At 32.4% G+C, this 72,089-nt stretch overlaps 3 protein-coding genes across 8 annotated transcripts; 2 read left to right on the plus strand and 1 right to left on the minus strand.

The window, feature by feature from the left end:
• Nucleotides 1-2,116: 2,116 nt before the first annotated feature.
• On the minus strand, nucleotides 2,117-9,900 carry LOC139481334 (transmembrane protein 53-like). Its single transcript, XM_071264579.1, has 2 exons — nucleotides 9,670-9,900; nucleotides 2,117-3,779 (listed from the first exon to the last, which is right to left on the minus strand). The coding sequence occupies exons 1-2, from the start codon at nucleotides 9,885-9,887 to the stop codon at nucleotides 3,119-3,121; spliced, it is 879 nt and encodes a 292-aa protein (XP_071120680.1). The 5' UTR covers nucleotides 9,888-9,900; the 3' UTR covers nucleotides 2,117-3,118.
• Nucleotides 9,901-9,964: 64 nt separating this feature from the next.
• LOC139481326 (armadillo-like helical domain containing protein 1) lies at nucleotides 9,965-21,833 on the plus strand. Its single transcript, XM_071264570.1, has 12 exons — nucleotides 9,965-10,315; nucleotides 12,355-12,423; nucleotides 12,990-13,156; nucleotides 14,008-14,204; nucleotides 14,711-14,795; nucleotides 16,127-16,246; nucleotides 16,908-16,980; nucleotides 17,490-17,535; nucleotides 18,049-18,132; nucleotides 19,324-19,401; nucleotides 20,499-20,580; nucleotides 21,727-21,833. The coding sequence occupies exons 1-12, from the start codon at nucleotides 10,110-10,112 to the stop codon at nucleotides 21,744-21,746; spliced, it is 1,227 nt and encodes a 408-aa protein (XP_071120671.1). The 5' UTR covers nucleotides 9,965-10,109; the 3' UTR covers nucleotides 21,747-21,833.
• A 25,382-nt stretch (nucleotides 21,834-47,215) lies between these two features.
• Nucleotides 47,216-60,306, plus strand: LOC139480919 (protein SLC31A2-like). 6 transcript variants are annotated; one of them, XM_071263876.1, is made up of 6 exons: nucleotides 47,221-47,353; nucleotides 51,815-51,865; nucleotides 52,389-52,441; nucleotides 55,673-55,742; nucleotides 56,546-56,636; nucleotides 58,450-60,306. In XM_071263876.1, exons 3-6 carry the CDS (start codon nucleotides 52,436-52,438, stop codon nucleotides 58,730-58,732), a joined length of 450 nt encoding a protein of 149 aa, XP_071119977.1. In that variant the 5' UTR covers nucleotides 47,221-47,353; nucleotides 51,815-51,865; nucleotides 52,389-52,435; the 3' UTR covers nucleotides 58,733-60,306. The 6 variants fall into 6 exon arrangements, with proteins under 6 accessions (XP_071120003.1, XP_071119977.1, XP_071119987.1 ...); XM_071263886.1 differs by lacking the exon at nucleotides 47,221-47,353 and adding an exon at nucleotides 49,102-49,195; XM_071263895.1 differs by lacking the exon at nucleotides 47,221-47,353 and adding an exon at nucleotides 49,187-49,260.
• The last annotated feature ends 11,783 nt before the right edge of the window (nucleotides 60,307-72,089 follow it).

Genomic DNA, 72,089 nt, shown 5'->3' on the forward strand with positions numbered 1-72,089 from the left:
ATATGAAGAAAATAGGAGTTTCCTATTTCAAAAACAGGAAAAACTCAATTATTTGAAGGACAATCATTAAATGACATAAATTATTCACTTTTCATATCTGTAAGTGTAAAGTCCAGAAAGGTGTCCTTATATCCTTATATTACTTGTTGCATCTTCTAGCATAAATTAATACATGTATATGGAGATAAAAATACATACATAAGGGTTACTGTACCATACACCATCAGAGGTGGATTCAGAGTGTGTAGGGGGGGGGGAGGCCTCCCACCCTTTTCTGGGGGAAAATTTGGTTGATTATATAGGGAATCACTGAAGCATGACCGGAGAGCGCCCCCTCTTAGGCAGTCAGTGGGCCCCCACTTATGCAAATTTCTGGATCCACCACTGACCATTTCAATTCTTTCAATTTTCACAAAAAAAATTATTAGGTTTTATATACTTAGAATGGTGAATATAACTATCAAACACATGTTAATAATTATTATTTAAATCTTCAGAAATGTACTGCTATTGAAACATTGACTTCCCTCAGATGGTAATTTGTCAGCTTTTCTGTGTGCTTCAGAAATTTAATATTGCACAGTGCAAGTGTGAAAGGAAAAATTGTGATGGAATTAAAATCTAACAAACCTGGAAGGAATAAAATATTACCTATTCTGCTGGAAAACATTAATATTTAATACACCAAATCATGATAGAACTTGTATACGAGAAAGTTTAATTTACAAATCAGAATGCACGGAAACAAAAAAAAAAATAAAAAAAATAATAAACATCACTCAATCATCTCACTAATTTTTCACATGCCTAACAAATAGCCAATGGAAATGCAGCAGAAATATTTTCCCATGATGCTGGATAAGCTTATCAAATTAACAAGGGTTCTGAAACTATTGTGGAGAGTTACTTTATGTTTGTGGAGAAAGAAAATAAATTGTACATTGCGATAGAAGTGTTGGCAATTTACAAATGTGCCAATGAATCTATCAGCTACAACAATAATAAGGTGCTTCTAACTGGAGTAGAAAGTGGAATATTCAAACTAATGTGACTTTATATAATTATATTGTATGAATATCAAATTAAAATTTCATATAATTATAAATGCAGATTTAATCTACCAAATTAAAGCTAAAGTGATTCTGAAACAAATTGAAATATAAAGCATAAAATACTTAAGAAATAATTGATGCAAGCTATACTTTATTGGTTGTTTTAACATGGGTAGGCATTATATTCGTGATTATTTTTGCCTGAGCAATAGTGAGGGCTAAAATAACATGAATGTAATGCCTACCCATGTTAAAACAACCAATAAAGTATAGCTTGCATCAATTATTTCGATTCTGATCAGGACAATTAAGGTCATTTTTATGTCCGATGTGTATAAGGGTAAAGCGATTGTATAGGCTCTTCCATGAACTTCCCTTTTTTGTTTGTAAAGAAGCAAACAGCTAACACTGTGATTTTTCAGAGGGAGGAGTTTTGGAACAGCAGGCATGAACGGTTGTCGTATCTAGGTCAAATATGTCAATTTCGGAATGCAACACATTACAGTCATAATAAATGAATTAGTAACAACATGTGCATCATTTAAGAGCTTGGAAGAGTTTTAAGTTTATGAAATATATTAAATCCATGCTAATTTGATAAAATTCATTATTTTGCTGTAGTCAATATGTACGCATGTGCATAAAAAAATTATTGGATTTAGAGCATAGGTTTATTCATAAAGCGAAAGAAGCACGTCATGTTAGAATAAACAGTAAATGACAAAATGTGTAATTAATATGCACATATATATATAAATAAAGTAAAAATGGCTATCAGCCCTGTAATTAAAACAATAAAAAACTAACAGTAAACATAAATACTTTGAAAAAAAATCACGAGTCTCAAAACAATTTATATGAAAATGCAAAAATAAATCAAAGCACTACAAGTAACATAAAAAACTGAAATGCTGTCAACACACTAGAAAATATAATACTATGATTGAAAAATAAAATACTGGATAGACACATAAGAGACAAGGTTAAAACAATTCAAATGATCCCAATTTTGAAAAAAACTCATCCTTTTTGTCCATAGTGAGTTCAAAGTTTGTCCATGGTGAGTCCAAAGTTCTGAAAAACTGTAATATGAACAAAGTTAACATTTGTTTAAAGATTTACATTTTTTGTAGTTCACTTAAAATTACCATTTAGATCTTCTGGTCAAAACAAAATGGAGAGTTTAAGATAACAAAGTAGCTTGAATTGGGAATTATCCATTTTGAAAATTTTGACTCGTCTCAATTCATGGAACCATCTTACTTAGTGAGTAACCTACATGTACACTGGAGCTTACATCTCCTAAATATGTGTACTGTCACTTTTTTATCATCATCAAATCTGAGGGAAGATATATTATCAGTGCTTACTTGTACAATCTGTAGTTTGTTACAATGTATTGGTAAATGGTTCCATAATCAATGCTGTTTCAATATCTTCTTTATAAAATATGATTAGCATAATATACAATGTTGTTTAAATGGTAAGTGTATAAAATATGCTCAATATGAGAAGTATTTCTAATGTAAATATTTTAGCACCTACATTTGTACATAATATATTTTTCTATTATGTTTATTAGATAATACATTGTATAATCAAATGATATGAAACTGCTACATGTATAATAAACAAGATCTGCATAACATTTTTTTAAACTTTTAAAAAAAAATGTTTTGGATTAAGCTAGAAACCAACTTTTCTTGTATTGGGTATCAGAAACGATTGTTGCAGATTATAAAATAAGCAGAGCAATATGGTTTGCATCTACTCTAGCTTTGAATTATAAACAAGTCTAATATCATGAATATGTATAATGTATAATGTAAAACAACAAATCAATAATACAGAGAAAAAAATTAAATATCATTTTTAAGAGAAAATCCTCAAATAGTAAGCTTCAAATTAAACTATGGGTGGTACATTTATGTAGCAGTTTATTTATTTTTTAAATGATGAACAATTGCAAATGTGTGTCAGATATAAACTAAATAATAAAATAAAAAATAAATGCATGAATAACTCTTTTGTAGGCAAATCTAGCATGTTAAGAACAGACTAATCTATCATCTATATTTGTCTATAAAACTGTAACAATTGGCAATATAGCTCTCTCTGTATTTCACTAAGTGTTGACAATGATTTGAATCGTCCCAACACTGTGACTCTACTGAAACTTTCAACACTTCTGATCTGTACTTCATAACTTCTTCAGAATCAGTATAAGGTATGACTTTATCAACTTTAGAATAGAGGAAAAGTTGTGGCCATCTAGATTTGTCATCTTTCATCCTTCCGTAGAGAGTATGTGGAGTCCCGGCATAATTCTTTCCATAGTATGTGGAACATATCATTGTTTTAATAGCAGTAAGGAAGAGATATACTAATATATATATGTAAGTAGTATGTAGAAAGAGTCCTGTTTTTCCACTTGCCAGAGCAAAAGCATAGGCAGCTCTTGTAATTCTTCTTTTTCCTGGTGCACTATCTAATACACATCCCCTTATTTGCAAATTGTTGAATCTTTCATATTCACCGGAACAGAGGATATCAGATATCTGGGAGTAAACAAAGCAGCCATTATTGCTGAACACATGGAAAAACACTGGGCTTTCTTCTAAGTTGTAATCTGGCACAAGATCCAATAATTTGACAGCTATATTACGTAGTTCTACAGGGTTGAAATAAGTTATATCTGTTGGTGCTGTGTATCTGATAGTGATGCATCTGCAAATAAAAAACGGGTTTTATTTTTCAATTTAAATAAAACTAGAGGTTCTAAAGAACCTGTGTTGCTCACCCACATCATTGTACATGACGATGTACAATCGAAAATATACATGTAGGTAATTGAATCATGTACATATTCAACAAAAGACACTCTCATTGTAAACAAGAATAGAATCCATAATAAAAATCTCCATAATGTAAAACTTGAATTGCTGAAGTAATTTTTATGTCTTTTTATAATATTCTTGGTAGAGGGGGGTCTTTGTAGTTTTTGCTCAGAACAGAAAAGAGGGTAAACAAATCCTCATTTTAGGGCAATCACTCCAATGAAGTGTGGCAGTCTACTAAACTAAATCAGCAAACATGATGAAGTATAAACTTTGATGTCAAGTAATTATAGCGTCAGTAGCCATATGTAGCTAGGACAACATATATACATTTGTACATCAAATATAAACCAAAGATGTTGGAATTTCAATCAAATAATACAAAAATTATGTTAGATGTAGATAAAGTTTAGATTTGTCTTGTTAGTACATGTACCTATTACCTTTACCTGTAAAACGAACCAGAAGTTATTAGATAATGTCAGGTTCATAAAAATTTTAAAGGGATATTCGAGCATCTTTTTGCAAAAACCCATCTAAGCTATGATGAGTACTCATGTGGGACATCTTATTGCTTCTGACTTTGAATTCCTGTGTTGCTTTTTGAAAAATGTGAATTGTACCTCAATTGACCTATATTGGATATTCAGGTCGACCACAGTTACAACTTTAAGATTTGTTAGTCGAAATGAACAGAAAGAGTCTACAAATGAACCTAACAAAAAGAAGATTTAACAGATGAAGAGATGGAAATTATAAGCAGGAAGAGCATGATCATATCAGTTTTAAGGTTTTTCTAACAAATTGCAGCATGAAGTGTCAGAATCATACAGGTCTGATAGCATCACTTGACTAAGTGGTCACCAAACCATCCTGAATTGAGGTATAATCCACCAATTAATGGTTATTCCTGACCTATCAAATTAGTTATAAAAAAACAAGAAAGTGTCAATAGAACATGGATGCAACACTCACACTATATTTTCTATGTTCAGTAGACCGTGATATTGGTGTCAAAACTTAACTTTACATCTGGATATGACTGCAGAGGTCCAAACCTGAACAGTTTGGGCGAAAAGGACACAATATTCGCACTTGATACAGGTCTGAATTTGGATTGTAATTAAATATTTGACACACAATAGGTTTCTGACACAGAATAACTGTAGTCAAAGAACTTAGAATTAGTTATATGATTTGAATTTATATGCTATTTATAAAAAAAAATATATTAAATATTTTGCTTTTGCGCAATACACTATGCTGTTGCAAATTGCCCCCCCCCCCTCCTTTTTTTGCTTTTGTACAATACACTTTGCTGATGTGTTTAAATTTCATAGATTTCTGTCTGCTTATACTTAAGTTATTGTCTGTAAACCAACTGTCTTCGGACAATGCAGACGACGACAACGTGATACCAATATACGACCGCAACACAAATTTATTAACAGGATACTGAATTCAAATACATCTTTATTTTTATTCCTTATAATGATTTTTATATTGGGGGCGGATCGACTTAGGACGAATCAACCTGGGAAGGATTTACTTGGGGTTGGATTGAAATGAAAGCAAAACATTTTGCAGCAGGCGGGTAGCTCCATATACGTCAACATGCAGTTGTGTGCACATCAATTTGGCATGCAAAATAAAGAATTTATGAATTCAATGTTTAAAGGAAACACACTGAATATTCATTTGTAGGCATTTGGTTTCAAATTGAAAGTTTTATTGGAGATGACAAAGCCGGACAGTACCTTGCATCCATATAAGATTTGAATGTGTTATTGCTTTTGTAGTTTCTTAGCACATTTAGAGAGAAGTGTATCTGTCAAAATACCTGCAAGACATTGAATATTTTATGTTAGAGGCTACAAAAGAATGTTGAAGTGTTATTGAGTTGTTACAAGCTGAACGAAGCGATGAGTTTTGTTTGGAAACAGACGTACCAATCAGCTTTAGATTTAACTGACCACTTTGATATTGTTGAAAATATGACAAGGCTATGTGGTTGACAGACTACCAGAGCCAACCAGACCGCAAACACGCCCAAAAAAAGTATTGGAAAGGTTCCTTATATATTACATTCATAGACCACATGATAATGAACTGGAGTCATCAGAAAATCGCTTCTTTGTGTAGTAGCTGCTTCCTCATGTAGGAAATACAACAAAACGCCTGACATGTAATTAGGCCAGACTTTTTATTTTATCTGTTTAACGAGAAAATTTGTAAATAAACAGCTGCACCATGAGTGCATGATACGTCCGCTGTCTTGTGTGGAAGTTTTATGCAATAATCATAAATAGTTTCTGAGAAAGTTTTAAGCAATAACCATATATTGTTTTTGAGATACAGCAGGACATGTGAATCCCGCACCCCTCTTTTTCTTTTACAAAAAAATAAATATCACCTAAATAAAACTTTGAATCAAAACCAAAAAGTATACAGACTGACAGATCTTTAGATTAATATAACAAAGAAGTGTGTAAATTTTTAAGCAATAATCATAAACTGTTTTTGAGATATGGCAAGACATGTTAAAAAACCCTCCCCCTTTTTACAATAATCATAAATTGTTTTTGAGATACGATGCGACATGTATTGTAAATGAAAAAACCTCCCCCTTTTTTTACAAAATACTCACTAACTCAAAAAAATTTTTTGAATCATCACCAAAAAGTATACAGATCATTAGATTAATACATGTATAACAAAGAAGTGTGTACAGTTTTAAGCAATAATCATAAATTGTTTTTGAGATACAGTGCGACATGTGAAACCCCCCCCCCCCCCCCCCTGTTTTAGTTACAAATTGCCGTAACTTAAAAAGTCTTAATCTTATTCTCACCAAAAAGTATACAGATCATTTGACCATCATAAGAAACAACTATATTAAGTTTCATGAAATTTGGATAAGTCGTTCTCAAGTTACGGTGTGACATGTTTACGCCGGACAGACAGACGCTGGACATTTGTATACCATAATACGTCCCGTCAAAATTTTGACAGGCGTATAAAAATTAGGGTCGAGGGGACAAAAAAAAAAGGGAAAAATTGGACATTAAAATTGAAACCATTATTATAAGTGACCTTTGTTTTTTTTTCTTTTAGAATTTATTAAAATACAAGAACAATAAAATGAGAACAGACCAGTATATTAACCCTTCTATTAATATAAACATAAACACTATGTTTGGATTCTGTATTTCCTCTAATAAAAGTCAATGGCAATAGGCAAATATATCAACCTCACTGCATATTCACTATTTATGTATACCATATACCTTGTCACCCAGTCAGGAACCTCTTAGTGTATGCAGAGACATATATACATGTGTATATATATATGTCTCTGGTGTAATAGTCACAGAGTTGAGCAACTTTAACTTATAAATTGAAATAATGCATATATACATATACATGGAAATATATACATTAATCAAGAAGATCTAACCAAAAGTATGTGAATGCGACTCAAGGTTGGCAAAAAAGTGGTCAATACTAGTATTGACCATGCCAGTGGTAAATACCGGGAAGTACCGGCAAATACTGGTCGATTGAAATTTTGAGTGGTCATTACTTTAAAAAACACTCTCTACCTGGTCAATTACTAACAAATAATAATTAAATATAGAAAGTGTTCAAATTATTTTTAAAGCCTTCATTTCTATTTCTACTATTACATGAAAATTCTTAAATAAACATGCATGTACAGTGTTCTACATTGATTAATGAGTACATAAAGCTATAGTGTAAGATAAAAACTGTTTTGTCCCTGCAAAAAACTTTCCATTCCCAGCATGAAGAAGGTTTTTTTCCCCTCACAGTTGAATAGACAGGAAATATTTAATTGTTTAAAGGAGTCTTCAAATATCACTTTCATTATTTTCAACCATGTTTTGTCAACATTTATTGGGGGCTGTTGTTTAAGTAATTAAACTTTCACACCTACATTTTGTAGTACATGTAATGCCAGGTGACAGGAAAAAAGACACATGTAACTTCATTTACCTGTAGTTTTATTTACCTTTGATTTAAATTACCTGTAAAAATCATACATTTTGAATAAAATATATTAATTTTGAAATAATATGTGATTTTTCATCATGTTTATATATTTAAAGTATGCAATATCATAATTCATAATGACAAAAATCAGTAGGAATATGTGTTATAAATGAATATAAAATAACATATTCATTAATTCATATAAGCTGACACATGCATAAAGATTAAAGTTTAAATATATATGACATTTTATCAAGTTTTTACTTCAATTAAAAGTAAAAACAACTATGAAAAATTCAATTGACCAGTATTTGCCAGTATTGACCACTTGGGGAGTATTGTCCGGGGCAGTAAATACCGGTATATACCAATGGTTATTACCGGGGGTGGTATTTACCGCCCAACCTTGGAATGCGTGTGGAATACATAATTTTTCCTTTTGTGATAAATTTTTGTCTGTCAGCAGTGCTATTCATGCGTCTGTAGTCATTATCGCAAAATTCTGGATTTCGATCATAGCTGGTCTGATTCCGATGAAATCTGGACTTTGAATTGTAGTTCTACAATTATATGCCGAATAATTTAAATGTCGGACGAAGAAACATTTACAAAAATAAACGATGTGCGATATATATTTAGAACGTTTTTAATGCAATAACTGTATTACATGGATAACAAGTAATTTCATCAAGTTCTGATGAAGTTATAACCGATTTTGTCAAAAGTTAGAAATGAAGTATGAAAAACATGCCACCAGCTTTAAAAAAAATTTTGAAGAAAATATTTCATTCATGCCTTGAATTTCTTTACTTAATTTTAAATGAAAATTGCTGTTTCATCGACTTGGTGAAAATTAAATATTACCGATCATGAGAGTGACTGAAAGCGAGTATCATAGACAACAGATTTTATTTTGTTCTGAGGATTTTGAAACAGTCAGCGGGAAAAATAAAATTAAAAGAAAGAAGCACTAGTTACTTTTATTTTTATTATGAAATCTGGAAAGGTGGAGTTGGCTGATCTTGTTAAACATGACGTCATATTACAAAATATCTGATGCCACAATGGCAAAGTTATTGTTGTATGACATTAATTGTTCAATCAGGACAGGTTCTCAGGTCAGCCGGGACAGAAATCCAAATAGTGATGAGGTGTATAATTTCTAGCTACGCCCTAGTCCAAATAATTATGACGTCTGGTGAGGCTATTTTATTTTTTTTCTGGAACGCCTTCCTACAATATCATAATGTAAATCAAACGTTCCGGAAATTCGAGTCACTTAAATTTTTCTGATTTTAATATTTTATATTCACCGGAAGTCATGTTTTTTTGGTGGTTGTGGGAAATCTCGTTGAAACAAAATAAATATTTTCCCACTTCAAATGGAATCGTTTCTTATTTTATCATTTCTTTTGGATATTTCTGGAAATATTTTACATCAATAAGCACAAAAAAGGTAGGACTTTGTAATAACGTAAAAATTTCTAACATGCAATGAAAATTTCAAGTCAAAATAAGGTTTCAAAGTTCACCCCAAAAATTAGCTCTCAAACTCCAGATGTAAAAAATGGTTTGGCGTTATGACGTTGTAGGAAGGCGTCCCAGAAAAAATTAAAATAGCCTTGCCAGACGTCATAATTATTTGGGACTAGCTACGCCCCCGAAAAGGACACCTAACAAATTATATTGCCTTCAAAAATTAATCACATTGTTGTCTAATTGAAATCATGTAATCTGTCCCTGACACTGTTTTTTTCCAGAAATCTCACCCTTTTTTTTCATAAAATGTACTGTATTTTGCCAGGTATTTGTCTTTGCAACCTGCCCAACCCAGTAAATACACGACTGTTTCAGGTTCTTTCGATTCTTCGTCAAATCTGAGATCATCGAAATCATCGAAATCATCCACAGGTCCTGCAGCGTCATCAAGATTTCCATTTCTTGATGTTGGAAAAGTAATATCGTACTCAAAATCGTCCTCCTCCATTTTGATCTTGACGAAAAAGTATTTTTACATTCTTAATTTTCATTGGCTTATGACTTTAAATTGACCCAATGAAAATTGATTTTATATAATCTAGTCCTTATGAAAAATGGCGATGTAGCAACATGTAAACAACTTATTTTTGAATGAGTCTATAGTTTGAATTTGGTCGTGTTTGACATCATTTAGTGTTCTTAATGCAAATAATATAGACACATTTTAATAATGGGGTCATCAAAGCAACAGTCGGCCATTTCAAAGGTCACAAATCTTCTACAGGAATGGGATAAAGGAAGTAAAGTTGTCAGAGCAAAGATTTTGATTGACTTTGTTAGACAGAACCAAAATAAAACAGGACCTGAATTGGAACAAGAGTTTGCACAGGCTGCTAGTTTATTTTTAACAAGACTTACTGCTTGGCTTAGATTGACGTATCCTTTTTCATTGGTGTAGAATGTTCACATCTTGGTACCACCCACAATCCCATGTTTTTTATACTTTTAGATCTTATAATAATTATATACCTTGTAATACACCTTATTGCTATTTGTCCGCCATTACTGGATATCACACAGGTTCCTGTAAAAATTTGACGTCATAAAACAAAATATCTGACGCCACAATGGAAAAGTGATTGTTGTATGCGTCAAAAGTTCAAGCGGCCGGGTCAGCCGGGATTAGCGATAAGGTGTATATCATATGTTCTAGCCCTGCTTAAAGTTAAAGTGTAAATAATTATATCCTACTAAAGAGACATTAATCTAGTGGATACAGTGTGTTGTATATAAATTTTCCTTTTTATTGGTGGAGGACTTTAGAACAGTTATATATACATGTATATATATGTTTTCAAATTGTGTTTTTTTTATATACAGTATATTAGATATCCGTGTGTATATATATTCTTGGTGGAGGATAAATACTACTCCCAATAAGTGGAGTTGTGCCTTAATTGGCAGAAGTTAGATGCATACAGATACAGATTGGTGCCCATTCACGAATACTGTCTGAATATATATATGATGCTGGGCGATGTGATGTGGTGGTCAATTTATGGGGGTTATCTTTACGACGAATAACAGTATTAATTCTTGGCTAATGTTGTTAGCTGTAATTTTTGGTGCATGACGATAAAATGAACACTTTATTTTAGATGATAAAAAAATTAACTGATTTTGATGAATCTCATTAAAAATTTTCCAAAAATAACGATAACAATAATTATTTGAGACCTCTGATTGATCTCAACAAGGATTTGTATAGTAGTCTTACTATACAAATCCTGGATCACAATAAGGTAATAACTATAAAGTGGCCTATTCCTAGGTCTATTTATTTACCTTGATGTAAGTGACTAACCACAATAACGAAATAGACATGTCCTTCACTGGAATGCTGGAAAAGTTTGTCTATTACGTGCACCTGCTTTATTATGTCATTTACCAGATAGAGGGGATTGCCTGTATATATGCACCTGCATTATTTAAGTCTTCATGATCGTCCTTATGCAGGATAAACTAGATTGTTTTTTTGTTTTACAGGTACCATATCACAATTCCCTTATGATAGTCATGATAGTACATGTAGTGCTGATTATCAATTATAATAATTCAATTTATCGACAATTATGATAATGTGCAATATTATACATGTATATCATAATATTTTTTCAACTGCTCTGCGGAGTCGCTCAACATGGGATTAGAAGTGACGATGCCCCTAATTGCATGAAAGATGTTCACTTATCCAATTTAGTTTTTGACAGAAATGCAACAACCTCAAAAACGGTTTATTACCAGACTTGATGTTACATATTTCTGCAGTTTGACTTCAAATAAGACAATATAAAATGTACCTTCTCGCTATTTGTCCGCCATTACTGGCCATCACAGACATCATACATTTGAACCTTCAGTCTCAAGGACAAATTGTTTTTTGCTTATTTTGACAAAATTGAACCTTATTGGCTACTAAAAAGGAATTATTATTTCACTATTTGTACTTCATTACTTATTGAGCCAAAAAAAATATATTAGTTTTATCATATATCTCGTAGCTAGTGCCCCTTTAAGTTTGTGACAAATACAAATTAAAATAGGTAGACAATATAACTAGAATTCACATATATATACACATTGATCATTCAAAAAAAAGTTGTTATTAAGAAAAGGCTGGCAATAGAAAGAATTCAGACTCAACATTCTATACTTTCAGCATATGTTTAAGGAGGTCCACACTAACAACAGGGACAAGTCCCGGACAACCTTGACTCTAAGACTGTTAATTACAGCTTCTTCTGTGTAAAGTGCCAATATTATCAATTAATCCTTCTACCTCTGAACATGAAGGAGGTTCATGAAAGACTGAAAACTTTTCAAGTTATGAATCATACTAGGCACTGTTATATTTGTAATTGTGTGTTTTTGGCATTACTTACTTTTTAGTTGTTATTAATCCTTAATTCAGACAGATACATGATTGGAACCAGTCTGAATGAGCAGCTCAGAGCTATTTCAATATTCTTATCAGCATCAAGTGGGTCAGTATAAGTTTATTCATTTGTTAAAAGATATTTACAGTAAATTAATCATACTGTAGATTTATTATTTTTTGTTGGATAGTATCATACCAATTTACATGTATATGGATTATTTATAGCTGATTATTTGTTTTGATGAAATCAATTACTATAGATAGTTTATATTGATTAAATAAATTACATATTTTGTACTTTAAAAGTATTCAAATGCTTATTGATTTAACAAACGAAAAATATTTTGATGAAGATCATTTACAGTTTAATAAAAAAAAATATGATTATGCATAACATCAAAAGAATATTTAATGTTACATTACCATTGAAAATATGAGTTGTAAAATGACTGCAATACTACATTGTATTGGAAGAGATTCTAGAGAACTGTACATGTATGTGCATCTACATATTTGAAAGTAAATATAATAAAATTAAACGAAGGAACAGATGTATAGGTACATTTTATAAGACTTTATTTTCATAAATCCATTTAAATTATATTTATTAGGTATTATTATTAAGCAAAATGATAATCCATTTCCAAGATTCTTAATTTTTTTTATTTATAGACATAAATTTATGGCAGAATTCATAGAAGTTGGTGGTGTACTAACCTTACTAGAAATTATAGGACTGAAGCAAGCAAAAGAAGATGACAAGTTGGAATCATTGAAATGTTTACAGTGTGTAGCTAATGCTGGAAGAAAGTATAAGGAACTTATCTGTGAAAGCTACGGTAAATGAATTTGTTGGAAGAATTAAATATAAAGATAATATAAATTGCAAAAAAGCTGTTACAGGTTTTTTGTAAACAAAAACAAAAAATGATTTTAAGGTTAATACAATAAAATTTCTAATATGTAACTACACAAATAAAGACATAGACATGTTACTATCCCTAGTTTTTAGACTTTATTTATGTAACACTTTAAGTTTAACCACACTGGAATTTAATGGAAATTGTTGGACCCTCTTATAGCATGCTATATATGCAGTATGGGTTTTGTTCACTATTGAAGGTCATTAAGTGACCAACATGTATAGTCACTAACCTTTAGTTTATTTAGTCTCTTTGGCAATCATACCCCATCTTCTTAGTTTTATATCTAGTTTTCAGCATAAATTACTATAGATTGCACTTATTAGAAATAATAGAAATAATTAACTGCATTGAGATGAAATAGAAAACAAAACAATGTGTAATAAGGGGTATTATTGGAATAAATGCATTATACATGTATACCATGATAGAACCTAAACACATTTTTCTGAATCTACAATCAATAGTGAAAGAGGACAGAGAAATAACATGTACCAGTATTCATGTAGGTCAACCAGCATAAGTATTGCAAATGTCTACATTATTTCCAAAGGTAAAAAAATGACAGATTTTCTCTGGACAGGTTTTATTAAATTCTATACATAGAAGATCTGAAACCAAATCTAAATGTATAAATGAACAAAACATAAAAACAATGGAAATTACAAGGAATCATAACTTGGGACAGCATGACATGATGAAGTGGGATTAAACTACATAAACTGCATGTACATGTAGTTTTGTGACTACATTATATTTGATTGTAGGAATAAGAGCAGTAGCTGAATGTTTAGCTAAAGCCAAGTCTGAGGAAACACAGGATGCTTGTAGGAACCTGCTTCTTATGTTAGCACAAGGCAACTTTAAATTTGAAGTACAGGTTTACAAAGGACTGATAGCACTTCTTCCATGTACTTCTCCCAAAGCACAACAGATGGCAGCACAATCTCTAAGAGTTGTACAGGTAATACAATTAGAATATTTCATGATAATAATTTAATATACAGTATACTACATCTAAGCATCTCTATGATTACTCAAAAGACCATTTGTGAAAAAAATCATTTTAAAGAATTTTCCTCATTTTTGAAGGTTGTACATAGACAGGGCTGCAGATTTTCTGTGTGCTTTGGTCTAGTTGTATCTCCTTGGTAATCATACAACATCTTTTTATTTTTATACACTTTTATATAGAAATGTTGTGAGTCAGGTATTTAGAATTCTTAGTCTACGTCGACGTCATGCAATTTAAACTCAGTAAAACGTATTGAGACAGATAATTTGATATATGTAGGTTCATTTTCTATTCAGCAAAAATGAACTGATTAATTAATTTATTCATAGTCATGATATTTGTTGCTTTTTACTAAAATAACTCACATTTCAAAGATAAGTATATCTTGTTTGAATTTTCTCCGATAATAGCTGGAGGTATTCAATTACATAATTTGAAACTTATTTCTGTTTTAGCCAATTGTGAAGTCAGCAAATCCCAGTATAGTTGAGCCGTTACTTAATTTATTAAAAACTTTACACCTGGAGGTACAGTATGAAGGTAATATTTGCAACCTTGATACTTATAAAGTTAAACTCTATCTCACATCATCTTTTGTTAAAAATATCTATATGGGTGGTAGACACAAGGAAGAGCAATGAATACATGTAAAAACTAAAGTTTACTATTTTTTATTGTCGAGCCTGCAACTTTTGTTGCAAAAAGCTCGACATAGGGATAGTGATCTGGCGGCGGCAGCTTTAGTTAACTTTTTAAAAGCTTTATATTTTAGAATGTGGAAGACCTGGATGCTTCATACTTTGTATATAGATGCCTCATGTTACGAACTTTCCGTCAGTCACATGGTCAATGTCCTTGACCTCATTTTCATGGTTCAGTGTATACTTGAAAAAAAAGTATAAATTTTTTGTAATGTTTAATTCTCTCTTATTACAAGTAATAGGATAACTATATGTGGTATGTGCGTACCTTGCAAGGTCCTCATGCCCGTCAGACTGTTTTCACTTGACCTCGACCTTATTTCATGGATCAGTGAACAAGGTTAAGTTTTGGTGGTCAAGTCCATATCTCAGATACTATAAGCAATACGTCTAATATATTCGGTGTAAGGAAGGACTGTAAGATGTACATGTCCAACTGTCAGGTGTCATCTAACCTTGACCTCATTTTCATGGTTCAGTGGTTATAGTTAAGTTTTTGTGTTTTGGTCTGTTTTTCTTATACTATATGCAATAGGTTTACTATATTTGGTGTATGGAATGATTGAAAGGTGTAAATGTCTAGCTGACAGGTGTCATCTGACCTTGACCTGATTTTCATGGTTCAGTGGTCAAAGTTAAGTTTTTGAGTTTTGGTCTATTTTTCTAATACTATATGCAATAGGTCGATCATATTTGGTTTATGGAAAATTTAAATGATCTATATATCAGTCGCACAGGTTTTATTTGACCTTGATCTCATTTTCACGGTTCATTGCTAAGTGTTAAGTTTTTGTGTTTTTGGTCTGTTTTTCTTAATTTATAAGCAATAGGTCAACTATATTTGTTGTATGAAAGAATTGTTAGCTGTACATGTCTGCCTGGCATGGTTCATCTAACCTTGACGTCATGTTCATGGTTCATTGATCAATGTTTAGTTTTCTTGTCTAATGTTGGGTTTATGTGACAGTCGTAATAAAGCTTTATATTTAGTACTATTAACATAATATCAATGATTAGTAAAGAAGGCGAGACATTTCAGTGTGTGCACTCTTGTTTGGTCTAAGTTTTATCAAAAAATTTATTATGTTTTAAGAAAACAGTCACCATCATATTAGTTTAAATGGTTGAAATAAATGATGTCTTATTATTTTTCCATTTTCATTTTTACAGCCATTGAATTGATAAAGGAATTGATGGATTATGAAGTTTCTGATTCCCTGTTGAAAGGACTTGTATTACTGCTTAGACCAGCAAAAGAAGACTTAATAAGGAAACCAGAAATATTAGATGGTACATACTTTTACAACATGCCATGTTTGAGTCTCTTATTCATCATAACCATAGCAATCTATAATGAGAAATAGTTGTAGAAATAGAAAATTCTTTTTAAGCTTTCATATATTTTTTTTAGAACAAAAAACATTTTTCCTTAATCAAAGCAATGTGTTTCAAGGTCACTTTTATTTTCAAGCTGCTCTGAATTATGACTTTATAACTTTTTAACATTGCTTTAATCTTGCCACAAACACTGTTACAGAGTTATGTCCCATGCACAGTCTCAAATTGGTAAAATGGATGAATTCCAGATGAAGTTATTTTCCTATGAGCTTGAATCTTATTATTTTGTATTGTTAAAATATATACCTGTAACCTATATCATGTGCAATTTAGTGTTTGTGCATAACAATTATTTACCATTTCAGAGATTAAGTTCAGTATTGATATTTATACCATTTACAGAGATTTAGAGTTATCTCCCATGTAATGACATAATTTTGAAATTCAGAAAGAAAAACATGTCAAGTTATACTACATGTATTCAAGAGCATCTGTTTTACTTGTTGAATTTTGCACAACATAAACAGAACATAAAATTCAAAATTTTCCTATACAAATGAAACCTTACAAAATTATCAGTACCGCTATGTGTAATTAAATAATATAATTTCAGATCCTGATGTTCCCAGAATAAACGCACCACTTCCTGTATTTGTACAACAAGCCGCTGCAGCTAAAACAATAGGGTAATCATTTGATTTGATAATGTAATTCTTAAATACCATCATAATGTTAGATTTTATTGTTTAAATTTGAAGAGAATAAAATTTTAAAGATCATTATCATGATAAAACAATTGTTATATTATTTATTATAGTGAAAAAGATAGTTGATTAATAGACACATGGTATCATGATCAAAGAAAAGGCATTTTTCAGAAGGGGAGATAATTGGATGACTAACAAAAAAGAAGTTTACTTTTACATGTGTCAAATGATGAGATGATCATTTCTCCATGAGACGAAAGTTTTATAAAAAAAATTACTCTAATTTCATCTTGGTTTTTTTGTTGTTTCAACATAAAAAATTAATGTATATCTTTATAACTTTTCAAGTGATTTTTCAAATCATTATTTATAATGATAAACAAAAACAAGATTGATTGTAAAACTTTATTTTATTTTTCAAATACCATGAGTTCTCTGAAATTGGTTAATGGTCTCATTTCCACTAACCTTTCCAATGTTCATTTCAGAATTCTTGCTAGAGAGTCAAATGAAATTGCAGAAAAGCTTATACAGGTAATTACTTAATATTTAAATTTGTTGTTTTTTTAAAAGTTGTACATTTCTCTTTGTAATGAACTTTAATTTCAGCATAATTCTGTGTTTAAAAATTAACTTCAAGTCTGGACTTTTAAGAAAATTCCAGTTTCTTGGCCACATAAAGAAGGTAAATGTGAAGTTCAATGACTTCAACAAAAAGTAAACACACTCAAAATCAAAGCAATCTATGTAAATCTCATTATAACAGCCATTTGTATGATTCATCAGCTTTTCTCAAAATATTGTAACATATTTTGTAACATATTTGGATACACTATTTGGTTAAACTGGCAAACAATTCACATGTACAAAAAAATCTGTATCCATATATAAAGAGTACTTTGATGAAAAACTACAGGTATTTATTACATTTCATTTGTAAACTTGGGAAATATTTTTGTTCTTTTTTTTTAAGTGAAGTTGAGTAACACACCACCTATTTTATAAAAAATACTATTGGTAAAATGGGATATGTTTTATGTATTTCAGTTGAGAGTAACACACAACCTTTTATATACCATGGGTAATATGGACTATGCTGACAGTCAAAGGCAAGCCAGTATTTCATTAGAGGTAATTTGTCTTATAACAGAACTGAATACACAAGATTAATATTCTTTTGCTTGGAAGACAGTGATTTAGCATATAATATATCCTACTTTAACCACAAAATGAGTGGAAATTAAACCGTTCTTAAAATTCCAGCATTTTCATTAGCTTGATCTAACAAGAGCCATTTCATATTCTTTTGTTAAATAGTTCATCAATATTGATGCAATAACTATTTCATTATATGGCAAAGCTTTTGTAATGATGTAAAGACCATGCAGTGACCTTTAAGCATCCGCTAGTTGTAGTAATTTCAAGTTATAAAGTTATTGATACAGTAACTGTTATATAAGTTTTTATAGGCTATTAATGATGAGAGAAATTAATATCATGGGAACCAGTTTATTAATAATTTGAATTTGTCCTGGTTTACTTTTTAATCGAATGTGGGACAAGCATGGGAAATTATGATTACCGACATGAAACACAGAATATAAATAAGGGGAAACATGAGAAACGAGAAATAAAACATCAAATCACGAAAACAGGTGAAATTAAAAGCCAGAAAACATTGCACGAAAATAACCCTTACTACCCTCAAAATTATATTTGGTTGAGGTTAGCTGTATTTTCTCTAGGTGTAGTGGAGGGCCAATACAGCTGATGGAAGTCCAATATGACTGTACGATTATACAACTTTATCAATCTGATCCTGACCTTATTTTTATGGTTCTTTGGTCAACCTTGAATTTAATGGTCTTTATCTTAGAAGTACTTTCAACATAACCTCAATCTTGATATGTACAGCATGGGGACATTTCAGCGTGTCCACTCATGTTTTATTCTTAAAATTATAAAAATTGTTAAGTCTTTTGAAAAATCTTTTTGGGCAACTGCGAGAAATCTTTATTTGAATTTTCAGCATAATTGGAAATGGGAAGGTTTTGCAAAATTGAGTATTTGAAAATGTCATTTAAAAATAATAATTTCAGAGTGCTTATGGATAATATATTGTCTTCTAACTCCAATGAATATTTTAAATGGGCGATAAAAATAAATCCCTTAAATCTAAAATGATTTGTAGTAATATTTGTATTTTGTTAATCTAAAGAAGGAAGTACAAATATATAGCCTGTTGTTCACATTGTTTTTATGTTGATATTTTAAGGTCTGTGCCTTCTTTTTGTAATCAATAAATCTGTATATTTACTTCAGTATTTCTGTCGAACATTCCCAATAGTTGACGAGCATGTACATGAAGCCATGGGAGACAACTTGTATGATTTATTTATGGTAAGTATTTATTCAAATTTCTTGTTCTCTACATTATTTGTAAGTAGCTTGAATATGAAAAATTTCACTAAAGTAGGAACATGTTATTGAAAAACAATTCACTATGCTATGCATCAAGGTTTGAGTTGTCTAGAATTAACATTTACTACTTCAAACCTGTTTTAAGTTATATAATCTAATAAGAAAATTTCAATAAAGTACTGTATGTAATTGAAAAATAAGTCACTATGCTATGCATCAAGGTTTGAATTATCCAGAAATAAACATTAAGTACTTTTAACCTTGTCTTAGTTAATTAAAAATATCAAGCGAGACACACTTTCCTTTAAACCTAGGGTGATAATATCATTGTCATGAACAGCCTTTTTGAACTGAGAGTAAACATTGCTTTGCATAATACTTTATAATGAGTGATACTATTTTTGTTAATCTTCATGTCATTTGGAAGTTGTTTGCATAAATATTTACAATTGACATGAATCACCTATCTTATGTTTGATTTGTTATTTAAGTGATATTTTGAGAATACAGAAAGCCAAAAATGATGAAATTGAGTTTTATCCAAAATAAGCTTTGAGAAAAAATAAAAACAAAATAAGTCAAAGCTACAACTGCAAAGTTAATAAGGTAAAAACACCAAAACTTTAAAAAAATAAAAAAAATAAAATAAACAGCTTTTAGCTTTTATCATGCGTAAACACACTTTTGTTTTACAAACTTGTCATGAAAAGAACTTATGTTTGATTTATCAAAATGTTCAGATCATTTTAGAACAACTTGGTTTTATATAGAGACAAAATTATTTTCCATATACATGTTTGGTTGTCCAATTGAGGAGTTATTGGACTTTAATTTTGAACAACTGTTACTGTGTTACAGGCTCCATAAAGTCGAGCTTCTTTTCATTTGTGAAAAAATCTGATTAGTTATTTCAGCCATAGGGACATGCTTAATTTGAGCTACAAATTACTTATAGCAGATAGTTAAAGAGTATATATTGCTGGGTCACCTGTTTATTTGTCTGAAATTGAAATTATAATTGATGTTTACAATTCTAATTCAATTTAATTGAATTCATCCTATTGTTTAATTTGCAGTCTAATCCTGAAGCATTGTATATGCATATGAACCACATCCAAGCTGATATTCTAGTGTCTAATAAAGTCAACATTCCTAAAAGTAAGTTGAACTAAAACCTGTATTTTATAATGGGTTTGGAATCTGAGGAACTTTTAAGTTATTTTGTTTCAAGATTTAATTAAGAAATAATTCCTTCATGTCATGCTCTATGCTCATTTTAACATGGGTAGGCATTATATTTGTCGATATTTTACACTGAGCGTTAGCGAGGTGTAAAATGTGGTCAAATATAATGCCTACCCATGTTAAAATGAGCATAGAGCATGACATGAAGGAATTATTTCGATTCTAATAGGACAAATACAGTATGTTTATAGGTTGAAGCGTACGAAAATACAGTAAAATCTTTGGCTATTCCCGTTTTCTCCTCGAGGAGTCTGTACATTACATTTCTAATTTGATTAGTTTAAAAACTACGAGCAGGGAAAATATATGTTGTTTTATAAAAATATATAATAAAAGTTTATGTTAGCTGCTTAAATGTATATATTTTAAAGGATAACGATGGAAATAACGTTAATATAAACAGTAAGTTTGTGCGCACATGTCAAACATATTTTGTGCTCATTAGAACACAGATTTGTTTACAAAGCGTAATAAGGACGTCATATTAGAATTCAATATTTATCACTATAAAACAAATCTACAGTATATTTGTAATGCAATTTTCTGGGTTATTATACATCACTACTGATTAGAAAGAACCAAAGATATAGTTAATAATTATTTAACCAAAAGAAACATTAAAAGATGAACCAAAAACCATCAACAGTCACCTTTTATTAGGGAGTAACTACTATATTGACTTTCACAGTTTTTTGGTTATGTCACTTTAGTAATGAAAAAAATTATGAATTTGCAGTTTCCTCACTCACTCTAACCAGAATTTGCCAAATCCAAATCTTATACATAATGCTTATAACAACTTTAAAACACAGATCAAGTTCGAATTTGAATGCAGTCATTTTTAATGTTTATGTGTTATGCCCCTTTTCAAAGGAAAAATTGCCAAAATTACAGTTTTGCACACTCAGCATACAGAAACAAATGTCATATTGTTGTAAAGAAAACAAGCTGTCAAAAGGTTTGCCTTGGTACATTGGCGCTTACAAATCTACAAGTGAGGGGATCTGTGTCCATGTTCTAATTTTACTTTTTGATTTTATACAATGTTTTATTTTGCAGCTGTGGAGACAGTGGATTGAACAGTCGAGGAAGAAATGTGATTTGAATTCTGTGATATTTAAAAGACTACTATCTTATGTTATTTTAATAAACAATTTTAATTTTTATTATGTGGCTGTTTTATTGTCTCACCTTTTATTAAAGCAAGATAAATCAATGATTTGTTGGTATTGTTGGTGAAGACAGCATTTAACAGTTACAGTCAAAATAAAAGCTTTTTATTCCTAGATGATTAACATTGTATCTGTATAAGCTATTTGCTTACTGAAGGCCAACTCAAGGTTGATTGCCTTTTGTTGACATGATTTTGGTGTTTTCCAACATTCAGTTCTGTGATAAAAACAATTTATGAAAACCTTTGGCTGCTTCACAGTCACCAGAAATTCTACAAATGCATGATTATCTGACTTTGTATGGGCTTTTCTCATCACTTGGCGTCGTCCGTCGTCGTCGTCCGTCGTCGTTGTCCGTCGTCGTCCTGCGTTAACTTTTACAAAAATCTTCTCCTCTGAAACTACTGGGCCAAATTTAACCAAACTTGGCCACAATCATCATTGGGGTATCTAGTTTAAAAATTGTGTCCGGTGACCCGGCCAACCAACCAAGATGGCCACCATGGCTAAAAATAGAACATAGGGGTAAAATGCAGTTTTTGGCTTATAACTCAAAAACCAAAGCATTTAGAGCAAATCTGACACGGGGGTAATATTGTTCATCAGGTCAAGATCTATCTGCCCTGAAATATTTAGATGAATCGGACATTTTGTTGTTGGGTTGCTGCCCCTGAATTGGTAATTTTAAGGAAATTTTGCTGTTTTGGGTTATTATCTTGAATGTTATTATAGATAGAAATAAACTGTAAACAGCAATAATGTTCAGCAAAGTAAGATCTACAAATAAGTCAACATGACCAAAATGGTCAGTTGACCACTTTAGGAGTTATTGCCCTTTATAGTCAATTTTTAACCATTTTTCGTAATTCTTAGTAATCTTTTAGAAAAATCTTCTCTGAAACTACTGGGCCAAATTTAACCAAACTTGGCCATAATCATCATTGGGGTATCTAGTTTAAAAAATGTGTCCGGTAACTCAGCCAACAAACCAAGATGGCCACCATGGCTAAAAATAGAACGGGGGTAAAATGCAGTTTTTGGCTTATAACTCAAAAACCAAAGCATTAAGAGCAAATCTGACAGGAAGTAAACTTGTTGATCAGGTCACGATCTATCTGCCCTGGAATTTTCAGATGAATCGGATAATCGGTTGTTAGGTTGCTGCCCCTGAAATGGTAATTTTGAGGAAATTTTGCTGTTTTTTTGTTATTATCTTGAATATTATTATAGATAGAGATAAACTGTAAACAGCAATAATGTACAGCAAAGTAAGAACTAAATAAAGTCAGTATGACCAAATTAGTCAATTGACCCCTTAAGGAGTTATTGCCCTTCATAGTCAATTTTTAACAATTTTCTACAAATTTGAAGATTTTCAATAACATTTTCCACAGAAAGTACTGTTATAGATAGAGATAATTGTAAGCAGCAAGAATGTTTAGTAAAGTAAGATCTACAAACACATCACCATCACCAAAACACAATTTTGTCATGAATCTATCTGTGTCCATTGTTTAATATTCACATAGACCAAGGTGAGCGACACAGGCTCTTTAGAGTCTTTAGTTTGGCTGTTCTTATTGATGTTGTACATCTTAGTAGTTGCTGAAATGTGTTTACAAATCATCTGAAGTGCTCACACCTTCACTGGTCTAGTCTGGCTCACGAGGTTGTGTCCAACTATGTGACATATAATACAATAACACAATTTTATATAGTCAACCAATTTTCGTCTGAAACGGTCAATTTGATCTGAACAGCTCTTAAAAGACTGAACAATATATTATTAAGTCATTTTAAGCTTTTCAGTCAATTTGTAGACATTTGTAAATTCAATAATGTTCAGATAATTTGCATGTAGTCAAATTATGGTGATCTATAGTTGTTAATCTCGGTGTCATTTGGTCTCTTGTGAAGATTTGTCTCCTTGGCTATCATACCACATCTTCTTTTTAGCTCACCTGGCCGAAAGGCCAAGTGAGCTTTTCTCATCACTTGGCGTCCGTCGTCGTCCGTCGTCGTCGTCGCCCTGCGTTAACTTTTACTAAAATCTTATCCTCTGAAACTACTGGGCCAAATTTAACCAAACTTGGCCACAATCATCATTGGGGTATCTAGTTTAAAAAATGTGTCCGGTACCCCGCCCAACCAACCAAGATGGCCGCCATGGCTAAAAATAGAACTTAGGGGTAAAATGAAGTTTTTGGCTTATAACTCAAAAACCAAAGCATTTAGAGCAAATCTGACACGGGGGTAATATTGTTCATCAGGTCAAGATCTATCTGCCATGAAATTTTCAGATGAATCGGACATTTAGTTGTTGGGTTGCTGCCCCTGAAATGGAATGTTTAAGGAAATTTTGCTGTTTTTGGTTATTATCTTGAATATTATTATAGATAGAGATAAACTGTAAACAGCAATAATGTTCCGGAAAGTAAGATCTACAAAAAAGTCAACATGACCAAAATGGTCAGTTGACCACTTTAGGAGTTATTGCCGTTTATAGTCAATTTTTAACCATTTTTCATAAATCTTGGTAATCTTTTAGAAAAATCTTCTCCTCTGAAACTACTGGGCCAAATTCAACCAAACTTGGCCATAATCATCATTGGGGTATCTAGTTTTAAAAATTTGTCCGGTGCCCGCCCAACCAACTAAGATGGCCGCCATGGCTAAAAATAGAACATAGGGGTAAAATGCAGTTTTTGGCTTATAACTCAAAAACCAAAGCATTTAGAGCAAATCTGACACGGGGGTAATATTGTTCATATTGTTGTTAGGTTGCTGCCCCTGAATTGGTAATTTTGAGGAAATTTTGCTGTTTTTTTGTTATTATCTTGAATATTATTATAGATAGAGATAAACTGTTAACAGCAATAATGTACAGCAAAGTAAGAACTAAAAATAAGTCAGTATGACCAAAATAGTCAATTGACCCCCTAAGGAGTTATTGCCCTTCATAGTCAATTTTTAACCATTTTCTTAAAATTTGAAGATTTTCCGCAGAAAGTACTGTTATAGGTAAAGATAATTGTAAGCAGCAAGAATGTTTAGTAAAGTAAGATCTACAAACACATCACCATCACCAAAACACAATTTTGTCATGAATCCATCTGTGTCCATTGTTTAATATTCACGTAGACCAAGGTGAGCGACACAGGCTCTTTAGAGCCTCTAGTTTATAATTAAGATCTGATCAGTTGATATTCTGACTGTCAGTAGTTGTTATTTACCTGTACACATCAACATCATACTGAACAGTTATGAATTTACTGCTAGTAAATTGTCAGCAAATTGTTGAATAATCTGCAGTATATAAATGGAAATTGACAAAATCTGACCATGTCTGAATAATTTTAAAATTTCAAAATGAACGTTTTAGACTGAAATTCATTTACAAGTGTTTGAAATTTGCAAGCAAATAAGATTTTGTTTTTATAAAAATTGAAGTAAGATTTGGCTTTAAACAAATAAAAAGTAATTGATAGTCCTTTAAAAGCAATTAGCAGCAGGGTTATAGATCTTCTAAAAATACAAGGAATGTACATCCAACTATGTTTAAAAACATTGGGATACATATACTTGGTTTTTTTAAATGTCTTTGACCTCATTTTTATGATTCAGTGACTGATTAAAAAACTTAAGTTTTTCTCTCCGGAATTTTGCTGCTACAGTGAGTTGACTATGGGTGTTACCGTTTATCTGTAGCTATTGTTCAACCAGATTGAAAGATTGACAATACAATAGGGACATTTAAATTGACCAGTTGGTTTGGTAGATTTAAATCTACCTTGATATTACCTGTACAGTTTTTATTCACCCAACCAAAACTTTCAGCATGCTTTTTTCCTGAAGTATTTTTTTATCCTATTACTTCACCTGTTTAATTGTTACTGTTGTAGTATAACTGAGATCAAATTGAGAATGGAAATGGGGAATGTGCCAAAGAGACAACCCGACCATAGAAAAAAACAACAGCAGAAGGTCACCAACAGGTCTTCAATGTAGCGAGAAATTCCCGCACCCGGAGGCGTCCTTCAACTGGCCCCTAAACAAATATATACTAGTTCAGTGATAATGAACGCCATACTAATTTCTAAATTGTACACAAGAAACTAAAATTAAAATAATACAAGACTAACAAAGGCCAGAGGCTCCTGACTTGGGACAGGCGCAAAAATGCGATAGTTTTTTTAAAACTTATAATTTTTTTTTATATGGCATCAAGGCTTCAATTTTTATCTTTGTTGAATAACATAATATGCATTCAATCTAAATTAGTTTATATGGTATGAATAATGCTAGAATATGACCACTTATATTTGATAACTAGACACAAACTTATTTCATGTTCTTACACTAAACACTGTGAATTTGATCAAATAAAATCCTTTTCTCATGGTTTTTTTTATTAGAGAATCCTAAAACAGGTAAAGAAATTAACATTGTTATTAGCCTTTTTGTTATGGAAATGGATGTTTTCCCTGAAATAATTAATCATTCAAATGCCAAAAAAACACAACATTTAGACAGAAAAAGAGATTTTTGTTTACTGTCATTCAAAATTTTAGAAGAAGGCAAGCCAGATCAAGACTATATGTTTTCATAAAGGAATTTAATTGCATGTCATACAATTCACTGCATTTCCTTCTTAATGTTTTCATAGCCTAATACTATGAGTGCTTAGATTTCTTGTATATTGTTAAAAAAAAAAAACTTTTTAATATCTGTTTGGCTTTTTAATGGGAAATAACTCAAAATAATTTGTTTTTGACATGTTCCTTGTACAAATTGTTAATGTGTATTCATATTGAAATATCAAAATCATATTTGAATGAACTTTTTTATTTACTCTACATATTTTATATCTCATCCAGTATTTCATTTTCTTTATCTGAAATAATTCATAACATTTTTCTAATTTTATAAACATGATGAAAGTTTTCGAATATTTGTTCATGCTTTTGACTATATAACTAGATTTTCTCTCTATATCAATATTCTGTTAAATTTCCCATGATATAAATATCCCTAAAATCAGGTACAGAATTTTGCAATATTTGATTATTTCCATTATCACATTTAAAATGAGTATCCTCACTTCACAAATATTTTGAATAAGTTTATTTATATGTTTTCACTATATCACTTGATTTTATTATATCCACAGTATTGAGTTTTTATTTCATTTACATGTATATATTCCAATTAAACAATATTAGATGCAGAACTTTATAATGATTATTTCCAATTTCACATTCATATTATCCCAACATTAGGAATATTTTGGAATATTTTACTTTTTCATTTCACTTTATCACTACATTAGACTATATCCACTTTATGAATTTAACATTTTGTTTCATTTCCATGATAATTCCCATGATATATATTCCATTTAAACAGGTGAATCACTCTTATAATATATCTCAAAAGGAGTAGGTCCGGTAAGGGCCGATTTTGGCCTCAATTTTCAGGTTCATCTAACGAAAGTTTTTGGACACTTTTTAAACACTTAAGTGTCTATTTCAATTGATTCGATTAGTGTTTGTGAAAGATGTTAACTGATTTAGTCATTGAAAACGCTCTGATTCAAGCTTAAATATGAAAAATCTATCAAATATGCCAAAAAACGTCACTTTTCAGATGGTTTTTGTCAAAAATGAAAGTGGTCGCATCCGTGTTCATCCTCAACCTTAATATATGTTTTGTATTTTCATCAAATACGACTTACATTTCAATATTATGAATGAACACGAATGCGGCCACTTTCATTTTAGACAGAAACCGTCTAAAAATTAACCAAAATGCTAAACTTTTGAAGATTTCAGTAATTTAGCATGCCTTGATGATGCTAGAACGCGATATTTGTGCATTATATTGTCAAAAACACCTCATATTTATGTAGCAGATAGTTATCAAAGGTACCAGGATTATAATTTAGTACGCCAGACGCGCGTTTCGTCTACATAAGACTCATCAGTGACGCTCATATCAAAATATTTATAAAGCCAAACAAGTACAAAGTTGAAGAGCATTGAGGATACAAAATTCCAAAAAGTTGTGCCAAATACGGCTAAGGTAATCTATGCCTGGGATAAGAAAATCCTTAGTTTTTCGAAAAATTCAAACTTTTGTAAACAGGAAATTTATAAAAATGACCAGAAGCATTTTACTTTCCAAAATATAGCTTAAAGATTACATTTCACAATTTTCTAAAACTGCTATATTTTGGGGCCAAAAAGGGGTCTTACTGAACCTACTCCTTTATAATTAATGTGTTGAAATTATTTCTCCTTCTTGCATTTAAATTTGAATTTTTATAACCTTTTAGATAACTTATTCCATATTTTGCAAATTGAATTTCCTCCAGTAAACACAGTATTTTTTCCACAAAAATCCTCTTATAATAGATTTCAAAGAAAAACACCGCAAATATCCTAATCCAAAACGAAAATCTTGAAGGGACATTATAAAGAAATGCACAACACATAATCCATCTGAAAATTGAAACTGAAATCACCTGGATAGCTCTTTCATTTGTCACTGACAAATGGACAATACTATGTATGAGGGTTACAAATTTAAAGAATCATTTATTATTTAAAAACAGTTTTAATTTGCATACATATTAATATGCAGTTAACAAAATATTTTACTGATTCAGATTTTATGGTAAATTTTAGAAATATTATCAATACTGGGGATTTAAAACAATGAAAACCATAAATAGTTCTACCCTTTAAATTTTTTGATAGAATAATCCTAGGTCAAGAAAAATTTCAGGAAAAAAGCATGCTGAAATTTTGGGTTAGGTGAATAATTTTTTTTACAGGTAGCATCAAGGTAGATTTAAATCTTACAAAACCAACTGGTCAATTTAAATGTCCCTATTGTATTGTCAATGTTTAAATCTGGTTGAACAATAGCTACAGGTAAACGGTAACACTCATAGTCAACTCACTGTAATATGAATTTTTTTACACCTACCGGTACATTTAGTAAGTGCTAATCATTGTAATGTAAACATATTTTATAATTATCTCATTTCACTGACCAGTTATGAAAAATATTTTTTCATGATGATGCCTTTTTCTTAGACACTATAGTATAAACAATAAATTAAATATATATGGTGTATGGAATGATTGTTAGGTGTAAATGTACACAAGGTAAGGTTCATTTGACTTTGCCATCAAGGCTCATTTATCATTGTTTATTTTCTATGTTTCAGTCTGTTTCTCTGCTACTATTTGGTCAGTGGAATGACAAACCAGTCACAAATAATTTGCAAAAATGATGAAATATAGTTCATTTCCTGTCTGTAAAATACAACAGAATGCAAGACATAAGAATGACAACCCGGCGCCAGTATACACATTTGTATGTCGCTTTATATTACAGTCCTGTATGATTGATACCTAGTACACAGATGCCTCATAATACTAAGTTTCTGTTTGACATATGTCCATTGTCCTTGGCATCATTTTCATGGTTCAGTGACTGCTTGAAAAAGATGTAGAGTTTTTGGTCAATGTTGAATACTTGCTTATGTTGAGTAAATGTAATAGGATAACTATTATTGATCAAGATTTAGCTTTCTTGTATTTCGTGTGTGGATTGATTGAAAGATGTTCATGTCCGACTTGCAGGTTTCATGTGACCATGACATAATTTTTATGGTTCATTAATCAATTATAAATTTGTGTGGTTAAGTCTGTTTCTAAAATACTATAATGGCTCAGATGTATTTATTATCTGGAATGATTGTAAGGTGTACAAGTCTGTCTCAGATACTATAAGTAATTAGAATACTTTGATTAGTGAATGGAACTATGTATGGTATACATGTCTTCTGGCCGGTTTCATTTTCCTTGACATTACTTTCATGGTTCTGTCTTGTTATCACAGGCACTCGTCTCAAATGATTCCCCCTATATACCTTAATATAACAAGGAATATAGGAAAAAATTTCTGAGACAACTGTATGTGCTTGTTATCTGATACTACAATATATTCGGCTAGCTTGTTTCTTTATTCGTATGAGTATTTAAACAAGAGCCTCGAATTCTCAAGGAAAACGAAAGAGACAATCTTTGAGTTTCTGCTATATTGATGAGTTCTCATCTCAGAATAATTTAAAAGCCGATGCCTAGATTGCTATACTCAATATTCCATTGAACTGAAATACAGGATATTACAAAAGTAAAAAAAAGGATTATCCAATTACGGTCTCAATTCTCAACCTGAAAGTTACAGTGGGGTTTGTTTCGATTTAAACTTCAATTTCCATACTTTTACAGTTTACCAGGGTTTTCAATATGGTAAATAAAGGCAACAGTATTATACTGTTGTTCGAAATTCATAAATCGATTGAGAAATAAACAAATATGGGTTACAAACTAAAACTGAGGGAAACGCATCAAATATAAGAGGAGAAACACAAAAGAATCACAATATTAAGATGTAACACACACAATGTCCATATTCCTGACTTGGTACAGGACATTTAAAGGAACAAAAAATGGTGGGTTGAACCTGGTTTTGTGGCATGTTAAACCTCCCGCTTTTATGTCAAATATAACATTAAGATTACAACATTACATGACAGGACTACAATACAAATAAATGGGAGAACATATAGGACAACTAAACACACGGAAAATTAATACGCAAGACGCACGTTTCGTCCACACAAGACTATAACCAGTGACGCTCAGATGAAAATAAATTCGAAGGTCAAAACAAGTACAAAGTTGAAGAGCACTAATAATAATATAAGGACAAAAAGTTCCAAAAAAGCCAAATAAAGCTAGGGTTTTCTGCCTGGGATAAGAACATACTTATTCTTTAGAATAATTCATTCTTTTACAAACATTAAATTTTATAAAATGACTATATAATAGATATACATGATAAAACCGAAGTGGTGACTAACTACAGAATAAAAACGGATACATTTCATAAAACAATGAGAAATGGGAAATTGATAATCGGGAAGTTGAAATCGTCCCGTTTATCATAGATTTTCGTGTGAAGTCGTCCACCTGTATCAATATTGAGGAAAATATCATGGTATGAAGCAGTCCTTCTAGTATCAGTAGTATCCTTAATTTCAAGTTCACTAGGATATATGAGATGTTTTTAAGTATTGGCTGAAATATGGGTTATTCAATGATAGGACATCATCAATATATCGGAAAGTCAAATTAAAGAATTTCTCAAGGTGCTTTTTCTTTTTGTCTTTTAGAAGGTTCTGAATTAAAACAAATCGGCCAGTAGGGGTTCACAATTAGTACCCATTGGAATACCGACTGTCTGTTGAAATATAAAATCCTGAAAATCTAACAAATATATTGTCGATCAAAAAGTCAAGCATTTTGATAATATCATCTCAGTATATTTTCTGGTAGATTTAGTGTGGTTCTTTACAAAATATGAATTATTGTAACCCAAAACAAGAAATTTGTATCTACGATTCCCATTTTTTATAGAAAAAGCTCTGTTTATCAAATGAGATGGTGAAGTCGATCTTTCAACTGAGCATTGGGAATAGTAGTGTAACGCGTAGAAAAATCAAAAGTCTTTATGTTGCTGCAAAATTGCTAAGATTGTGATAGAAGATTGAGCAAACTGAAGTAACCTTTTATAAAAATGGTAAAGATGATATCTTGACTTAGTTAACCTTTACAGAAAATCTGTGTCACAGATAACGCCGAATATGTTGCTATAATAATTACATAAAAGGTACTAATTTTTCTGTACCAGATGCGCATTTTGACAATCAATGTCTGTTTATTGATGCTCGAGGCCAAACTATTTAAAAATCCAACACTTTCTCCTTTATAAACATAGATTTCAACACACACATAGTTTAACCATACAAACATTCAATAGCAGCTTATAGCTGACAATATTAAACCAGGTTAAACATGTATTGATAATCTAATTGGACTGACCAAAGCATCAACGTACACACCTTTATATTTACATTTGTTTAAAATAATATGTCAATGTTTGACTAGACTCATACTTAATTTGTTTTAAGAAAAGTGAAAATGTAAGTACATCGAATTTTAATTTATACTGTTAGCATTATATTTAAAATAATGTGATAGAACTTAGATAAAGTACACACAACATGAATTTTCAATTCCACGTCCATAAGTCTTTTATAAAGGAAAATATATAATAACGGACAGCCGCGATTTTCTAAATTTATTGCTGATAAACCGCAGGAAGATGTTTTTCGCCTTATATAAACACTGAAATGTTAAGCGTTCGTGTGTAATCTTGCGACAGATGATGTTTAGTGAGACAGATGAGATAGGATTCAATCCAGCATAAGGTCTACCCTTGAATTTTTAGAGAAACTCAGTATTCCGAAAGGTATCGTACTATTTTGGAAACTATCAAATTATGTTTTAGTTTGTTTACTTAGTATATTATTATGTTCCCCATGTTTATTGGAACTAGAACATGGTTTTGCTTTTAACTACAAAGGTCTTATCAAGGTAAATAAAATATCTATATTTTGAGATATATAACGATTTACTGTAGAAGGGGTAGATATATAGCTATAACCAAATGTCAAAAACTAAGGAGAAACTTTCATGTCCTGGACACACATATTTCCCTAAATGAACCATTGTGATATACGTTTTAATTTGTTACATAAAGGTCATGCTCATGTGCGATACACTTATTTTTATGGTAAATAAACTCATCAAAGATACCGGGATTGAAATAATTGTTTTTGCGCCAGATGCACGTTTCGTCTACAAAAGACTCATAAGTATTTGCAACTTCATACAAAATATCATAAATCAGTATCAAAAGATAAAAAGTTGACACGGAAAAGGTTGTACAAGAACCAGAACGTAGAAAAAAGTAGAGGAAGAGGAAGAAAAAGAAGATACAATTTGTTGCAAACATTGAAGTAAATGTCTGTCCCAAGTCAGCAGTATGCCTGTTGTTTTCAGTTCATATAACGTGTTTCAGCTTTTAATTTAGCAATTTGATTAGGGACTTTCCGTTTTGGATCTTCCACGGAGGTCGGTAAATTTATTAGTTTATTTTTTACTAGTTGAAAATTTCGAAACAACACTAGAACGCATTCATTCATGCTGTGTTGCGAGGAGGTTTTAGAACGTAAACACTCATACCATTGACAAATGTATGAACACGCTACATGTAAATAGACGTATAAACAGACGATTTAAAATGATAACATTCAGATGAGCATAACGAAGTTCACTGCCATTGACTGCAATTATTTATTATGCATGTCCATGAATTTCATTTGTATAGGTAAATTTTGGTTTATATGCGGTTTTGTAGATCAACAATTGAAGCTTTAGTAGGTCGAATGCTATAAAAAGTGTCTCCCACTGACAAGTGGAATATCTACATTAACACAAATTTATGTACACGCAAGTGCAGTCAAAATTGATGGATTAAGAAACGGTTTATAAGTATTTACAGGTACAATATATATAACTTGAAATAAAAGTGTCAAAATATATAACGTTAAATGACTGTCAAAATATATGCTAAAGATCATCTCACTTCGGTGTCCGTCCCTTATACGTACTGAAAGGGTATGCGTCTTTTAAAGCATTAACTATCAAATTCATGTGCATCAGTTTGACGTCCCTCTTTTTTCGACGCAAATTCTCATATTTTATGTTGAACATACTAACGTATATTGAAATTTGAAATAAGCCTGATATAAACAATTGACAATGCATGAACTCGATTATTTGTACCATCATTTCTAGTATATTCTATTTTAAACGTCATGTAATTAATCATCGAAATGACCTCCGAATTCTGTCGACGTTCATATAACCCGGTATAAACATAGATATGAATATAAATAGGCATCGATCACGTGCAAATGATTTTTTTTAAGGTCTGTTTGATTTCATTTTATAGAAAGTTAAAACTTATATGTTAAAAATCGAATTTACATATATAAGTTTTTTTTTTTGCGTGGATCGAATCAGTCAGCAAAGTGGTTCACCATTGTTTCACTTTCAAAGTTGACATTCCTTTTAATAGCTGACTACGCCTAGTACATGCGTCACCCAATTCTAACTAAGAGGTTCAATTGAGGGTCACATCTGGGTCAGATAAAATTATACATATTTAATTCAGGTTTAATAATAGAATTACAAGTCAATAATACATCCGTGGTAATATAATTTAAGTAATTTGTGCAAAAATGACTACTTATAATGAAATATTAATGCAAATTTCCGTTTTTATTAATACCTGAAATAAAAAGAATCGTATTTTTTTGTGTGTAAATCATACTAAGTGTCATTGGACATTGATATTTCTTCCTATCCGAAAACTGTTTATTTTTTTCAAATTGTTATTTATGCTTATGTGTTGGGAACAATTATGTCATTGTGCTTTTTTTTCAGAATTTTTGCAAATTTTTTACTTTACATTAATAAAATTGAGAAAGAAAATGGGGAATGTGTCAAAGCGACAACAACCCGACCATAGAGCAGACAACATCCGAAGGCCATCAATGGGTCTTCAATGTAGCGAGAAAACTCCCGCACCCGTAGGCGTCCCTCACCTGACCCCTTAAACATACGTATACTAGTACAGTGATAATGGACGTCATACTAAACTCCGAATTATACACAAGAAACTGAAATTAAAAATCATGCAAGACAAACAAAGGCCAGAGGCTCCTGACTTGGGACAGGCGCAAAATTGCGGCAGGCTTAAACATGTTTATGAGATCTCAACCCTCCCCCTATACCTCTAGCCAATGTAGAAAAGTAAACGCATAAAGAAGGGGGGACAAGGGGTGTTCCAATAACAGCAAAACAGTAAATTGATTTGGCTTAAAACAGATAACAAGGAATTGAAAAGGGACAATAACAGATAACAGTAAATGAAATCTTAAAATCAGTCCGGTCCAGAACCAATACAGTACTGTCAGTAGATCTTATTATATAACTGCTTGTATGGATCTGGTTAGGCTTTAACAGAGACATATATATATATTCACTTATCTAAAGGATATTTTATCGAGAAATTTAATTTTTGAAGCTGTTAAAGACACATCTTTAAATATAGCAACAGTTTCTGAGCTTCACTTTTCACTATGTGAACCAGTTGAAAAGCTTTTGAAAAATTTATAGTCAGGGTTCTCTTTCATGTAAATACAAAGTAAAGGAGTAGAACTTCTAAATATGAATGCTAAAAGCAAAAGATGTTGTGTAATTCCCAAAGGCAATATTTCACTCACATGCTCAAACAGATGATACATATATACTACTTTTGTATTTTGTAAATAAGTATAAAAGGAGATGTATGATTGCCAATGAGACAACTCTCCAAAAGAGACAAAAAGACAAAGAAATTAACAACTATAACTCATCATACCACCTTCGACTATGAGCAAACCAAAACTGCATAGTCAGATATAAAAGGCCTTGAAATCACAAACGAAAAACAATTCAAACGAGAAATTTAACAGCGGCGAGCCTGATTTATCTACAAAATAATAAACGAAAACAACCACTGAATTGCAGGCTCCTGACTTGGGACAGGCACATACAGAATGTGGCGGGGTTTAACATGTTAGTTGGTGCCTAACCTTGGACAGTGGTGTAACAGTACAACATAACATTTATTGTTTGGTCATTGAATTAAAATTATATACGGTGTATCAATGCTTTTTTTATAACAAAATCCATATGATAAGTTATTGTAATAGTTATAAGTGAATTTTAGTCAAATTTTATACAAATTGGTATTTTACTTTAACTCTAATTTCCGCTATATAGATGATGTTCTTTCACTAAATAATTCAAAATTTGGTGACTGTGTGGAACGCATCTATCCCATCGAGCTGAGATAAGGGATACTACAGATACAGTTAAGTCGGCCTGATATCTTGACTTACATCTAGAAATTGACAATGAGGATCGGCCTAAAACAAAAGAGATGATTTCAGCTTTCCAGTTGTGAACTTTCCATTTCTAAGTAGCAACATTTCAGCAGCACCTGCATAAAGGGTATATATCTCCCAATTGATACGATATAACCGTGCTTGCATTTCCTATTATGATTTTCTTGATAGAGGGTTGCTGCTCACAAGGAAGCTATTAAACCAAGAGTTCCAAATGGTGAAGTTGAAGTCATCCCTTCGTAAATTTTACGGACGCCATCACGAGTTGGTTGACCGTTATGGAATAACCGTTTCACAAATGATATCGGATATGTTCCTTACGTCGTAACTACAATCCCCTTCCCTTTCATGAATGTGACCTACTGAATTAGACTATTTACCGGATTTGTAATCGCATGAGCAACACGACGGATGCCACATATGGAGAAGGATCTGCTAACCCTTCCGGAGCACCTGAGATCATCCCTAGTTTTTTGGTGGGGTTCGTGTTGTTTATTCTTTAGTTTTCTATGTTATGTCATGTGTACTATTGTTTGTCTTTTTCATTTTTATCCATGGCGTTGTCAGTTTGTTTTAGATTTATGAGTTTGACTGTCCCTTTGGTATCTTTCATCCCTCTTTTACAAATAATAATTTGTACAGAAAATGTGTACAAAGTCAAAATACAAATTATAATTTGTAAGAAAAATGTGTACAAAGTAAAAAAACAAACTATAATTTGTTCCTATTAAGTATTTTTTGTACAAATATACAGACAATGGAATTTATTACAAAGAATAATAATAATGTATACTGGAATGGTCCTTGACCCGACTGTTTTTATGTCAAGTTGTTACTGGAATCCTTCTGCAAATGCGTGACCTCCATATCACCAGTGGAACGACCCCAATAGTGATAATAAGAAGATGTGGTATGAGTGCCGATGAGACAAATCTCCATCCAAATTACAATGTTTAATTTTCTTCAATTTATTTAAGATTCAATGTAGCTGTCAAAGTGCTAACATTCCAATTTTTAATAACAGTTAACAGCAAATACAATCTCACAATAACAGATAACAATAAAAATAATAGTCCTATAACAGCTAACAAGGAATAAGACAATAACAGATAACAGTAAATATATTTTCAGAATAATAGATAACAAAGAATTAAATTACCCTATAACAGCATAACAGTTAAACCCCTTGCCCCCCTCATAAAGATACGCACATTAAAATTCAGTTCAAGAGAAGTCCGATTCCGATGCCAGATGTAACAAAAGAAAATAAATAAAATGACAATAATACACAAATAACAACAGACTACTAGCAGTTAACTGACATGATTGAAAGATTATGTCTTCATCATATGAATATCATGCACAATCCTTCCCAATAGGGGTTTAATATCATACTTTCATAAAATATATGAGAAGAACATAACCCGTGTCATGCCAACAACTGTTTTTTAAATAGATGTGTTTAGTTCCGATGCAAAGACCCTATAAGTGAATCAAAATATGCAACATTGAATGACCTGACAACATTATCGTAACTATATTCCTTCTTAATAAGTCTGTTTAAAGGTTTTGTAAGTTTTTGAGGTGAATACTGACATTTTTGTGCTTTGTAAAGAATATTTATATGAAATAAATGAATAGCTTTAATATAATAGTAATTTCGAAACATCTCTGATGAAATTACTGCCACTTGATTTTAAATTCTTCAGGAAGCTTAATTGTTTAAACTAAAAAAAATTACGAATAACAATGTAAATTTAAAAAGATGAAATTTAACAAAGAAACTAAAAAAATAAGTTGCTGGTTTCGAAAATATACCAAAAAAAGTCAGGAACCTGTAAATCAATGGCTGTTGTTTGTTGATGTATGACATAAATAAATCAGGCCATAGTTTTCTAGTTTGAATTGTTTTTATGTTTTATATTGTGTCATGTTCAAGGCTTTTTATAGCTTGCTATGCAGGATGGGTTATGCTTATATGTGAAATACCTGAACATATAAGATGTCTGCATGTTGAGTTATATTTACGAATTATTTCCTTATACCGATGATAAAACTTAGTAAATGTTTTGAATAGTTTGTGATATCGAAATCCCTGGTGTAATCATTTTTCAGTAATACACAAATTTCTCTCGCTAAAATCTAATACGTTGTTACATACACGAGCGAATCGTAAAAGTTGAGGTATATAAATACCATAAGATGGTGAGAAGGGAACGTCACCATCTAAAAATTAAAAATATTCAAATATGATACTAGTAAAGTTTTAGTATGACATAAATCAAATTTGGAAATTTGAGTCAAATCGGTGAAGTTCAACACGAATTTGACATTCAATGCCCCTTTAAGTTGATTTGCTATAACAACATGCACATTTATAATAGTTTACCTGTGGCTTCTTATTACTTCTTTTGTCTATTGTATTTCTTATAAGAAAAAAAAAAAACCGCAGAAATATGGAGTGCTCTGATAAATGATTTAGTGCAATATAGTGAAAGTTGCTTGTGTAAACACTATTTACATAAGTTGCGAACATAAAATGAATTTTTTATATACTTAGATATCTTAAATGTCATGTAACTTCATCTTTAAAGTCGTTATGTCTTATTTTCAATCAATATAATGCGTCTGAGAAGAATTTATTAAGGTACCTAACGCATTCGATTGTTTATATAGATATGCTGTCATATAGCTAACGTATTCAAGAACTTATACACCATTTGTTTTAACATTTGTATGAAAACGATGAAGGAAAATCAATAAGCACGCACGAATATGTTATCTGCAATATACTAGTACTTGGTCGAAACCGCTGGTGGTGGACTGTTGGTCCTGGATGGTATCACAAGTTAAGTTTCAAGGGCTTTGTTACTGATACTATCGAACAAGGGTATACTACTGTTGCCTTTATTTACAACAAAACTCTGTAGATAAATTAAAAATTTATTGAGAAATAAATTACCAATTTGTAAAGTTGAACGTAGACATATTTTGCTATTCTTTTTGTGTTTCCTTGGTCGTATTCAAGTAATTATAAACAAAATGAATTACGAAATTCTGGACATGCATGTTCTAGATGAAGGAAAATCCAAATAAAAAGCCCTTTAGACGCATCACATTTATAGTCTTATATTCAATTTTTTTAGCACTATGGACTGTTTGTTCTCGAGGGTATCGCCAGCTAAGCAACTGGCTCAGGCAATTTTGACATATCTTTATGTCCTGTTTAGGGAATTTCTAATCGTAGAGCTCCTAGAAATTTCTTTTACTTTCATTTATGTTAAGAGTTCAGTATTGCTGTTGATGTTGAATCCAGAAATATGCCCCGGATACACCCTATTTACACTGGCGGAGCATCTGATATCCCTCCTAATTTTTGGTTGGCGCTGGTTGCTTAGTCTTTAGTTTTGTGTTGTTTTTGTCTTTTAGTCATCTTTCTTTTCGTTATTTTGTAATGGCGTTTTCAGTTTATTTTCAACTTGTGAGTTTACATATCTATTTTGTTTCTTTTGCCTCTCGTTAATTTCATTTTGTATACATACATAGTGTTATTTTATTTACCAGGACGTGATCGAAAGCGATAAAGTTGACTGTTAGTTCCCTATGCTCTCATCAGCTAAACTTTTCTGTTTATGAATTTATAATTTATAACTAAACTATTGTGTCACAACACACCCGTCAATTAAGTGACTCACTGGTGAAAAATAATGTTTATCCAATTCTTAAGCCATTGGATGTATGTATCATAATCTTGGTCTTCTGTGCACGATTGTATCATTCTTTACGCACCCATATCTTATAATCGTCAAAATTATTTCTCTCAGTCGGTTATGATGTGAAAATATTGCATCTAATTTCTTCTAAGTTTGAACAAATTATACACTTGTCTTGATAAAAAAGTATTTATACATAAGTTTTATAATAAAAAAAACTTGTGTTTTAGATATAAAAAAACATATGCATTTTTTATATTTAAAGTTTCATATGACTTTAAGCCTTGTATCTTTTACAATATTTGTTTGGATCTGTGGAGTTTATCGTGAAATTATCAAGACATCAGCAACCTGATTCAAGTATAAAGCATATTACAAGGACTTTATTGATAAAAGTTTCATTGGATTATTTATTCATTTATTTTTAACTACTAATATCTTACGATTTACCCATTTTTAAAACTAGTAAAATTCCAATCAATATAAATTCCAAGAAAAAAGAGTCAATTTCCTAATGCATGCAGAGTAAGATTTCGATTTGCTTATCTTGTTCGTTTTACTTGTATTAATGTTTGCTCAATAATTGTTATTAAAATTGACATTTGATAACAATGTAGATAGATGCAGTTATATTAAGTTTGGATTAGACATTATCAAATATTCAAATTCACTTATATACGGTTTAAATTTGACTATTTATATTATTTGCAGATATCAATCTGAATTACACACCAAACTCTTACTCTGCATAAATTAGGAAATTAATTTTAACATGAATTCAATTGTAATTTAATTATTTAAATATGCTATTTGGTTTCATTTCGTTTAATGTGTTTGAGCTTTTGATTTTGCCATATAGTAAGAGATCTTCCATTTGGAATTTTCCTTTGATTTGGGTATTTTTGATATTTTAATTTTTAATTTTTTGTCAATATGTGAAATTTCGAACTTGGGATACGTTTTCCTCAAAACTCATGACTTAATGTATGCTGCATATTATCATTATTATATCTTTTTGTCGGTTCAAATTCATTAAATTTTCAAATTAATGTAAGAAACTTTACACATCCAAATAATTGATGCATATGTATATGTTATATAAAATAAACAAAAAAATACACAAATTTCGATAAGATCACAATACATGAAGGGCTTGATATTCACCGTCTGACCTGATTATTGTGTTATGCAATAAGTATTCGTCATCGTCATTTTTTCATTCGATATTTCAGACAATATCACATTTACACAAAAACATATCTTAATAGGTTTTCACAAAGTTATGTACTAAATGACACAGTATTGTCTGAGGTAATATACTTTATTTGATAATAACTTTGTCTGCAGTTATATTTTTACCATGTAATTTTTCATGGATTTTTCCGATTGTTCTTATGTTGTTTTGTAACACCACTATTCCGGTAAGGGGGAGAAGTTTGAGCGTTTACAACCATGTTTGATCCCGCCACATTCTGTAAATACCCGTCTCATGCCTGGAGTTATTACAGCTGGATGTTGTTTGATTTTCGTTGATTGTTCAAAATTCAGTTGATTTTCTTTTGTTTCACATTTTGTTTTTCGAAGGTCTTTAATAGCTAACTAAACATAATTGGCTCTTTTGTTAATTGATTTACGAGTGCAAAATCTAATGACAAAATTTTACCTCCCATATAAACACTAGATCTTTTCAATGTTTGTCCTGTTTTAGTAAGTATGCTATCAATTATAAAGCACGAGAAAACTATCTAGTTCATAGTAATACGTTGAAATATTTACAAAACGTCCATTCAATGATATCATTTCCCTCCTATAATAGCAAACGACGAGTACAGATGACTTGGGAGCTTGATGTAAAATTGGTGAAAAATATTGCTATGCAAATAAATTTCTGGAGTAGCAATTTTAAGGTATTTCTCTACTGGCTGTATACCTCTCAGGCTTTGCTCTAAGCTGATAGACAAGATGTCTTTGTACAAATTAATTGTAAATTTGTAAAATTATTTTCACTGTTAATCAAGCAGTAAATTGTTTTCATAAAGTACCCAGATGAGAACATTTTAAAATTAAACATTGTTATTGTCCTTTTTATTACACATTTGTACAGCTTCATTCGGTAATTCGAGTAAAATGATAATAAAAAAGGTAAATAATCTTATCGATTTAATTAGATAAAAAAAGAACTTCAAAGTATGTTGAAAAAAAATCTGTTATATAATCTAAAGATGGGAGAGGGTATCTGTCAAAACAATTAATATTCCTCAATAAATGATGACTTCAAAGGGATAAGAAAATGCTTTATAAGAAGAAGAAAAAACACACAAAAGGCGACACATAATCCTAAGTGTAGCATTACAAAAATAATAATTTGGTCCTATAATGGTCACATTCCAATATATATATCATGAAATAATCTTTATTGTGTAAAATCAGTAAAATTCTAAGTGTGTTTATCCCTGAGAAGGTTTAAATTATTTTTGAAAAAGTAGGATTTTGTGAATATCTAATCAAAAATTATAATGAGAGTTCGGGAAAAATTTTTTTGATTGTGAATTAAAATGAATGACCGTCATTGTAAAATACTTGATATAAGTTTTATAAGGTTAAAACGTGTAACTTTCACTAATGACTAAAAGAGAACGTAACTAAAATCATCATATATACCAGGATTGAAATTTTATACTTAAGCCAGACGCACGCTTTGTCTACAAAAGACTCATCAGTGAAGCTAGAATTAAAAACAAATGTTAAAAAGGCCAAACATAGTACGAAGTTGAATAGCATTGAGGACAATTTGTTTTTAAAGTTTTGAATACACAGGTAAAGTAAATGATTTTTTTCATTTTTATATCTGAATAATTGACTTCTGTTTTTTATCTACAAAAGCTATCAAAATAACTCAATGAAAAGTAATATCTATATTTACACACAAACCCCGATTATCATTCACGGATGATCATATTGCACTTTTAAAAGTCATTGCATTTTAAATGAAAACAGGTGTAAATAGTTTGTTCTTATGTTGTACTTTTACACATGGTACACAGGTAAGAGGAGATATGGGCACCACAAACATTATACATGTATCACGGGTAGTAAGGTCGTCATATCGAGGAGCGTTTAGTAAAGTAATTTTGTCATAATTTGGTTAAGTTGTTCATGGATCAGTTATGTCTTAGGGAGGGATGAATCATACTTTGTAAAGAATCACTCAGATTCAAACAAAAAATTCTCTGAAACCGATACTATCAAGATGCTTGATTTCTTGATTGACAACATATTTGTAACGTTCGGAGGACGTGTTTTTCAACAGACTGTCGGCATTGCCGACTTGTTTCTTTATTATTATGAGGCTGACTTCATGCAGGAACTTCTTAGGAAGAAAGATAAGAAATTAGCAATATCCTTTAACTCTACTTTCCGCTATATAGATGACGTTCTTTCACTAAACAATACAAAATTTGGTGACTATATGGAACGCATCTATCCCATCGAATTGGAGATAAAGGATACTACAGATACAGTTAAGTCAGCTTCATATCTTGACTTACATCTAGAAATTGACAATGAGGGTCGGTTGAAAACAAAACTTTACGACAAATGTGACCTACTGAATTAGACTATTTACCGGATTTGTAATCACATAAGCAACACGACGGGTGCCACATGTGGAGCAGGATCTGTTTATTCTTTAGTTTTCTATGTTGTGTCAGGTGTACTATTGTTTTTCTGTTTGTCTTTTTTCATTTTTAGCCATGGCGTTGTAAGTTTGTTTTAGATTTATGAGTTTGACTGTCCCTTTGGTATCTTTCGTCCCTCTTTCATGTAACTTCCCAAAATAATTGCCGCAGTTCTTCTCAAATTAGCAAATAAAAAGCAAATTAAATGTTTGAATCTATATTGTAAGTCAAACTATCTGACTTTAGATTGTTGTTGTTAAGAAATTAACCCAGTATAACCAAGATATCCAAATTGGCATGGTTTGGTTAAGCGATTGACATGGTTAAGTTAAGAGTCTAGAAAATCGTCATGGTTTTGGTTACATTTGTCATGGTTTAGATCAAAATTAATACATCTTTATGGCACCTTAATATTGATAGTTTGTTTAAATACGGTTGTGAAAAATTAAAGTCACACAATTTACTAATTGACTAAAGAGGGAAACAAGTCTTATGACCAAATCGGTGGACGTAAGCGGCAAAGGGACCGGGTAAATCGTACATTTATATATTTTTTTTACCCGCGTGACGCATTGCAGGGTCAATGGAAGTATTTGGCGTTTGTATTTTCGTCCGTCCGTCTGTGCGTTCATCCGTCCGTCTCACGTTACCATATTTGCCGGATTTTTTTTATGAAACTTATGTTATATAGTGTTTTTTATAATAGTTTTGTTCAAAATTTCATTGTTTGCACTCTTAAATGTACAATTCTTGACAGAATTTCACGGATCTTGCATCTTAGGTTTATATTAGCAATGTCTTGGACGAATTCAAAAATTAGTGCCGATCAATTAATTTTCATAGAGTGGTGTGTCTTAGAAATATAATTATTTTGAGAACTGCATTTTAGGCGCTCTCACATGTACAATTCATACCCAAATTTCATGAAAGTTGAATCATAGGTTGATATTAGCGATTTTTTTTGACTGATTTGAAAATTAGTACCGAAAGATTATTATTTTACTATCTGCGGTCACACCTACCGGAATTTTTAGAATATAAAGTACATCTTTGCAAAGTATTACAAATATGTTGTTGTTACTGCTTAAAGCTAAAGTCATATGCAAACAAGTTTTTTTCAATATGAATTTACTATAATTGCCAATAAAACACGTATCTAAGAAGTTTCAATGGATATGATGTAAAGAACTACAAGGCATGATATAAATTTCAAGGATATGCATCACACATACAGTACAGTGCACTATAAAAGGTTTTAAAATAATCTAATTCAAAATACGGATGCCAAGTTGTTTTAATGTTCGACATTCCATAATCAATTTTTCAACATTCGCATTTCGCAGTCAACATTCTATTTCAACATCGAACATTAGATTTTTTTCTAATATATACGTCATATTAAACTAAATGTTTTGATTTCTACCTGATATAAAGTGTTAGGTTTCAAGTTTTAGGAAGTTATTTAAAATAAACTATATTTAGATCGGAACAAAAGACCTATCCTATTCTTATTAACGAAAAAAATATTCGGTCAAATTTGTATTTTAAACCACATTTTGTCTTCTAACAGTTATTTAAACTCCATGACTTAAGATAAATAGCAACGTATGTACATAAATTTCTTCTAAACATATGTTATTCCAGCAGCACCTGCATACGGGGTATATATATCTCCAAATTGATACGATATTCCCGTGCGTGCATTTCCTATCATGATTTTCTTGATAGAGGGTTTGCTGCTCACAAGGAAGCTATCAAACCAAGAGTTCCAAATGGTGAAGTTGAAATCATCACTTTGTAAATTTTACGGACGCCATCACGACTTGGTTGGCCGTTATGGAATAACCGTTTCACAAATGATATCGGATATGTTCCTTACGTCGTAACTACAATCCCCTTCCCTTTTATGAATGTGACCTATCGAATTAGACTATTTACCGGATTTGTTATCACATAAGCAACACGACGGGTGCCACATGTGGAGCAGGATCTGCTTACCCTTCCGGATACCTGAGATCCCCTTAGTTTTTGGTGGGTTTCGTGTTGCTTATTCTTTAGTTTTCTATGTTGTGTCATGTGCCCTATTGTTTGTCTGTTTGTCTTTTTCATTTTTAACCATGGCGTTGTCAGTTTATTTTCGATTTATGAGTTTTACTGTCCCTCTGGTATCTTTCGTCCCTCTTTTGTTACCGCAACTGTAAACTTATAAATGTTCCAAACGTGTAAGACAAAAAAAACAGCAACTATATTTTCATGTAATTTGTATTTTTCGGAGTTTTAACATATGGACAAAGTTCATTTTATCGATGTAAACTTCATCAAATACACGAGCTTATATGTTTCAAACTGTCTTTCAATGAAATATCTGGGGCAGCAATGAAATTATAATGCAAGTTTATGTTGTCTCAACACCGAATGAGTCTTTATATGTAAATAAATTAGTAACACAGTGAATGGCTCGTGTGGAGCATTGTGTGCTTATCCCTCTGAAGCACCTGATATCAGCTCCGACTTTTGGTCAAGTTCGTGGTTCTCAATCTTTAGCACTTCATGAAGGTAACCGTTAACAATTCAGTGGTACCAAACGGTCAGTGACGTGTATCTGCCGTAACGTTAATGAAAGAAAATTAAGGATAGTCTAATGACATCATTTTTTTTATTCTCCATTCGGTATCGACTGCATCTTTTTTTGCAATTTCAACAGTATTTGCATGTTTATTGCACTACATTCTCTTTGTAACGTACGTTTTTCACACATTGATTCAGCTGTACCTGTTAAAGGACGAACGATTTCCTCTTGATTTTCTATTTTGTTTTACCCTAGCTCATCTTTGAATAAAAAACGAGATGAAATATAAGAGTCTGGGCTAAAGGTGAAAAACGAGAAATAGAAATTAAATACCAAAATGAACTGGAGCGTCTAGTTATATAATCATTGACATAGGGCATGGCGTCCATTAGTAGTTATTAATGGGCATACGGTTTAAAAAAAAGAGTCTTGATTTTAGTTTTTGCATAATTTTTACCAAGTACTTAAAGATTTGTCGAGATAAGACAACATCAATTATATCTCTACAATTTTATGTTATCATTTAAGGGAGGGGTGTCTCTATCACATTATTCGAAGACAAAAAAGAAGGAATAAATGCAACAAAAGACTGAGTACTTACAATTATTCATATACTTATTGATATGTACAATAACCTTCTTCATACCGTCATAACATTTTACCTTTGTACATACAGAACACATAAAGCAAAACGATAAAACAGCTCTGCAGCGATTAAAATGCAGCGAAAAATGTAGTATTTTTGTTTTTATATAAAAAAAAATATATCATTTCTGTGCACCTAAATGCATTTGAAAAATTTAACTTCACAGACACAACCCTTACAAGATAAATTTTTCGTTTATAGTAGGACGGTAGTTATGTATTACAATACAATAGGTACCAGGATTATCATTTAATACGCCAGACGCGCATTTCGTCTACATAAGAAACATCAGTGACGCTCAGATCAAAATAGTTATAAAGCCAAACAAGTACAAAGTACAAATTGCTAGGATATACAGCCTGTGAGATTTTCACAGTACGAGATTGTACAACGAGAATGAAAATGATAAAAACAGTTATCTAAATTGTTATTAACAAAACAGTTTTCGGTAAGACTTGAGAGATTTGTTTTGTGCATCTTATTTTTCTGTTAAACGATTAGATACGTTCTTTTTGAGTGTACTAATTTTTAATACAACCTCTTAACTGTCAAAATATGCATACAAGCTCCTTTATTCTAAGGCAGGGATCAGCAAACGTCAACTATTCAATATTCGTAAAATATCAGATGCTGGGCTGATGTTGTACAAATTATTTAATTGAGAATTAAAATAATGAATTACACGTTGATAACAAATTGTTGGTGTCAATGACCGATTCCGAATTCTAGTTGTGTCCAAAAATTATAACATAAGAAATACTTTGGTCTATTTTTTTTTTTTTGTAAGGGATAAACCAGAAAATACTATTTGAATACCAAAATCAAACGGAGCGTTGAATTATACAATCCTTAGCATTGGGTATGGCGTCCATTAGTATTTAATACAGGACATACAATTATGAATATAAATAGATAGGATATGATTTTAGTTTAAGGCAAATATTTCCCAAATAGCCTTAGCTGTTATCAGGTAAGTCAAACTAATATAATTATTATACAGCCTTATCTTATTCTATAATGGGGTTCTGTGTCATATAAAAAAAAAAGAAGAAAATGCAAGAAGGAATTAAGACACGCTACAAATGACTGCAAATAATTATTGCATACATCTTACATCTTACATATAGTACACATTAAGTGCAAAAGGTTTATAACACTCAAGAGTTTTCAATAGATCTGCAAAACTATTTACATGTAAATGTAACTTATAAAAAATGATTTTAATCAAACAAAAATGTAGTTCTTTTTTTCTATCCGATTCATGTACTTTTAGCTATTATTGCTGTGCACTTTAATATATTTGTAAAATGTACATACGTAGACCCTTATATGGCAAATATTTCGTTAATAGATGAACGGTGATTATGTATTACAAATTGCTAGAAAGTATGTGAGATGTTTGAAATGTGAGATTTTACAATGAGAATGAATTTGATATAAACTGAGACTTTTTATTTAGAAATAAAATTTTCGTACAACTAGAGTAAGATTTTTGTGCATATTATTTATCTATTTAACTATTAAACACGTTCTTATCTAGTGAACTGATTTTTAAAAAAACATCTTAACTTTCAAAGTATGCAGATAATGGTTTTATTCTACGTCGGAGTAAAAAATCAAATATTTAATCAACAACTTTTTGACAGTACAGACGGGTAAGACTTAAAACTTAGCTATAGCTAACCAAATGACTCCTGAATTTTTAAAAAGACACTTCAGGTTGTTTTTCTTCATTTTCTAGCATTTTGATTGAAACTGCTGATAGTGACCGATTGTATTCATGGATTATCACAAGCTCGATAGTCCATGCTTCAAAACCGACATAATATTTTGCATTCATGTCTTTAATTATCAATTGATCAAGGAACTATACCCTTTCTCTTAATGTTTTTCCTGATCACTTTCGAGAATTGAAGTATATATACATCCTTTGCTTTGAAAATGTGTTAGAAAATTTGCTAGGGTTCTGACGAAACTATAGCAGATAGAGAGAAACTGAGTATATAGTCAGTAATTATCGTCACATTATATAACTAGTTATCAAAGGTACCAGGATTATCATTTAGTACGCCAATAATAATTGTTAAAAGCGTATAACGTCATATAGATCACCATATAAATATTGCAGACTAGTTTTTTTTCAAATTAAGTGTCACTTAACCATTGAAAAAACACAATCGTCCTATGTAAGACATTATCTAGCTTTAAGTTATTTGCGTAATATTTGAACATATGTTCAAAAATATCACGGACCTATAAATATAACGATAAATCAATGAAGCAGTTTCCCAATGGAACTTGGTCAAGCCTATTTTTATTTTTATTTTGATCCAATCTAAATAAAGTTTGTAAAAAGTTATCATGCAGAATTTAGTTGGCCTCTTTTTGTTTTAATAGGTTTGTTTTTCTGTCTTCTGTAATGACGTTATCATTTTGCAATACTAATTTTATTCTCATGTTTCACTCAGCTTTTTTTATACGTGCTAAGACACATTGGTTCACTGGCTAATAGTCATGGAGACGGCCGGACTTACAATTTCATCTAGATTTTATTTTTATATAGATATAATTCTATATTAAACGATTGTTATTTTGAGTGCCAGTGACTTTTTTTTATGAATTTTAAAGATATCCCTAAACCATAACATTAAAATATACTTAGGACTATTTTTTCTATTCTAAGGGGGAAATACGAGGAAATACTTTTTAAATACCAAAATCAATTAGAGCGTTAAGTTATATAATCCTTATCATAGAGTAAGGCGTACATTAGAAGCTTTTAATGTATAAAATGGATTTATGAATAAAAAAAGTAAGATAGAGTCTTTATCTCAGTTTTGGGGGAAATAATTTCATAGTAGACAAAACTATCATCTGGTAAGACAAACTCAAATATACCTCTATAACCGTATCTGTTTATTTTTAGGGCTTTCTATTTCACATTTTTAGAAATAAAGAAAAAAAAAATAGTAGGAAAAAATGCAATAAAAGACTACACGCTATTCACATACTAAATGATATGTACAATAACCCTCTTCATACCGTAATTTTACCATCGTACATATGGTACACATGACGTTATGAAGTTTTTTTCAACAGTCATGCATTATCATTTAGATGTAATTTATCAAGGATTTTAATTTAACATTTTTTAAAATAAAACAATGAATGTGGGTCATATGAAAGACTAAAGATATTGCTTAGTTTTCCATGTCTGTATCTACGTAAAAATGTGACGAATGCGTTTGATAAGGGACTTCCCGTTTTGGAATTTTCCTTGGAGTTCAGTTTTTTCTTTGTTATGATTTAACGTTTTAATTGAGTGATTGATATATGCTTTACTCCGCCTTACAATAAAAGGGCTTGTATGCATATGTTAACAGTTAATACGGTGTTTTAAAACAATACACTTAGTAAGAACGTGTCTAATCGTTAAACAGATAAATATGATGCATATAGTACTGTCTCTAGTCAATGCTCTTCAACTTTTTACATGTTTGGCTTTCTAACTATTTGGATCTGAGCGTCACTGATGAGTCTTATATAGAAGAAATACGTGTCTGGTGTGTCAAATTACAAGCCTGCATGGTAACCTTTGAAAACTATTAACACCAATGGGTCGTTGCTACTACTGGTTGACGTTTCATCCCCGATGGTATCACCATCCTAGTAGTCAGCACTTCGGTGTTTACATGAATATCAATTATGTGGTCATTTTTATAAATTAAATAAAACTGTTTGCAAAAATACGAATTATTCGAAATACTGAATATTTTCTTTTCCCAAGCATAAATTACTTAAGCCGTATTTGGCACATCTTTTTGTGGAATTTTGGGTGCTCGATTCTCTTCAACTTTATACTTGTTTGGCTTTCTAACTATGTTGATCTGAGTCGCACTGTTTAGTCTTGTATAGACGAAACACGCGTCTGGTGTATCAAACCAGGTATCTTTGATACCTTTTTACACATCTAGGTCGATACCACTGCTGGTGGGCGTTTCGTCCTCGAGGGTACCACAATTAACTGTTAGATTAACCGTTTTTGTACACTTTTTTTTTTAAATTTTGGGTCCCTAATGCTCTTCAACGTTATACTTGTTTGCCTTTCTAACTATTTTAATCTGAGCGTCATTGATGAGTCTTATGAAGTCGAAACGCGCATCTGGCGATTCAAATTATAAACCTGGTACGTAACTTTCTAGTCATACAAAATACTGGTTTCTATATAAGTATTCTCATTTTTTTTTCAATTTCATTCTCTTTTAGAAAAGAAATTCCTTACATTGAAACGCTCACGGGATGGATATCCTATTTTTGAATAGACTGCAATAACTCGCAGTTATTACCGAACAGGCATTTATCATATTTCATTCATTGACATGTAATATATTGGTCGGTAGTAATGAATAAAAGCATCGATGTCAAACGACTGATGTTCTTAAAGAGTTTTCACGATGTTTGCTTCAAATTTTTGAATTTCGATTGAGACTGCTGTTAGTAGACCACTTGCATCCAAGGGTACCACTAACTGAAAAGTTCCTGATTCAACATTGACATAATGTATTACATTCCTTTCTTAAATTATAAATAATTGTTAAGAAGCTATGGTTTGAACTACTTTAAGTAAATGAATCCTTGAGTGGATTTATTTTTTCTCACAAGGTTCTTCCTGCTCATATAGCTCCTCAGGTATAACAGTATGCATACGCATTAATAATTTTGGGTTTTGAAGGCCTATTGTTTTTTGACGAAACTTATAAAAACAGAGAGATATTGTTCATAAATATGATCAGAAAACAAGATCTACAAATAAGTCGAAATAAAAGAACTCATTGATGAACTCCTTATGTTATAGCCCTAAAATATTGATTCAAACCAATTTACATGTTTTTACTTTTATTATCTTTAAAACTTTTATGGAGAAACTGAATTCTGAACAAAAAAATGGTCATCAATACAGTGTCATCATAATATAATACAAGTCGAAATTAACGCTAAAACTTGTCAATACATGTAGTAGCCTTATTCACATTTTTAACATTTTTCGATGTTTTGCCTTTATTCAGCAAAACAATACCATGCAAAACAGCAGAAACTGACAACAAACACAATTTAATATCTTGTTATCGATATCAATATTTGAGCAACATCTTTACTCGAAAAAAATAAAATTGTACAAAATGTACTTTACGAATATATTAAGAGTATACATTGTCTCTTTGGGTAACGCTGTTGCTCTTATACCGTTTCACCATAATATTTACTATTTCATTTTAGGTCAAATACGTCAATATGGACATGTTTGTAGCGTCATATCTATATCATCAGTGACCTTTCAGCGCTAAGTGTCCAGATTATATTAATATGTTCATTTATAAATATTAGAATAATTTTGAAAGAATTCATTTAGTTTACAATTTTGCATTTTCAGGGGCCAAATATTGACTTTAATTGTGCCTTCTCCTTTATGGAAAAATGCCAGGTGAGCAATTCATGCTCTCTAGGGCATTTAATTTTTCAATAGACAAGCTGTTGGTTGCAAATAAATTTTTTAAAGAATCTGTGCTTATGTTAACAAATCTTTACCTTTCCTGTTGCATTATCTAATAACAAATTCGTTGGATGCAGTTTTGGCAATACATGTCATTGAAGATTTAAAACGAAAGGAGATGTGGATTACATATCAAGTTCGACAGAAAAACACAAATTATGTACAACCTATCTATTTAATAGATACTCAAGTCGTGCGACGAATTATAATCTTCCATAGAAAATAAAAAGTTAATAAATTAAGCATAAACGATGTTTTGTTTTAAACGTTTGAGTTTTTATCGGATCAAATTGGTGACATATTTACGCTATCAGAAGAGAGTGTTTATGCATGCAGCAAAACTAAATTTGATTGGTTGAATTATTTGACCAAGATTATTATTTTTTCTATATATCATAAAAACATCATTTGTTTTCGTTCTTCTTATGAAAAATATTCATGTTTTTTTTCTCAGATGACACAGTAACTGAACAAGAAAAGAAATAAAATTAAGACATCAAAATGATGGTATGTGGATATACCAATAAGTTAATCTTTCTTGCGTTTCAGTGATTTTTTATTTGATCAAAAGTGACGTATTGTCATGTTTACTATTAGACACTGCTATAATAAAAGGATTTAAAGAGACTATGTCACTCACCCACATCTTCAACTGTGACCTCTTTTCTATAAAGAGTTATCTAACAAAATTTCAGTATATTTGTTCATCTTGTGTCCGTTTTCATTCTGTAGTTAGTCACCACTTCGGTTTTATCATGTATATCTATTATATAGTCATTTTATAAAAATTTAATGTTCTTATCCCAGGCAGAAACCCCTAGCCGTATTAGGCACAACTTTTTGAAACTTTTGGTCCTCAATGCTCTTCAACTTTGTACTTGTTTGGCTTTCGAACTTTTTTCATCAGAGCGTCACTGTTTAATCTGTTTAGGCATTGCCATAAAAGCGGGAGGTTTGGCATACCATAAAACCAGGTTCAACCCACCACTTTTTTTCTTAAAATGTCCTGTACGAAGTCAGGAAAATGATCATTGTTATATTATAGTTCGTTTCTGTGTGTGTTACATTTTAATGTTGTGTTTCTGTTGTGTCGTAGTTTTCTTATATTTGATGTGTTTCCCTCAGTTTTAGTTTATAACCCGGATTTTTTTTTCTCAATCGATTTCTGAATTTCGAACAGCGGTATATACTACTGTTGCTTTTATTTGTCTGGCTGATACTTTTGGCTATTTAATTTTCTACAAGTCTATCATCAGACACAAGATTCCAGACAAAAGGCAAAAATGCAAAAAACTAACTGATTTGACAAGATTTACCAAAAAGTGAAATGACTGAAACTGTCTTATGACTCGTTATTGGAGTTATTGATCTGTTAAGACTACTTTTCTGCGATTGCAGTTTTGTCTATTTCTGCAAAAGAATACAATCATGTGAACTGTCATACACATATGTATACATCGGCACTAAGCAATCGGTTGATTCAATGGAAAAACTGTTAAGTCCACCACTTTTTATTTTACTTCAAAACGCAAAGTTTAAATGCATTCAACCAAAAAAAAATATGTTAATTTAAACCGCCAAAAATGAATTTTTTTATTAATGGTGAAGGACATTGTTTGATTTTCGAATATCACGAAAAACTTATCCTCAATAGCAATCCATGACAAAAATAATAGGTTTCACGCACGGGTAACTAGAACAAATGATTAAATTATGTCTAAACTAGAAAAGAGGGACGTAAGATAGCAGAGGGAGGGTCAAACTCATAAATCAAAAATAAACTGACAAGGCCATGGCTAAATGAAAAGGACAAAAAGACAAACAATAGTACACATGACACGACATAGAAAACTAAAGAATAAACAACACGAATCCCACAAAAAACTAGGGGTGATCTCAGGTGCTCCGGAAGGGTAAACATATCCTGCTCCACATGTGGCACCCGTCGTGTTGCTTATGAGTTAACAATCCGGTAAGTAGTCTAATTCGGTAGGTCACATTCATAAAAGGGAAGGGGATTGTAGTTACGACGTACGGACCATATCCGATATCATTTGTGAAACGGTTATTCCATAACGGTCAACCAACTCGTGATGGCGTCCGTAAAATTTACGAAGTGATGAATTCAACTTCACCATTTAGAACTCTTGATTTAATAGCTTCCTTGTCAGCAACAACCCTCTATCAAGAAAATCATGATAGGAAATGCAAGCACGGGAATATCGTACCAATTGGGAGATATATACCCCGTATGCAGGTGCTGCTTGAATGTTGCTACTTAGAAATAATCTCTTTTGTCATAAAGTTTTGTTTTCAATCGACTCTCATTGTCAATTTCTAGATGTAAGTCAAGATATGTGGCCGACTTAACTGTATCTGTTGTATCCTTTATCTCTAGTTCAATGGGATAGATGAGTTCGACATAGTCACCAACTTTTGAATTATTTAGTAAAAGAACATCATCTATATAGCGGAAAGTAGAGTTAAATGATATTGCAAACTTCTTATCTTCCTTCCTAAGAAGTTCCTGTATGAAGTCAACCTCATAATAATAAGAAACAAGGCGGCAAGAAGAGGGGCACAATCCGTTCCCATTGGAATGCCGATGGTCTGTTGAAAAACACATTCTCCTAACGAAACAAATATGTTGTCAATCAAGAAATGAAGCATCTTGATAATGTTAGTTTCAGAGATTTTTTTGTTTGAATCAGAGTAGTCCTTTACAAAGAAGGATTTATCCCTTCCTAAGACAAGATACTTGTATCTTCGTTGGCCTTTCTTTTTTTATGAAACAAAGCAATATCAACTCTTTCAATTTGTCTTTTAGTTTGGAATGTGGAATACTTGTATAAAGTGTAGAAAAGTCAAATGTTTTAATACTATTACAAGATGAAAGAGAGTTAGATTGTATGTACTCTAAAAGATCTTTGGAATTTTCAAGTATCCACATCTTATTCACGCCATCTCTAGAATAGGCAGTTTCAAAATAACTTTGAAGCCCGTCTTTGATTGCTGATAAAATAGATGTTAATAATTTAGAAAGAGGTTTCGTGGAGCACTTGGAAGACCCAGCAATATAACGTGGTTTATAAGGACACTTATGCAGTTTATGTATCCAATACAGTGATGGAAGATCCAGTTCATCATCTTTGGTTGAAATTCCAAAGGAACATAGAACAGACCTATGATTATTCAGGATGTGTAGGTGTTGACATGAATATCAATTATATAATCATTTGATAGATTTGCTGCTTGCAAAAGTATGAGTTATTCGAAGTACTAAGGATTTTCTTATCCCAGGCAAAGGTTACCTTAGACGTATTTTGAACAAATATTTGGAATTGTTGGTCCTCAATGCTTTTCAATTATGTACTTGTTTTTGGCTTTCTAGCTTCTTTGATCAGACCATCTCTGATGAGTCTTATGTAGACGAAACGCGTCTGGCTTATCAAATCTTAAACATGGTACCTTTGATATGTGTAAAATCTCATTCGCTGAATAATGTTAAGACTGCATGGGAGTTTACATGACACAACAAAATAAATAAGATTCACTGAGAAAAAATGATTCAAATCCATTCAAAAATAGGTAAAGCACATTTTCAATCTGTGTGCATAGTTAGGTAATAGTTGTTTTTGCTGACATAAAGATTCAGTTAAAAGTGAATTATAATAACGTGTACTTTGAATTGAAACGTTGATAAATGTTTTTTTTTAATTTAAATTAAATTTATTGCAGAATAAAGTGCTGACCACATACACTACCTCGAACTTTTTATTCTTACAATGGAAAACTGACGACCATATCGGTAAGTTATATTCACATATTACATTGGAAAACTGACGACCATATCGGTAAGTTATATTCACATATTACACTGATTCATACATTCAAAATACATTGGTTCAAAAAATTACTCTAATTCAGTTATCTATGGCATGACACTCTCCTTTTTAACAAAAAAGTCAAAGATTGACAATAATTTGACGAAAAGTCGAGCTATTTTATATATATTTGTTATGTTATACTAGATACACTCAACAGAAAGTCCAAGTGAATTTTTCTTTCGCTGAATCATTTGGTTAAAACGTGATGGTTTACGAGTCATGCTTTTAATAGAAGACAACCACCTACTTCAACTGACAAGAATCATAATGTTTTTATTTTTAAAGATAAATATGAGAAGAGATTGTATGCTTGCCAATGAGACAACTCTCCATCCAAGTCAAAATTTGTAAAAGTAAACCATTGAATGTCTCGCTACATTGAAGACCTGTTAGTGACCTTCTGCTGTTGTTTTTTCTATGGTCGGGTTGTTGTCTCTTTGACACATTCCCCATTTCCATTCTCAATTTTATTCATTTTATATATAGGTTAAAGTACGGTCCTTAACACGGAGCATTGCCTCACACCGAACAGCAATCTATAAAGCGCAACATAAAATGACTATTGTAAAACCATTCAAACGGGAAAACCAACGGTCTAGTCTATATAAAAAAAACCGAGAAACAAGAAACACTTATGAACCACATCAACAAACGACAACCACTGAACATCAGGTTCCATATATTATTACTAGTATTGATCAATAATTACAGTGTTTTACATTAGGTTTGGTCGTAGGAATGATAACAACTGTCGTTTTGGGCGTTTTATTCGAGAGTCTACACTTAATCGAATCAAAACTACAAAAAGGAGAAAGGTAGGTATTAAGTAATATTGTGTAGTATTCTAGAGTAAAAAGTTATCAACTCTCGCACTTTTCCTTAAAGGTCTTGCATGTCATTTTTACCATCAACTTGCTGCCGTCTGTATTCCGACAACATTTGAAATAACTGATGAGGCCAATTATTAAAAGAAAAAAATCACCAAACCTGCCCATTGAGTTACTTGCAAACGATATGTCTTAATAAGAGCCATTATTTGGACCTTGAAATTGTAGAGTTGTAAGATAATTCATACAGCATCTTTCCATAACGAGTTGTCTTCACTTCTCACTCGCCTGACATGTCTAATATAAATTTATTCTAGTACCGGACTATTTACCGTCTCTTTCCTCTCACACTATCTACCTAGCAAAAGCCATACTTGTCAATGAATTGATTACTATCAATTATCTCTCTTCTTGAGAGTTCGCATCGAATGTGCGAGGTCATGGGTTGGAACACTTTTTTTTCAAATCGGACTTAAACCAAATAAAAAATTAATATTCAGATCAATTGATAATGTCTGTAATTCAGTGGATATATGAAAATATCAGGCAAAGATCTACACAAATTTTTTTTTCTATTTTTGTTAATATATAGAATTTAAAGTCCAATACAAACGTAAATAGATGTGATATGTATAATTGCAAATGGGACGACAAAGGAAAACAAAGGATGAGGAAGTCATGTTCGTTCTTTAATAAAAACATCATAAACGCAGACTTAGAAATGAATATTTTTGGACAAGGTTAGAATAAAAATATCCTCAAAGTGTCTATTGTTGTGTATCACAACATATCTAGGTTTTCTTTAATCTAACTACAGCCTATTAACGTAAGTATACAACATGATAAAAATCCTACGACAGTGTTAAGTTTATTCAAGTGATCAATCAGTTTACACAGTTCGTATCTAAATTTACCTAATCTTTAAGCAACCTATTCGTAAAAAATAAGAATGGGATATCTCGTCTGCTGTAATAGCGATCTACAGATACAGAAATTTTCAAACCAAATGTTTTTTTTTTTCAATGAAGTAATTGAATAAGAGTTTTAAGTAATTTGTGGTAATGAAATCCATAATAATAAATCAGACCCACAGATCACTTATTTTGAAATCTATAACATCGGTACAGTAAAGATCAAGGGGAAGGGTTTGAGGGAATATACACACCGTAAAAAGGAACCAAAGGAAAATCACAATAGAAAGGAACCAACGGAAAATCACCATAAAAAAGGAAAGTTAACAATCTGAAACTGAAAATCCTATTTTTGTCGTAAATTTTTTAAGGAGTTACTAAGGAAACTGAAATATTCAAATATAGAAAAAGACAACATTTGGAAAAAAATACTTGGTAAAGATATATTAATCGAATCTTAAAATAAAAGGCTTTGATTGTCCAGTGGTCTAATAAACTCATATATTGTAATGAGGTCGTGGGTTTCGAATCACCTAACTGACATGTGCGTTCTATACCGATCTTAATTGACTAGGTTGTCAGTTTTCCTTCCAGAGATCGATGGTGCAGTCTGGCTTTCTATATCCAAAACAACTGGCCACTACGAAATAGATAGTAGTGCTGAAATGGGCGTTAATAAAAAAAAAAAATATCCTTAATAACTAGTAAACTTGCTAGGGAGAATGTTGCAAAAAAACACAACTTAACAGAGTCTCAAGCACATAGTCTAGTCATAGATTACATCTATGATCTAGTCTAACTAGCTGTAAATCTGAATACAATTTTCGTATAACGATGTGTTGTTTTTTACTTTTAGTTATTAGCATTATTCCTTTTATTTATTTTTCTAGATCAGACAGCAAAAGAACTGTTAAAATGGCAAAGTGTGCATTTGTTGGTAAAAGAACAGCTATTCACATGACTCGCGTTGTATTAGGATACGTTCTGATGTTATGTGTAATGACAATGAATGTCTGGATTATTGGTTCTGTCGTTCTGGGATATGCCATTGGATATTTTCTGTTCCGTCCCTGGACATATACAAAAAATTCAACACGTATTTCTAAATTAAAGATACCCAATGGGCTAACTGATCAATCTGATAAGCTTCTGACAAAGGAGTCAGATGTTTAAAAGCAATGACTGATGAGGGTCACTGATCATATTTCAGTTTTTAAACAACCATAATGTCAGAATGTACACAGGTTTCATCTGGTTTGTTTCATAAAGATTTCATCATGTGGGCGATCAAGAGATGGGAATCCATTCATCATACGCCCAAACTAATGAAAAAGTCAACATGACCCTTTCAAGGTTATCTATAGACTTAAACTTGTTAAAAACTCAAGATTATAAATGAGATGTAAAGATATAACGATACGTGACCTGTTTTATATATATATATATATCTAAATTATGCAATTTAAATTATGCAATCTAAATTATGCATACACAATTAAAAAAAAAGAAATGATTTGAGTGGTATACCATAATGCAGTAGATTCACGTGTCTTCCTGGTTCAAATAAGCCAACCAGTCTTCTTCAAATATACATTGACGTTCCTTCCTGGTACAAAAATGTCAGACTTCTTTAATTCTACAATGTAACCATGTTAAAGGTGTGCCGGGTATATATTCATAATTTTAATGATTAAAGGGGCACTCAAATGATTTGTTTGTTTAGAAATCCAAATAAAGGATCGTCACAAAGATGTACTTGTACAATCTTCAGAAATATACAAATGTAGTATCAACAAACATTCAAATAATATGGTTAATGACATATGCTTTCTTAAAAAAAGATAACTTTTTGGATTCAAACATTTACAAAAAAATTGAATGAAAAATGATATTTCGCTTTTAGCAGTCAGTTTAGCTCATTTCGTCAAATAAGTTAAACATAATCACTGGTGTATTATAGACTTGCAAGTCTATAATCCAACACATATACATGCCTTTTAATTTGTAAAATTAGAGGAGATGGGTGCGCATGTGCTTATGTGTCTCATTCATTCATGTCAACATTGAAATTTAAAGTGAAACAATGGAGCAACCAGGAATACCATTTTGTTGACTGGTCCGGTCAACATTGAGTAAAGGGGCACTAGCTGACAAATTCATGTTCACCAATTTGACTCAAATTCTTATATTTGATTTATAACCATGTAAAACATTTATCCAAATTATAAAAAGTCTGAAATCAATAGTTTACAGGGCATGGGCTCGAGAATATGTAGCTTCGTTTCGTGTGTTATTTAGTCTAGACGCCATCTAATCGACCATTGAGTTGACCTCCAAAGACCTCCGATGGTCATATAAGCAATATCAAAATAAATATAGTTACTCGTGCAATAAGATTTTTTTAGGTCTGTTTAATTTCATATTATAGATTAAATATATAAGTTTTTTTGTGAATCCAATCAGTCAATCGAAGGATAAACCTTTGTTTCACTTTCAATGTTGACATTCTTTTCCTTTATATAACCGAACACGCACAGCTCATGTGTTATCCATCTCTAGCTAAGGGGTTAAATTAAAATTCACACGAGTACGGATATAATGAGGTCGAATTATTCACTTGCAAAAGAATAATTCATCATCAATGTTTCTAAGCTTAATTTGACAAAATTGAACCATACTGGTTGCTAGAAGCGAATCATTATTTCACTGTTTCACTTTCATTGAAAAATAAAATCATACTTTAGATTTTTATATATTTGTATCTAGTGCCCCTTTAATATTATACACGTAAAACGACGATTACCACATATATTTTAACCTATAACACGAAATCAAACACACCTATAAAATCCGATTGCACGTGCTTGATATCTATTTATCTATCTATATTATATACTATTAAACGAGAAGACCTCGTTTTGTGTGTCGCTTCTCTTCCTACTACAATAAATTGATCATCATACTTCTGTGTCCTATAGGTACCATGTACAGTTGCATTTGTCATCCATTCTTATGATTATTCAGTCTGGGTTATTTTGGGAGAAAAACGAAAAAAAAACGTCCGGATATTTTTCCGTCATTGTACGAAATTTTAAGTTAGACTAGACTTCCGGTTTGCGTTTTTCTGTACTTTGAACCACCTCCTTTGCATATACAAAGACTATGAATAAAGTGTATTTGCTATCTGCTATTATTTTCAAGTTTACTATCCACGGCGGCCACAGAGTTTATTAGAAAGAGAGGGTCTATATAATATGTCAATGACCGCCGTGGATCGATTTGTAAACTGAGGATTGATAGTAAAAAGCAAATACATATAAAAAAGAAGATGTGGTATGATTGCCAGTGAGACAACTGTCCACAAGAGACCAAAATGACACAGACATTAACAACTATAGGTCACCGTACGGCCTTCAACAATGAGCAAAGCCCATACCGCATAGTCAGCTATAACCGATATGACAATGTAAAACAATTCAAACGAGAAAACTAACGAACTTTTTCATATAAAAAAATGAACGAAAAACAAATATGTAACACATTAACAAACGACAACCACTGAATAACAGGCTTCTGACTTGGGACAGGCACATATATAAATAATGTGGCGGGGTTAAACATGTTAGCGGTATCCCAACTCTCCCTCTATTAACCTGGGACACTCTATATTTATAATGAATGTTCATAATATACAGATAAACACTTACATTATTGAAACTAATAGAAAACAAAACAAAAATGGGAATTTTGGAGCCAAAAATTGAGGAGCCGGGTTAGAATAACAATTGTCATGTCCCAAAGTACATATGACTGTTGATACCTTTTCTGGAATTCCCCAGTCATAAAATCTTTTACAAAAATTCATCGGGTCACTATGTATATTAAATAGAGGGGTCTATATAATAAATCAATGACCGCCGTGGATTGATTAGTAAACTGAGAATTGATAGTAAAAAGCAAACACACTTTATTTATAGTAATGAATGAATGTTCATAATAAACTAAACGTATGTTCATATTGAAATACATAGAAAAAATGGGAATTTTGGGAAAAAAGGATTTGGGTTATTTTGCATGTTTTGGGAGGAATATGAAAATAAATGCGTCCAGATATTGTTTCCGTCATCGGACTGACTTTTTGAGAAATATAAAAGACTTCCGCAGCCCTTTACGCCTGTTTTAAACTTAAACATAATTTGCCGCGTGATTAGTACTTAATTGGGACAGGACAATTATTTTCGCGTTTTTTCTCACAGGCACTTGTCTCAGAAAAAAAAATCCTTTATACCTAAATATAACACTAAGGTATATAGGGAAAAAAATTCTGAGACAAGTGCCTGTGTTTTTTTCTGTATACTATGATCATACACATGTATATACTATAAATAAAGTGTATTCGCTATGATTAACAATAAATTCCAATGGTTTACTGGGTGGGTGGGTCGGTTGGTGGTGGTGGTGGTGGGGGGGGGGGGGGGCTCTTTACTATTCACGGCGGTCACTGATACATTTTATATAATATATCAGTGACCGTTTATAGTAATTATAGTATATATGCATGTTCATAGTATACAGAAAAACAGAAGGAATAAATATCGGTACTTGGAAAAAAGGAGGAGAAAAAAAAGGTGCCCAGTCCCCAAGTACCTTTGACTTTTGATACCTCTCCTGAAATTCTCCAGTTATAATTTTTTTACATTTAACATACGCTCTATTTACCCGCGATTTCGCGGGTGTGTTCTAGTAATTATTTATGTTTATATCAGATTAAATGACATTGTATTTATAGCATAAGGTTTAAAAATATCGTTGTGACATCGACCTTTCATCTCGAAAATCAGTAACCTATTCCAGCTACTATACCTCACTGTGTATGGCAATCCGTTCTCGACAAAACTATGTTTAAACCCTTTTTTCGAAAAAAAAATATGGGCGTCAAGTTGGTTACCTATTCCCTATTCCCTATTCGTTACCTATTCCCTATTCCCTATTCGTTGCCTATTCGTTACCTATTCCCTATTCCCTATTCGTTACCTATTCGTTACCTATTCCCTATTCCCTATTCGTTACCTATTCCCTATTCCCTATTCGTTGCCTATTCGTTACCTATTCCCTATTCCCTATTCGTTGCCTATTCGTTACCTATTCCCTATTCCCTATTCGTTACCTATTCCCTATTCCCTATTCGTTACCTATTCGTTACTTATTTGATTTTCAATATCCTTCCCCCTTTTTAATTATGGCATGGAATAGTTTAATATGGCTGCCGTTACCATGGAAACGGCACAATTGTGAAAAAAATGAGTTTTTGGTTTTTGGTGAACTGTTTGGATATGCTTCAACTCAGAATCATCATATTTTAAAACAATGTAGGTGCCCACTATATACAGGTGTTGGATGATTTTGGCGATCATTGGAACTACTATGTTGCCATGGAAACTACACCAAAATTTTCAAAATTCTAAAAATGCTCAAAACTTTATGAAACTTCACAGTAATGATGAGCAACATTGGAGTTGGAATTTCCAAAATAGGTCTTGTTACCATGGAAACAATGCAAAAAGGTCAAAAATTTCAAAAATAAGAATTTTCCGCAAACTGGATGAAACTTTACAGGAATGGTAACTGGCATAGGCAGAGTTGGATTTTGAAGTTAGAATTTTCAAAATGGCCGCCGTAACCATGGAAACAGCAAAAATATCAAAAAATTCAAAATGTTCCAAACTTAATGAAACTTAGCAAAAATGTTACTAGACATCTGTAGATGCTCTCTTTGACTTTGGAATTGTCAAAATGGCTGCCGCTCACCTGGTAATAGGGGGAAGGGGTGCCTTCCGTTATTGCTAGCAATTACAAATCTAGTTGTTAATAGTCTTACATATGGTAATAGTTCTGAATTGGTTGAGGTAAAATGATCTTTTTATGACCTATTTATATGTGTTTGTGCTCAACCGATCCTTTTACTTCATGTCCGATACGCATTTGTTCCTTACTTGTTTTTTATACGTTCTACCTTTTAACTGCTTTATGTCCGTATGTTTGAAGATGGATCTTGATTCGACGGGATGAAATCACCGTGTTAGCGCTTGCGTAAAAACGAAGATGTGGTATGATTGCCAATGAGACAACACTCCACATTAGACCAAAATGACACAGAAATTATCAACTATAGTTCACTGTACGGCCTTCAACAATGAGCATAGCCCAAACCGTGTAGTCACCTATAAAAGCCCCAGACATGACAACCTCATACAATTCAAACAACAAAACTGACGGCCGTATTTCATATACAAAAAAATAAACGGAAATATGTAACACAAAAACAAACGATAACTACTTAATTTCAGGCTCTTGGCTAGGGACAGGCACATACTTACATAATGTGGTAGAGTTAAACATGTAAGCAGGGTGTACATCGTTTCGGAGCATGCTATTACCTTGTTTAATTCGTTCCATCACTCGCTTATAATTCGCTTATAATACGTGTATCTTACGTTGCACCTTTTAAAACATGATTTTCAATTGTTTTGTTGTCTCTGGTGGAAGATTTGGGCTCTTAGAGGTGATATAACTCTATAAGTACATTTGTATCCGTTCCAGCGGTCGGATAATACCCTGTTAAATATTCGTTACTAATTCGCTTTTAAAAAGTTTGTTGTACGTTGCACCTTTTAGAAAAGGATTTCCAATTGTGTTCATATCTCTGGTGGTAATAATGTGTTCTTATAGATGAAATACCCCTATAAGCGCATATGTACTCGTTCCAGCGATCGGTTAATACCCTGTTACCTATTCGTTACCTATTCGTTACCTATTCACTTGTAGTACGTTTGTTGTACGTTGCACCTTTTAGAAAAGGATTTTCAATTAAATTCATATCTCTGGTGGTAACAATGTGTTCTTAGAGATGAAATGACCCCATTAGAGCGCATGTACCCGTTCCAGCGCTCGGTAAATAACCTGTTACCTATTCGTTACTTATTCGCTTTTAATGCGCGGGGTATACAGTGCACCTTGAAATAAATCGTTTTTTAATTGTGTTCAGGTCTCTGGTGGTAAGAATGTGTTCTTAGAGATGAAATTACCCTATCAGCGCATATACCCGTTCCAGCGCTCGGTTAATACCCTGTTACCTATTCGTTACCTATTCGTTACCTATTCGCTTATAATACATTTTTTTATACGTTGCACCTGTTAGAAAAGGATTTTCAATTATGTCCAGGTCTCAGGTGGTAACAATGTGTTCTTAGAGATGAAATGACCCCATTAGAGCGCATGTACCCGTTCCAGCGCTCGGTAAATAACCTGTTACCTATTCGTTACCTATTTGCTTTTAATGCGCGGGGTATACGGTGCACCTTGAAATAAATCGTGTTTTAATTGTGTTCAGGTCTCTGGTGGTAAGAATGTGTTCTTAGAGATGAAATGACCCTATTAGCGCGCATGTACCCGTTCCAGCGCTCGGTTAATACCCTGTTACATATTCGTTACCTATTCGTTACCTATTCGCTTATAATACATTTTTTATACGTTTCACCTGTTAGAAAAGAATTTTCAATTATGTCCATGTCTCAGGTGGTAACAATGTGTTCTTAGAGATGAAATTACCCTATTACCGCTCATGTACCCGTTCCAGTGCTCGGTAAATAATCTTGTTACCTATTCGTTACCTATTCGCTTTTAATGCGCGGGGTATACTCTGCAACTTGAAATAAATCGTGTTTTAATTGTGTTCATGTCTGGTGGTAACAATGTGTTCTTAGAGATGAAATGACCCCATTAGAGCGCATGTACCCGTTCCAGCGCTCGGTAAATAACCTGTTACCTATTCGTTACTTATTCGCTTTTAATGCGCGGGGTATACAGTGCACCTTGAAATAAATCGTTTTTTAATTGTGTTCAGGTCTCTGGTGGTAAGAATGTGTTCTTAGAGATGAAATTACCCTATCAGCGCATATACCCGTTCCAGCGCTCGGTTAATACCCTGTTACCTATTCGTTACCTATTCGTTACCTATTCGCTTATAATACATTTTTTTATACGTTGCACCTGTTAGAAAAGGATTTTCAATTATGTCCAGGTCTCAGGTGGTAACAATGTGTTCTTAGAGATGAAATGACCCCATTAGAGCGCATGTACCCGTTCCAGCGCTCGGTAAATAACCTGTTACCTATTCGTTACCTATTTGCTTTTAATGCGCGGGGTATACGGTGCACCTTGAAATAAATCGTGTTTTAATTGTGTTCAGGTCTCTGGTGGTAAGAATGTGTTCTTAGAGATGAAATGACCCTATTAGCGCGCATGTACCCGTTCCAGCGCTCGGTTAATACCCTGTTACATATTCGTTACCTATTCGTTACCTATTCGCTTATAATACATTTTTTATACGTTTCACCTGTTAGAAAAGAATTTTCAATTATGTCCATGTCTCAGGTGGTAACAATGTGTTCTTAGAGATGAAATTACCCTATTACCGCTCATGTACCCGTTCCAGTGCTCGGTAAATAATCTTGTTACCTATTCGTTACCTATTCGCTTTTAATGCGCGGGGTATACTCTGCAACTTGAAATAAATCGTGTTTTAATTGTGTTCATGTCTGGTGGTAACAATGTGTTCTTAGAGATGAAATGACCCCATTAGAGCGCATGTACCCGTTCCAGCGCTCGGTAAATAACCTGTTACCTATTCGTTACTTATTCGCTTTTAATGCGCGGGGTATACGGTGCACCTTGAAATAAATCGTTTTTTAATTGTGTTCAGGTCTCTGGTGGTAAGAATGTGTTCTTAGAGATGAAATTACCCTATTAGCGCGCATGTACCCGTTCCAGCGATCGGTTAATACCCTGTTACCTATTCGTTACCTATTCGTTACCTATTCACTTGTAGTACGTTTGTTGTACGTTGCACCTTTTAGAAAAGGATTTTCAATTAAATTCATATCTCTGGTGGTAACAATGTGTTCTTAGAGATGAAATGACCCCATTAGAGCGCATGTACCCGTTCCAGCGCTCGGTAAATAACCTGTTACCTATTCGTTACTTATTCGCTTTTAATGCGCGGGGTATACGATGCACCTTGAAATAAATCGTTTTTTAATTGTGTTCAGGTATCTGGTGGTAAGAATGTGTTCTTAGAGATGAAATTACCCTATCAGCGCATGTACCCGTTCCAGCGTTCGGTTAATACCCTGTTACCTATTCGTTACCTATTCGTTACCTATTCGCTTATAATACATTTTTTTATACGTTGCACCTGTTAGAAAAGGATTTTCAATTATGTCCAGGTCTCAGGTGGTAACAATGTGTTCTTAGAGATGAAATGATCCCATTAGAGCGCATGTACCCGTTTCAGCGCTCGGTAAATAACCTGTTACCTATTCGTTACCTATTTGCTTTTAATGCGCGGGGTATACGGTGCACCTTGAAATAAATCGTTTTTTAATTGTGTTCAGGTCTCTGGTGGTAAGAATGTGTTCTTAGAGATGAAATGACCATATTAGCGCGCATGTACCCGTTCCAGCGCTCGGTTAATACCCTGTTACCTATTCGTTACCTATTCGTTACCTATTCGCTTATAATACATTTTTTTATACGTTTCATCTGTTAGAAAAGAATTTTCAATTATGTCCATGTCTCAGGTGGTAACAATGTGTTCTTAGAGATGAAATTACCCTATTAGCGCTCATGTACCCGTTCCAGTGCTCGGTAAATAATCTTGTTACCTATTCGTTACCTATTCGCTTTTAATGCGCGGGGTATACGCTGCAACTTGAAATAAATCGTGTTTTAATTGTGTTCATGTCTGGTGGTAACAATGTGTTCTTAGAGATGAAATGACCCCATTAGAGCGCATGTACCCGTTCCAGCGCTCGGTAAATAACCTGTTACCTATTCGTTACTTATTCGCTTTTAATGCGCGGGGTATACGGTGCACCTTGAAATAAATCGTTTTTTAATTGTGTTCAGGTCTCTGGTGGTAAGAATGTGTTCTTAGATATGAAATTACCCTATTAGCGCGCATGTACCCGTTCCAGCGCTCGGTTAATACCCTGTTACCTATTCGTTACCTATTCGTTACCTATTCGCTTATAATACATTTTTTTATACGTTGCACCCGTTAGAAAGGGATTTTCAATTATGTCCAGGTCTCAGGTGGTAACAATGTGTTCTTAGAGATGAAATTACCCTATTAGCGCTCATGTACCCGTTCCAGTGCTCGGTAAATACCCTGTTACCTATTCGTTACCTATTCGCTTTTAATGCGCGGGGTATACGCTGCAACTTGAAATAAATCGTGTTTTAATTGTGTTCATGTCTGGTGGTAACAATGTGTTCTTAGAGATGAAATGACTCCATTAGAGCGCATGTACCCGTTCCAGCGCTCGGTAAATAACCTGTTACCTATTCGTTACTTATTCGCTTTTAATGCGCGGGGTATACGGTGCACCTTGAAATAAATCGTTTTTTAATTGTGTTCAGGTCTCGGTGGTAAGAATGTGTTCTTAGAGATGAAATTACCCTATTAGCGCGCATGTACCCGTTCCAGCGCTCGGTTAATACCCTGTTACCTATTCGTTACCTATTCGTTACCTATTCGCTTATAATAAGTTTGTTGTACGTTGCACCTTTCAGAAAAGGATTTTCAATGGTGTCCGTGTCTCTGGTGGTAACAATGTGTTCTTAGAGATGAAATGACCCTATTAGCGCGCATGTACCCGTTCCAGCGCTCGATAAATACCCTGTTACCTATTCGTTACCTATTCACTTATAATACGTTTGTTGTACGTTGCACCTCTTAGAAAAGGATTTTTAATTCAGTTCATATCTCTGGTGGTAATAATGTGTTCTTTTAGATGAAATACCCCTATTAGCGCGTATGTACTCGTTCCAGCGCTCAGTTAATACCCTGCTACTTATTCGTTCCTTATTTGCTTTTAATGCACGAGGTATACGTTGCACCTTGAAATAAATCGTTTTTTTAATTGTGTTCATGTCTCTGGTGGTAACAATGTGTTCTTAGAGATGAAATGACCCTATTAGAGCGCATGAACCCGTTCCAGCGCTCGGTTAATGCCCTGTTACCTATTCGTTACCTATTCACTTATAATACGTTTGTTGTATGTTGCACCTTTTAGAAAAGGATTTTTAATTGTCTCCATGTCTTTTGCGGTAACAATGTGTTCTTAGAGATGAAATTACCCTATTAGCGCGCATGTACCCGTTCCAGCGCTCGGTAAATACCCTGTTACATATTCGTTGCCTATTCGTTACCTATTCACTTATAATAAGTTTGTTGTACGTTGCACCTTTCAGAAAAGGATTTTCAATGGTGTCCGTGTCTCTGGTGGTAACAATGTGTTCTTAGAGATGAAATGACCCTATTAGCGCGCATGTACCCGTTCCAGCGCTCGATAAATACCCTGTTACCTATTCGTTACCTATTCACTTATAATACGTTTGTTGTACGTTGCACCTCTTAGAAAAGGATTTTTAATTCAGTTCATATCTCTGGTGGTAATAATGTGTTCTTTTAGATGAAATACCCCTATTAGCGCGAATGTACTCGTTCCAGCGCTCAGTTAATACCCTGCTACTTATTCGTTCCTTATTTGCTTTTAATGCACGAGGTATACGTTGCACCTTGAAATAAATCGTTTTTTTAATTGTGTTCATGTCTCTGGTGGTAACAATGTGTTCTTAGAGATGAAATGACCCTATTAGAGCGCATGAACCCGTTCCAGCGCTCGCTTAATACCCTGTTACCTATTCGTTACCTATTCACTTATAATACGTTTGTTGTATGTTGCACCTTTTAGAAAAGGATTTTTAATTGTCTCCATGTCTTTTGTGGTAACAATGTGTTCTTAGAGATGAAATTACCCTATTAGCGCGCATGTACCCGTATATATATTAGTTTGTGATTAGGTCTAGTTCACGGTGAACCACTAGTGGTAGGTCAATGATATTTGGTATGCAGTTGTGTTAAGCATTGGGACATCTCATTACCATGGAGATTATTTGGCCCCACCCCCTTAGTCCTGGTCTATAGACTTTGAAACTTTTCATAGTTTACATGTATTAGTTTGTGATTAGGTCAATTTATGGAGAACCACTAGTGGTAGGTCAATGATATTTGGTATGCAGTTGTATATAAAGCATTGGCATATCTCATTTCCATGGAGATTATTTTGCTAACTTCTTGAAAGCTTTATATTTTAGAAGGTGGAAGACCTGGATTATTTCATCCTTTGTATATAGATGGCTCATGTTACGACGTTTCCGTCAGTCACATGTCCAATGTCCTTGGCCTCATTTTCATGGTTCAGTGACCACTTGAAAAAAAAGTTCAGATTTTTTGTCATGTTAAATTCTCTCCGATTATAAGTAATAGGATAACAATATTTGGTATGTGCGTACCTTGCCCGTCATAGACTTTTCACTTGATCTCAACCTTTATTTCATGGATCAGTGATCAAGGTTAAGTTTTGGTAGTCAAGTACATATCTCAGATACTACATGTATAAGCAATAGGTCTAGTATATTTGGTGAATGGAAGGCCATACAACAAACGTATTATAAGTGAATAGGTAACGAATAGGTAACAGGGTATTAAGCGAGCGCTGGAACGGGTTCATGCGCTCTAATAGGGTCATTTCATCTCTAAGAACACATTGTTACCACCAGAGACATGAACACAATTAAAAAAACGATTTATTTCAAGGTGCAACGTATACCTCGTGCATTAAAAGCAAATAAGGAACGAATAAGTAGCAGGGTATTAACTGAGCGCTGGAACGAGTACATACGCGCTAATAGGGGTATTTCATCTAAAAGAACACATTATTACCACCAGAGATATGAACTGAATTAAAAATCCTTTTCTAAAAGGTGCAACGTACAACAAACGTATTATAAGTGAATAGGTAACGAATAGGTAACAGGGTATTTATCGAGCGCTGGAACGGGTACATACGCGCTAATAGGATCATTTCATCTCTAAGAACACATTGTTACCACCAGAGACACGGACACCATTGAAAATCCTTTTCTGAAAGGTGCAACGTACAACAAACGTATTATAAGTGAATAGGTAACGAATAGGTAACAGGGTATAAAGCGAGCGCTGGAACGGGTACATGCGTGCTAATAGAGTCATTTCATCTCTAAGAACACATTGTTACCACCAGAGACATGGGCACAATTGAAAAACGATTTATTTCAAGGTGCAGCGTATACCCCGCGCATTAAAAGCGAATAGGTAACGAATAGGTAACAAGATTTTTTACCGAGCACTGGAACGGGTACATGAGCGCTAATAGGGTAATTTCATCTCTAAGAACACATTGTTACCCACTGAGACCTGGACATAATTGAAAATCCTTTTCTAACAGGTGCAACGTATAAAAAAATGTATTATAAGCGAATAGGTAACGAATAGGTAACGAATAGGTAACGAATAGGTAACAGGGTATTAACCGAGCGCTGGAACGGGTACATGCGCGCTAATATGGTAATTTCATCTCTAAGAACACATTCTTACCACCAGAGACCTGAACACAATTAAAAAACGATTTATTTCAAGGTGCACCGTATACCCCGCGCATTAAAAGCGAATAAGTAACGAATAGGTAACAGGTTATTTACCGAGCGCTGGAACGGGTACATGCGCTCTAATGGGGTCATTTCATCTCTAAGAACACATTGTTACCACCAGACATGAACACAATTAAAACACGATTTATTTCAAGTTGCAGCGTATACCCCGCGCATTAAAAGCGAATAGGTAACGAATAGGTAACAAGATTATTTACCGAGCACTGGAACGGGTACATGAGCGCTAATAGGGTAATTTCATCTCTAAGAAAACATTGTTACCACCTGAGACATGGACAAATTAAAATCCTTTTCTAACAGGTGAAACGTATAAAAAAATGTATTATAAGCGAATAGGTAACGAATAGGTAACGAATAGGTAACAGGGTATTAACCGAGCGCTGGAACGGGTACATGCGCGCTAATAGGGTAATTTCATCTCTAAGAACACATTCTTACCACCAGAGACCTGAACACAATTAAAAAACGATTTATTTCAAGGTGCACCGTATACCCCGCGCATTAAAAGCAAATAGGTAACGAATAGGTAACAGGTTATTTACCGAGCGCTGGAACGGGTACATGCGCTCTAATGGGATCATTTCATCTCTAAGAACACATTGTTACCACCTGAGACCTGGACATAATTGAAAATCCTTTTCTAACAGGTGCAACGTATAAAAAAATGTATTATAAGCGAATAGGTAACGAATAGGTAACGAATAGGTAACAGGGTATTAACCGAACGCTGGAACGGGTACATGCGCTGATAGGGTAATTTCATCTCTAAGAACACATTCTTACCACCAGATACCTGAACACAATTAAAAAACGATTTATTTCAAGGTGCACCGTATACCCCGCGCATTAAAAGCGAATAAGTAACGAATAGGTAACAGGTTATTTACCGAGCGCTGGAACGGGTACATGCGCTCTA

The sequence above is a fragment of the Mytilus edulis genome, chromosome 1 (genome assembly GCF_963676685.1).
Source record: "Mytilus edulis chromosome 1, xbMytEdul2.2, whole genome shotgun sequence".
In the NCBI taxonomy this organism is placed as follows: Eukaryota; Metazoa; Mollusca; class Bivalvia; order Mytilida; family Mytilidae; genus Mytilus; species Mytilus edulis.

Bases quoted from the DNA above. Each gene is read 5' to 3' on its own strand.
- LOC139480919 (XM_071263902.1), top strand. The intron at 55,743-56,545 runs GTAAGTTATATT...GTTTTACATTAG, and splicing joins GAAAACTGACGACCATATCG to GTTTGGTCGTAGGAATGATA. The intron at 56,637-58,449 runs GTAGGTATTAAG...TTATTTTTCTAG, and splicing joins AAACTACAAAAAGGAGAAAG to ATCAGACAGCAAAAGAACTG.
- LOC139481334 (XM_071264579.1), bottom strand. From the start codon at position 9,887: ATGGAGGAGGACGATTTTGAGTACGATATTACTTTTCCAACATCAAGA. The intron at 3,780-9,669 runs GTGAGATTTCTG...TTTTATTTGCAG, and splicing joins ACATTTTATGAAAAAAAAGG to ATGCATCACTATCAGATACA.
- LOC139481326 (XM_071264570.1), top strand. From the start codon at position 10,110: ATGGGGTCATCAAAGCAACAGTCGGCCATTTCAAAGGTCACAAATCTT. The intron at 17,536-18,048 runs GTAATTACTTAA...TATGTATTTCAG, and splicing joins TTGCAGAAAAGCTTATACAG to TTGAGAGTAACACACAACCT. The intron at 20,581-21,726 runs GTAAGTTGAACT...TTTATTTTGCAG, and splicing joins TAAAGTCAACATTCCTAAAA to CTGTGGAGACAGTGGATTGA.